Source organism: Miniopterus schreibersii, assembly GCF_964146895.1.
Source record: "Miniopterus schreibersii genome assembly, chromosome: 1".
NCBI lineage: Eukaryota > Metazoa > Chordata > Mammalia > Chiroptera > Miniopteridae > Miniopterus > Miniopterus schreibersii.
Genome location: NC_138101.1, coordinates 195,920,406 through 195,991,330, shown reverse-complemented (window position 1 = coordinate 195,991,330; position 70,925 = coordinate 195,920,406). Strand labels below are relative to the sequence as shown.

Here is a 70,925-nt window from a genome sequence, read left to right as displayed (position 1 = left end):
AGAACAATCGCAGGGGTCTCGCAGGCGGGGAGGGGCGGGAGTGGCCGCGTTGTCTGGAGGGGCAGAAAGAGCTGACTGGGCTGCAGGGGGAGCTCTGTGCTTCAGGAAGCTGACTCTGGGGTTCCACGGCCACAATGAGCTTTCAGAGGCGCGGGGTCTCCCAAGTTGAAATGCAAAGGGCTTCCGTGAAGCTTTATCTGGGAGTCCAAGTCCTCTCGGAAATGCTTTGTGTGAAGCCTAGGGGAGAAAAATGGAAAATGGAAACTCAAGACGCAAAGCGAGTCCTGATTTTTAAGCAGGAAACTAGAGCGCGTTCCCAGCCGAGCTTCCCAAACCCTTGCTGAGTCTCAGAAGGAGGCGATGTTCTTGGAGCTGCGGGGAAGGGGGCAGGTCCTGTGCATCTGTGAGCAGCGTGGACTGTGCCAGCTGGATTCTTCCCGAGACCCGCTGTGTGCCCAGCCCGGACACTCAGTAATGAGACCCAGGGGAGACTGACAGGGACCCTTGCAGGCAAAGAGCACATGGTACTCACAAGCGACCCACGTTGGCATCGTGGAAGGTCTGGGTTTCTTTGAGTGGTCCACCAGCAGGTTCTTGAAGCTGGAACTGGACGGCACTGAGACCAGAGATCCAGAGTCAGGACCCCGATGCGGGCGCAGAAGGGACAGAGAAGAGAGAGGTTGTTACTGCCCAGGTCTGTTCACCTGTGCCCGTCAAAGCCCAATCACAGGCGAACAGGAGTCTGCAGCAAGGAAAGTAGGGGTTTATTAGCTGAGGAAATGGTGCCAAACCCAGAGTCACAGGCGAGCCTGTGCTAAAAGACCTGGCTCCCCCGTGGCTTCCAGGGGAGGGGCTGTATAGGGGAGAGACCATTAATCACGGTGGCTAAAGGAGTTGGGGTCGTGGGCTCTACTGACTGGTCGGGACCAGGGTAGGGAGTAGTTGATCACTCTTATCAGGTCCTGATTGTCCCCACGGCACTGTTCTGTTTGGTCTCGTGAGCGTGTGGTCCATAAGGTCATCCAGCGTCCTGGACGTGGGGCTGAAACAGACCTGAGGTCATGATGTGATCTTCAGTTTGACCTAAACTCTGTGCCTGTGGTCAACAGTCCTGAGGCTTTGTTCTTAAGACGGTTTGACACTGACCAGAATCTGATGGCCTAGGGGTTTCATGATTAAGGAAGGGAGGGGACGGACGGACAGGAGAAAGGTTCACGTTACAGACATGGAGTTTCTGCGAGGTTACGAGGGGCTTTAGGCCTCTAGTGTCTGGAGTGGGGTGACCTGGCGGAGTTGCCCCACAGCAACGCGAGGACTCTTGTGTACATTAAGGAGCTGGAGTCAGGTGAGCTGAACAGGGTGAAAGACCTATTGCTGACCCCCGAGCTCCTGCTCCTGTGGATTTTGTGAGTTAGAAGATATGACTCAAAGCTAACGTGAAGCTCCGTCAGCCAGGCGATCTGCACTGCGCGTGTGCTGAGCCCGTCTGCACTGGGGTTCCACAATTCCCTTCACTTTCTCTGCTTTAAGGCAACCCCCTCAACCTACATTGGAAGGGAAGGGCCTTGCTCAAGGTCACCCAGGAAGTTAGCCACCCAAATCCAGCTCAGCCCCCATCTCCATAAATCCCCCTGCCGCCCAGCCTAGCATTTGAATTCCAAAGAGGGCTTGAAAATAGCCCCTTCCCCACAGTTCTCCGGGAAAACTGGTTGAGAATCAATATGCAGAAGGATCCCCTCTTTCGGAAACCGAACCAGGGTGTGACTCATTCCCACACATCCAGGCCTGCCGCCAGACGAAGCCGGGGACCAATGTCTGCGCCCCGTCGCAGGCCACAGGAAACCTGGAGAGCAGCCCCTGCCAACCTTTGAAGGGTCTGTTTCCTCCAAGCTCCATTCTCCGGGCCGCGGTTCCACCTCCCACCTCTGGGGAGCCGATGCCTTCGCAGTAGAATGTCTCCCTATATGGTGCTTGTTTTCCCCCCTCCAGGCTGGTTCCCAAAATAGGTGCTCGGGAAGCAGCTCTCTTTTACTCACCGAGGGAAGGGCGTTTTCTACAAAGGACAGAATATCCTGGGATGGAACTGGGAAAGGAGCGGGCAGAGTGACAATTAGACCTTTGGGGCTGGTCATTAAGGGAGAGACATTATGTCTGGCGTGGTGGCCTCCAAGCCCCTTAATCAGGTGTGAAGGAGGCAAGGGGCTGGGCCGTGACTGGTTCCTACGGAGAGGCTTGGGGTAGCTGCTGAGGTTTTGTTCTGTCATGAAGAGATCCTAGAATTGTTCCGTCTTTAAATGAAGGTGAAATCCACATTAACATTAAATTAACCATTTTAAAGGGTCCAATTCAGTGGCATGTAGCACATTCCCATTGCTGTAGAGCCACCATCTCTACCTAGTTCCAAACCCTAATCATCACCCCAAAAGGGCACCCTGCACCCATGAAGCAGTTATTCCCAATTCCTCTCCTCCCCCCGCCCAGCAACCACCAATACGCATTCCGTGTCTACGGATGTACCCATTCTGGACATTTTATATAAATGCACTCATACAACATGTGACCTTTTGTGTTTGACTTCTTTCACCTAACATAATGTTTTCAAGGTTCATGCAAGTTGTAGCGTGTGTCAGTACTTCACTTTTTTAAAAAATTGAGATATAATTGGCATATAACATTTTAATGATTTAACATAACTATAGAATGCGAAATGTTCAGTACAGTAAGTCCAGGTAACATCTATCACCACACGTAGTTACAATTTTTTTCTTATGATGAAAACTTTTAAGATCTACTCTCTTAGCAACTTTAAAATACACAACACAGTATTATTAACTACAGCCACTCTTCTGTGACTATAAATAAGTCCCCATAACTTATTTATCTTATAACTGGAGGTTTGTAGCTTTTGACCCCCTCCACGAATTTTCTACAACCCAGCTCCCTGCCTCTGGCAACTATCAATCTTTTCTCTGTTTGGATGAGCTTGGATTTGTTTTTGTTTTTAGGATTTGACATGTAAGTGAGATCGTATAATTGTCTTTCTCTGTCTGACTCATTTCCCTTAGCATAATGTCATTGAATTCCATTCTTTTTATGGCTGAATAATATCCCATTGTCTGATATACCACATTTTGCTAATCCATTAATCCATTGATGGATATTTGGGTTGTTCCCACCTCTTGGCTATTGTGAACAGTGCTGCTATGAATATTCGTTTACAAGAATTTATTTATATTCCTGTTTTCAATTCTTTTGGGTATATACTGTGGGGAGGAAGAAATTTTTCTCCACCCTTCTAGGTTCTTTTGGCTGATCTAAAAATCAAATCTACATGAGACAGATTAACAAGAGAAAATAACCAGATTTCATTACGTGTGTACGTACAGGAACCCCACATACATGAGAGAGTCAGAGTCCCCACATAAACGAGAGGTTCAGAGACAGAAATGTAGGACGGGGTCTATATAGCTTCGTGAGCTGCGGAATGAAGAAGTAGGGTGCCTGAGGCTTCAAAGGGGGGGATCATTCACAGATTGATAAGAAGAGCAAACATTCAATACTTTTCCCTGCCATAGAGGTAGAATAAAGGGGAAAAAAGGTTATCTTTGGTAATAACCCTTATTATGAGCAAGGCCCCTAATTTAAAATTTTCTAAGTAATTAAGTAGGGGGTGGGAAAAGTTTCTTTCTTGGGATGGCCTGTTCTGAAGCCCTTCAAGAGCTTGAAATGGAATCGCTGGCTCTTACAATGGTTTTATGTTTAACTTTTTGAGGAACCATCAAATTGTTTCCACAGCAGCTGTATCATGTTACATTCACATCAGCCATGCACGAGGCCCCAAATTTCTTCACATCTTCACCAACACTTGCTGTTTTCAGATTATTATCATAGCCATCCTAGTAGGTGTGAACATCTCTGGTTTGGATTTGCATTTCGATGACTAATGACATCAAGCCTCTTGTGCTTGTTGGCCATCTGTATATCTTCTTTGCAGAAATATCTACTTAAGTCCTTTGCCATTTTTTAATCGGATCAGAATAGTTTTTTACCTCAAAGCTGAAAAGGGCCTTGGGGATCATCTATTGCCTGTCCACACACTCCCTTCTTTTGTTAAGTATGTTTTTATAGATTTTAGAGAGAGAAAGGAAGCGAGAGGGAAAGAGAGAAACATTGATGAGAGAGAAACATCAATTGGCTGCCTCCTGCACGCCCCCTACTGGGGAATCAAGCCTGCAACGCGGGCATGTGCCTAACTGGGAATCGAGCCAGTGACCTCTTGGTTCATGGGTTGACGCTCAACCACTGAGCAACACCGGCCAGGGCATTTGTATCCTTTATAATAAACCTGTAAGTGAAGAGTGTTTTCTGGAGTTTTATGAACTGTTTTAGCAAACTACCAATCGTAAGAGGGAGGGGAGGTGGTGGAAACACCTCAACTTTGTAGCCAAGATGGACAGAAGTGTAGGTCATCTGGGGACCCAACACTTATGACGGGCATCCAAAGCGGGGACATTCTTATGGGAATGAGCCCTTAAAGCTGTGGGGTCTGAGGCTAATTCTGGTAGTTAGGGTCAGAATTGAATTGAATTATAGGACGCTCAGTTGATATCTGGAGAGTTGGAGAATTGGTTGGTTTTATTATTGGTGGGGCGACCTTCCTGTCCCCACCTGTCACAGTGGAAAGAAAACACTGTGCATCTACCATTGTCGACCTAAAAAAAACTAAACAGTTACTTTACTAGCAAAAAATGGGTTTATTTGGGAACAGCAAAGAATTGCAATTCGGGACATGCAACTTACAGCAAAAAACCATAGGCAAGTCTGGAGAACAAAGGAGAGAAATGTGCTTTTATAGAGGAAAGAATTGGGGGGGGGTGCGGTTTGGGAGGAGCTGTTTTAAACAGAGTCCACTGGAGGAAGCTGGAGGTCAGAATGAGTGGCTTTTCACTGGCACGCTAACACATCGCACACTTGCCTGAGCCAAACATCCACCTGGAGTTTCATTAAAAAACAGGCCCTTGGTGTCCACCCTGACCCACTGCAGAGTCAGCACCTCCGGGCAGGGGCCCTGGAAGGTGTACTGTGCACAGGTTCCGAGCGAGTCCCAGGACTGGGCAAGTCTGGGGAGCATAATGCCATTCCATTGATTTTGGTAAGACGGATGGGCTCATTCAGATTTGCGGGGGTGCAACAGTAAATAATTATTTCTCACCTGTAAGCCGCTTTGTAGACAAAGCTGGCTCCAACGATTTCCACTTCCTTCCTTTGTAGATACCTCTGTGTATCTGTCCAGGCTCCTGTTTCTCAGCCCTGCCCTCTTCCTGCACTGGCCCTGCAGCTCGATGCCCCCTGATGGCCACAGGGCCGGTCAGTGAGCACGGTCTCCCTCTGCCCCATCCCATTGCTGGGGTCTCAGAAACAGTGGGCTCCCCTGCTGGCATCCAACCCCAAATGTCCGTCTGTGAAGCTCAGTTCCAGGTTGGCTTGTTTTGGCAACGATCTGATGATGTTTCTAAACAGAGGGGACATTTCCATGTGTCGTCCTGCCTGCATCTTGGGATTGCTAGACCGGAACTGGTAGCATAGTTACCGAGAGGAGGCTCCCCGCCCCGTCCTGTCCCCCGTCACTGACAGTGCCCGCTCGCAAATATTGTAGCTGCCTCCATGGACACACTCTTGTATCCCAAACAGCTCTTGGTAAATAGACTGCTTGGCGTTTTATGTTTATCTTTTTCTGAAGGATGAGGAAATGTGGGGACGGGTGGAATATTTTGGGGGGAGGAAGTTCTTAGCCCCTGATACTGCCAAAAGGAAGTGAAATTTTTCTGTTTCGGTCTCAGGAAATAATCTGTCACATTTGAAATCATTTCAGAGGTATTTACGACTCGTAAACTTCCCGTTCCTTCCGCCTCCAATCAGTGGACCCCGTCAGAGAAGCGGAGTAAGTGCTTTCAGCAGCGCGAAACCCTGCAGGGCCCTTACGACGGGCTGCCTTCTGTTGTGGAGATGGCTCGGAACTGGAGCCTGGGAGCCCCGTCGTTCACTGGCCATAGAAAAGTTACTTAACTTCTCTGAACCTTAGCTTTGTGTTTTACACAGAGAGGAATAATAATTGCAGTAGGTTACAAACACGGCCATGGTCCTCCCCTCCGCAAGTCCTCACCTTCGCAATGTGCTTTGCGGGTTCTCCCACCAAGAAGCAGCGCCTAGCTCCCATCTCCCTGAATGTGGCGGGGCCTTTGCATTTGCTTCGGCCAAAAGGCACGATGGGGCCAGCTTCCAGTCTAGGCTCAAGGAGCCTTGCGCATTCCTGCTCTCTCTCGGAACCCTGCTCAGCTGCCATGTGAGGAAATGGGGTGGCCTGCTGCAGACAGAGAGATGTGCGGAGCAGAAATGAGCCAGGGGAGGCTGCCCTGGATCAGCCAGGGGAGGCCTCCTTGGATCATCCAGGGGAGGCCGCCTTGGATCAGCCAGGAGAGGGAGCCCTGGACCAGCCAGGGGAGGCCACCCTAGATCAGCCAGGGGAGGCCGCCCTAGATCAGTCAGGGGAGGCCGCCCTGGATCAGTCAGGAGAGGGAGCCCTGGACCACCCAGGGGAGGCCACCCTAGATCAGCCAGGGGAGGCCGCCCTAGATCAGCCAGGGGAGGCCGCCCTAGATCAGCCAGGGGAGGCCGCCCTGGATCAGCCAGGGGAGGCCGCCCTGGATCAGCCAGCCTCCAGCCTACCCAACCATTGAGTGCAGAGCCACTGGTGAAGCCAGCTCAGGCCAGAAGAAGCTCCCTGCTGAACCCAGCCCCCAGCTGTCTACCTGCAGAATGGTGAAATATGTAAGCGGTTATTTGTTTAAAATCCTCACCTGAGGATATATTTATTGGTTTTAGAGAGAGAGAAAGGTTGCAGGTTTGATTCCCCATCAGGGCACATACCTGGGTTGCAGATTTGATCCTCGGCAGGCCCCGTGGCCCATCAGACTAGAACCTTGACCTGTAATTGGGTTTGGGATCTCTTGTTTCTTGTCAGCACCAAGGACACCACAATCCAGCTGCAGAGACAGTGGGGTGGGTGGGCCTTGGGCCAGACACAGAGCCTTTATCATCCCGACCGCCCTGCCTCCTGACCCCAAAGGTTCAGGAAGAGCTATAGGGACCCTCCATGGGCCATTCCCCCCAGCTCCTCTTGTGAATGGAGACCTTCCCATCCAGCACCCTCACCTCCACCCCTGCCCTCGCTTAGAGTCCCATGACGAGGAGACTCTGAGTACCTTTCTTACATCGTAGTCCCCCCTTATCTGCAGTTTTAATGACTCATGGTCAACTATGGTCCCAAAATATTAAATGGAAAATTCCTGAAGTAAAAAAATTATAAGCTGTAAATTGTGTGCCGATCTGAGTAGCGCGATGAAATCTCACATTGTCCAGCTCTGTTCCACCCAGGACGTGAATCACGCCTTTGTCCAGGGTCTGCGGGCTGTATACACTCCCTTCCCTTAATCGCTGAGTGGCCGCCTGGGTTATCACACCCAAGTGCTTGTGTTCAGGTCACCCTCATTTTACTTAACAAAGCCACATTCACATACCTTTTGTTACTGCATATTGCTGTAATTGTTCTATTTTATTATTAGCTATTGTTGCCAATATCTTACTGTGCTTAATTGATAAACTTTATCATAGGTGTATATGTAGAGGAAAAACATAGCATAGACGGGGTTCAGTACTCTCCACAGTTTCAGGCATCCTCTGGGGGTCTTGGAACATTTCCCCTGAAGAAAAGGGGGGACTACTGCATGTTCTTCTCTCCTTGCTTCCCGCCCGGAGTGGTGATCAAGCACCAACTCCTCCATCGCCTCGGGCAGCCCTTTGCCGGGCCTGACAAAAGTAGAGCTCTCTTTGTCCCCAGGTGTGTTTGCCACATCCCTGCCCTGCCTTGCGCCCAGATCCAGGCCTTGCCCCCACTAAGGCAGTTGGCACACAAAATGGTGTGTGTTTGCACAACCTGGAAAAAAATGTTAATTCCCGGCTGTGCTGCCCTTTTTGTTCCAACGGGGGATGACTTGAGCCCATTGCGATAAACCAATGTTTATTGCGGTCTGCTATGTTTGGTTGGCGGGGCTGAAGATTAACATACAGCAAAACATTTTTAAAGCATGTTAACAGCTCCTAATAAGGAAAGGTAACAGTTACAGGAGTCATCTTCCCCAAATGGCATTTTGTCGGAAAATCTTTGGTGGCCTGCAGAACACTGACTGCTTCTCAGCTTTTCACGATCTCACTACCTGCCTGCCCAGCCTTCTTTCCCTGGACTGTGCTCTCCAGTCTAACCACACCTGTAGCCTCCCACCACAGCCAACTCCTGCCTCTGCACCTTTGCTCGCACCCGCGAGATTTTCCCTTTTAGCTGCAGGGCAGGCTGTTGGACATTTCCGTCTAGGGCTTAGGGCCACAGTGTGGGCTGGGATGTGAATTTGGGATCTAAAGCATAGAGATGTGCATTAGTTTGCTGGGGCCGCCGTAACAATATAGCACAGACTGGCTGGTTAAACAACAGAAAATTCATTGTCTCACAGCTCTGGAGGCTGGAGGTCCAGGATCAAGGTGCCGGCAGGGTTGGTTTCCTCTGAGGCCTCTCTCCTTGCCTTGTAGACGGCCACCCTCCTGTTGCTTCTTATGGCCATCTCTCTGTGCACACATGTCCCTGGTGTCTTTCTATGTGTCCTGATCTCTTCTTATAAGGACACTAGTCAGAATGATTTAGGACTCACTCTAATGACCCCACTTTTACTTAATCAATTCTTTAAAGTCCCTATCTCTAAACACAGCCATATTTTGAGGTACTGGGGGGTAGGGCTTCAACATGAATTCTGGAGGGACACAGTTCAGCCCATAACAAGGTGGTAGCTGAAATCATGGGAATGAACGATCTCACTGAGGGAGAGGGTCAACAGGGGCAGAAACTCAGCAGAGACTAATGACCCAAGTGGGCTGGTAGTAACCGTTAGCATCTTGAGTAATATTCTTTTAACATATATACTTTATTTGACTATTATTCTTATTTTTAAAACAAGTGATTTTCACAAAGAAAGGTTCTCTTTGCTAATTTTCTTAAAACCGGCTTGCTTTCAGCATATCTTTTGGTTTCCCACTTTTGATGGTGGCCTTTGCATGAGAACAATGTCTCTATTATAATAAAAACAATACAGCGGGCACCTGGGAGACAGGAATGAAGCTCAGTCTCAGCTTTGGGGCTACAGTGGGTGTGGCAGGAACATGGAGAACGGGGAGCACACCCTGTGCCTAGAGTGTCGGCCGCTAGTTGGATCCCGCCCGCTGCCACCCTGTGGCGGGGCCGACCCAGTGCCGCTGGAATCAGACTTTTTATTTTTTTTTAATTTTATTATTGTTTAAAATATTACAGATGTCCCTTTTTCTCCCCGATGACCCGTCCCACCCCGTCCCTTCCCCCTCCCCAGTCCCTCTCCCCACCATTGTCCATGTCCTTGGGTTGTGCCTATATGCATATAAATTCTTTGGTTACTCTCTCCCCCTCCACCCACCCACCTTCTTCCGTCCCTCTGACATTCGTCAGTCTCATCTATGCTTCCATGTCATTGAATCTGTTCTGTTCATCAGTTTATTAAGTTCTTTAGATTCCATGTATAAGCGAGATCATGTGATATTTGTCTTTCTCTGCCTGGCTTATTTCACTTAGCATAATATTCTCCAGGACCATCCATACTGCCCCAAGGGTACGAGATTCTTCTTCTTTACAGCTGCGTAGTATTCCATGGTGTGAATGTCCCACAGCTTTTTTATCCACTCATCCACTGATGGGCACTTGGGCTGTTTCCAGATCTTAGCTATTGTAAACTGTGCTGCTATGAACATCGGGGTGCATATATCAGACTTTTTAAAGGAAGCTGAAAGGGTGCATTTTGAAAGTGTACAAATATTCCTACTTTAAAATAAAGACTCCACTGATTAAAAAGCATGGCAAAGATGAAGAAAAACTACATCGTAGTCTGTGTTTGGCAGGTGAGCCACCCATTTCTAACCTCAGACACAAAGTGAGACAAGAGGAGGTGCCAGGACAGAGCTCAGAGGATTCCTGTATGAAGGTCAGCGGGAATTTGTAACCTCTCAGGACCTGGTTAAGAACCATCATTGGATGTTAAAATCACCAGAGGAGAGGTTGACGTGGGACTTCATAGGAAGGGGTTTGTGTCCCACTCACTGAGGGACAACAGACATTACGTGTCTCTGGCGTGTGACGCAGCAGGAAGCACCCAGTACCCCCATAAACCCTTTTTGTCAAACCCACTCAGCCTGAATCTAATCAAGCCTCTATTTAGATAGAAAATTACAGGAAATTCAAAGGTCAGAGGAACCCATTAAAAGGCATTACAAGGATGTAGGAAATTCTATTGGACAAATCACCTGATATTTTACGGGGAGGGGGTGGGGGGAGAAGGACTGTTTTTATAACTTTACCAATTTACTGCCCTTCCCACACAAAGCCCAAACCTTTGTCTTTTCAATTCTTCACAAATTTATTGGGGTTTTTTTTTTTTACTAGAAGGTGTAGAAGCCTCCTGCTTTGATCATTTCTTTTAGTCTCATATTTTTATGGGATGCCTTATATGCAAAATTAAATTTATTTTTCTATTAATCTGTTATATGTCAATTTGATTATAAGGCGAACTAAAGAACCTAAGGGAAGGGCACATTTCCTGCCCCTACGTTCGTTCCAGGCAGCAGAAACACCAGAGAAGATGTTGCTGGACAGCCCCCAAGTTGAAGGGAGAGGGCTGTCCCCTCCTTGGTTCTTGTCAGTCTCACAGGAAAGGTTTCAAATGAGTGACACCAGACAGCAGCATTGTAGTAAAGCAAAGTTATTAAAGAAATAAAGCAAGCAAATTTGTTAAAGAAGCGAGGCAAGCAGATCTATCAAAATTCGTCGGGCATAAAGTGCAGATGGGCTCTCAGCTAATCTGAGGAGCGAGGCTCGTGGTGTGAGAGGCAGTTAGACAGACAAGAGCAGAGCAAGGGCAATGGGCCAGGTACAGAAGGTCACCAGGATGGAAAGCCCTGGATGCCTAGCAAAGGACAATTGTAGGGTGGGGCCTCGACCCCAGGGTGGCCTTTCCCCCCCTAGCATATCACTGGTCCTGCGGTTTGGACCCCCTGACCTTTCCTCCCTAGAGGTGACACCTAGGCCTCAGCTGTATTTCAGCTCCAGGCCCAGAAAAGCAACCAAACAGCCACAGCTGCCCTCAGGACCAGCTGCCCTGGATAATGGATAATGACCCCCTGCCTGGTGTCAACCAATCCATCAGGGGAGACCACAACCCTGAAAGGACGCACCTGGAAAGCTGCTGAATATTCTAATGAGCTATTTCCCTGGGACCGCCCCTGAGATCTGCTCCCTTAAAGCCGTAAAGACAAGGACCCAGTGCGCCCTCCCTCCCCGGAGCCTGCCTGTGCCTTCCCCACCCCCACCCCACACGCGTTAGCATTAGCTCCTCAGTCCCAAGCCCCAAAGGCCCTTCCTTTGCCTTTATAACTTGTTTATGGGGCCATTTCTTCTAGGAATTGCTTCTTCTGCCTCTGTGATTTACCAAATAAATGTTCTCTTATAGTTCGGGTCCTGGCTCTGAATTCTTTCCCAGCCAGAACCCAAGTACCGAGGTTGCTGAACCCAGGTCCAGTGTGACCCCACCGGTCTAACGCCCAGTGCCATTCCCACCGCCTGCAACAGTGGGGTTCAAGGAATTTTATACTTTTCTGTCTACAGGTCTGAAGATTCTTCTGCTGGATATCTTGGTACAGACAAGCTTTCAAGGTCCCTCTTTTACTTTCTTGTGGCTTTTCTCAGGATGTTTGTACATACACCTGATTGTCTTGGCAAGTCCTAGGACAGCTGACTTTTTTGTTCGGTGGGTGAGATAAACTCCCTTTTTCCCCTTCCCCAAGACCGCTGACTTCGTTTAGCAGGTGAGATAAAGCTCTCCCTTCCTTCCCCTTCCGCCTCCCCCCTTCCCCCTCCTGCCTAGCAGTGCCAGGGTGATTTAAGCTATGTATTCTCTGGTCAGGGAGGAGAGATGTTAACCATTTATTCTCAAGTGGTCTTGGTTGGGGAAGATAAGATTTTGCTTCAAACGGGCTTCAAGCTGCCCAAACTGTTTGGCCTTGTTTAATTTTCTTGTCTCAGTTTCCCGACTCCTCCTGCCTAGGAATTTTCCCAGCTTCTTATTACCCTGTTACACACCGACGTTCCTGACGGGGAGTTATTCCTCTAAGATGTTCTTGAATTAATAATGGTGATGGCCCTACTGAGAGGAAAGTGGTGGTTTTCATAAACAGGCCTTCAGTGAGCTTCCTGGGCCCCCACAGGAGCCCGTCTCCGTGACGCTGAGATGTGTCTAGATTTCTGGCACTGTAGCCTCTGCTCCGTCTGAGATGAAAACAAAGCAAGAAGTAGACTTGAGCATTAGCTAAGCTCTTGACGCCTTGCCGAGCACATAGTAGGCACTCAGTAAATGTCTGTCAAAGGCATGAATGAATCAGGAGTTAGGTATTACCCATGAGGTCCAGTTCTCACAGATTTTTATGGGACGTCTATTTCCCCCTCCCAGATTTCCCATTACCCTCATGGGAAGCTTGGAATTGCTCCACGATCACTATAGCACAAAACATCGCTTCTTATGTTTCTTATGTTGTTGACACTCAGGGTGAAGGGAGGCTCTGGAGGGCAGGTGACAGTGAGACAGGCTAGAAAGCCGGGACAAGTGGAAAAGGGAAACTGAGACAGTTACACCGCCAAGCAGTGTACAGCCATCTCGTAAACTGCAAAATCCTATCCTTCCTAACCTAGGATGTTTAGGAGTAAATGGTTTGCACTTCTCCTCCCCACCCACAGGGTAAATGGCTTAAATCACCCCCCTCAGGCAGGTAGATAGCAAAATCCAATTAGTGCCCTTTGCCAGCCACACCCAAGGACACGGTGAAGTTAAGGGGGTAAATCTCTTTTTGGTGCATCAGCATAAAGCTGACGAATATTCTCTTGAGATCCTCCCCTAAGATCTCCCCTAAACTCCCAGCCTTTAAAACCCTCAAGAGGAAGGACCCAGTGCACCCTCTCCCCTCCGGAGCACGCCAGGGCCTTTCCCTTCCCCCCTTCCCCTACAGGCGTGCATCTCCTCAACTCTAAGGGGCCACATGAGACTTACAACCAGGGGAGCAACGGCAGTGGCAGCTCATCCCAGGCTGCCCTGAACCTGTCTTCAAGGCCCCCGGGTTTCTCTCTCTTCTCTGGATTTTCAGTGAACTAACAGCAGCCCTGCCTTGCCTCACTTTTGTCACTGTGACTTATATTTCTCAGTGAGTCCAAGCAGCCCTGCCTAGTCTCTCCCCTGTTGCTTCTTCTGTCCTAAGCCCTTACTTATTTCCAGCTTTAATGAATGTACTCTCAAAATCACCTGGACTTGTGTTGTGAAATCTTTCCTGCATGAAGCCAAGACCCACCCACTGCCCGGCTGGTGTGGCTCAGTGGTAGAGCACAGACCTATGACCCAGGTGGTTCGATTCCCGGTCAGGGCACAGGCCTGGGTTGTGAGCTCAATCCCCAGTAGGGGGCGTGCAGGAGGCAGCTGATCGATGATTCTCATCATTGATGTTTCTATCTCTCTCTACTTCTCCTTTCCTCTCTCTGAAATCAATAAAGATAAAAAAAAGAGAGAGACAACAGACCCAAAATGGAGTCATTTGTGCTAAGCCCCACATGACCAAATGGAGACTTGGTACCTAACTTACTTAGTTTCAACCTTCCCCAGACATGGAATCATAAACCAGTCAATCTGGAGTCACCTGATCAGCACTAGCAGGTCATCTGCCTGACAGACCCCTGCCGTCCCCTAAAGAAAGGTGACCTTGCCACGAGCAACCAGCTTTTTGCTTGTATAACTTCTGTCCTGCCCCCTTCTACCTATAAAAGTCTATCATTTTGTACAGCTTCTTGGAGCTCCTTTTTCTCTGCTAGATGGGATGCGTAAATTGCTAAATAAAGCCAATGAAATCTTTAAAATTCACTCGGTTGAATTGTTTTTTAACAGTGCCCTCTGCCACCTTAAAAGGTAGCAGAATATGTCACCTTAAAAGGTAGCAGAACATACCACCCCCAACGAGGCCTCTCGGCATAAGGATTATTTTGAGAAACGGCAGATACATTAGAAGTTCTGAAAACGGAGAAATCTCCCTCTGTAAGGGACATTTGTGTTTAGAAAGGAAATTTCCATGGGTAGACGTGTCTCCCCCTCCTCACCGGGAAGAAAAGGGGGGGTCTAATCATCAGGACTCTCATCAATGGGGGAGGGACGGACTTACAGCCGCAAAATGACCTTACCTTCTTGTTTTCCTGGTCACCTCCCATAATCGCCCCCTCCACCCTGTTTCTTTGACCTTGGCTGAAGGGAGCAGTATTTAAGCTGATGGTTTAGGCCACCTCAGGGCAGTCACTCACTTTCCCCTGGGTCTCTCCCATGCTTACACGAAGGATACATGTTAATAAACTGTTTATTTTTCTCTTGGTAATCTGTCTTTATTACAGGGGATCTCGGCCTAGAGCTCAGATGCGTAGAAGGAAGGTTACTTTTCCTCCCCTGTGTGCTCAGCACATAGTAGGCACGCAGGAAATGTCCTTTGCACAGGTGATGGAGAGAGGGAGTTCTTATCCCCTCAGCAGTTAGCGCAGGGCTTGGTGCACAGTAGGTCCTCAATAATGGCGTATTCTATGGAAGGCCCAGCAAATGAGTTGTCGGGAACACTGGAAAGTGAGTAGCATTTTGACCCGGGAAAGTCCAGAGTCAGCTGGATAAAGAGGCCAGACCCACCGCTGATGAACTTGCTTCCAAAATGCTGATTTCCTCTCCTTGGACTCAGTGCCTCTGCAGCACATTAGGAAGTTTACCAAGGCAGCCAAAGGTCACTAAGTAAAGATTAGGGATAATGCCATCGATTGATTGCAAAGGGCTGGGGAACTGAGAAAGGAGCATAAACAGATAGTCACCGCGGAGGCAGATTCGAAAGAGCTGTGAACCTTTTAAATGTGGGGACAGCCCTGTCACCCAGAAATGCCACCTCAGGGTGCCTGCTCTGAAGAAATCCCCACAGTTATGCTCAGAAACTGTGTACAAGGACTTCACTTAGTGCATTCTTTGAAATCGCAATAGCCTGGAAATGATGTCTGCCAATCCATGGACTATGAAACAGCAGTGTAAAAGGAGGCAGGAGATTCAGCTGCATGAAGCTTCTCCAAGGTGTGTTCCTTGGGTAACAGAGCAAGTTGTAGGAATCTAAGTGTGATACAGTTCCATTTAGAGGGTGGAAAACCCAGCTCCGTCACTCTCAGGGCCCATCGATACGAATGCAGATGAGGCAGGATGGTAACCGAGTTATGCATGGGTTATTACGCACGGGTTATCTGCATAATTTTTTGCCACCCAGGTGTTACAGCCCAGGTACCAGGTGATCCCCTCTGAGGGTTCCTGCAACATCCCCTGCACATGGCCCTAGCATCTCATGGGAGAATGGAAAGAGATGTTGAAGCCCATGGCCATGGCCATGGACACCGGGACCAATGTGCTTGCACAGATCGGGGAGCAGAAGGACAGCTTCGGAGCTGGGGAAGGTGGCGGGGTGGCAGGGAGCTCCTGTCCGGAGGAGCAACGCTCATGAGCTCTGGCCTTTGTGACTGAACTCCAGGGCCTTGTCCAGGTCTGACCTGGGGACTTCTCAGCTGCCCTGGTTCGTGCACTTGCAGAGACGGGGTCTGGCGTGAAGTCTCAGTGTAGACAGTTTTGAGGACAGGTTTGTGTCTGAGTGACCTGGAAAGGGGCAGCCTGTAGTCCAGAGGAGGGAGGGCTGTTGTTGGGCCCGGAAGCGGGCGTTGGGGCTGAATCAGCCGAGGGAGAGTGTGTGGGTGACTATCTCCTGCGTGATCTGTTTCTGTTGGGCAAGATCTGGCCTGCTGGCCACCAGTGACCACTCTGAAAGTGCTTTTCGGGGCTGCCTGCATCTGAAAGAGATTACGCAAGCTGCAGCGTGTGGGTGACATCACCAGCACCCCGGCCCGCCTCCCGCGGCCTGGCGGCTCTGGAAGGGGCAGGGCATGTGATGACTGTAATCTCCGCCATCTGGCTGCCTTTGGCCTCCTGCCCTTCCTCGCGGGGTCAGAGGTCACCACTTATGTTCCCAGGAGCTTCCTGGGATGGCAGCCCTCCGGGGGCCAGAAGGAGCCGAGCAGGGGAGGGTGGGGTGGCGGTGGCTCCAGGGACTGAGCGCCACGCGCTGCTCCCGAAGCCGGATGTTTAGAGGCGCCATCTGGGCTCCTCCTTGCAACCACCCTCCCAGATAAGCACTCACGTGAGTCTCCAGAGCTTTTTAAACAGATTACCACAGATTGAGCTGCTTAAAACAGCACATTTATTATCTCAGAGTTCTGGAACTAGATATCCAAAGTCGGTGTCACTGGGCTACAGTCAAGGTGCTGGCAGGGCCGGTTGCTTCTGGAAGCTCTAGGGCGCAACCCCTTTCCTGGCCTCTTCCAGCCTCTAGAGGGCGCCATCAATCCTGGCTCCTGGGCCCTCCTCACACCTTTCCCACCTCTTGCTCCCACCTTCCCGCCTTACTACTCACTCTGCCCCTCTGCCCTCCTTTGTAGGACCCCTGTGGTTATGTGAGCCCCACCCAGATGATCCAGGACCGTCTCCCCATCTCCTGATCTTAATCAGACGCACACCTGAAAAGTCTCTTTTGCCATATGAGGTCATCAGTCGGAGGCATGAGGCTTGCACGTTTTTGGAGGGCCTAGGTTCAGCCCGTCACAGCTACTCTTGTTGCCATTTTATAGGTGAAGAAACTGAGGCTTGGAGAAATTGTGTCTCCTCCCCAAGGTCAGGGCCAGGACTAGAATAAAAACTCAGGTTGTCACCAAGGCCACCACACTAGCTCACACAGGTCATAGGGAGCTTTTTGAGAATTAGGAGGCGCCCTTTTCTCTGGGCAGGTATAGCCCATGCCACGCACACAGCTCAGTCAGAGGCACGGACTGGATGTCAGCTTGTGGATGCCTCCTGGGTGGTGGCAACCTGTGCAGCCACATGTGGCCACCAAGCTGCCTCCATGAAAGTTTCTTCTTTACCCAAGGCTGGTGGGTAGGCTATTTGGGGTAAATATGGGGGTGATGGAGGCATGTGGATATGGGGCCGCCTTCCCCGGGCCAGTCATGCACGGAACTGCCTCCTCCTAGGCTCCCTGGGTGTTTCTGCTTCCGAAGGGGACAAAGAGGGGCCTCCTGTTTGGCTTGCCAGGTGGACCTCCCTCTCTTTTTAGGAAGGCTGACTCTCAGTCGTATTGCCTAGGGTGGGGGTAGCAAGCTTTTATTGTAAAGGGCCAGATAATAAACATTTTCAACTTTATTGGCCACATGGTATCTGTTGTAACCACTTAACTACTCTCATAGTGCTTCAGCAGCTGCAGACAAGACGTAAATGAACAGGCATGCTCTGTGTGTCCCAATAAAACTTTATAAAAAACAGGCAGTGGCCCCTATTGGCCCCTGTCCTAGGGCATTTTCCTTTCCCTTGCCTCCCTAATGAACTTTAAGGCAGAACAGGCCCCGAGTCAGCTCTTCCAACCAGGGGAGAATTTATTTATTTTTTAAAATTTTTATTATTTATTTATTTTTAAAGTATATCTTTATTGATTTCAGGGAGAGGAAGGGAGAGGGGGAGAGAGAGAGAGAAACACCAATGATGAGAGTCATTGATCGGCTGCCTCCTGCACACCCCCCACTGGGGATTGAGCCCGCAACCCAGGCATGTGCCCTGACCGGGAATCGAACCCTGATCGCCTGGATCCTAGGTCGACGCTCAACCACTGAGCCACGCCCGGCCGGGCCAACCAGAGGAGAATTTAAACAGGAGATTGGGCCGATCTGTTGAGCAATGAGCCCTCAAAATGGTAATACAGTAACTCCCCTTATCCGCAGTTTCGCTTTCCGCAGTTTTAGTTGCCCGCGATCAACTGTAGTCTGAAAATATTAAATGGAAATTTCCAGAAATAAACTAAGTTTTGGATTGCATGCCCTTCTGAGTAGTGGGATAAAATTTCTTGCCATCCCACCCCGTCTCACCAGAAACATGAACCATCCTTCTCAGAGTCTCTGCTCTGTACACACCGCTGGTCACTCAGAGTCCCTGTTGGTCACTCAGTCGCCCTCTCGGTTATTAGGCTGACTGCTGAGGTATTGCAGTGCCTGACTTCAAGTCACCCTTATTTTATTTAATAATGGCTCCAAAGTGCAAGAGTAGTTTAAACTTTATCATATGTATGCACATATAGGAAAAAACAGCACATACAAGGTTCGGTACTATCCGCGGTTTTAAGTACCCCTGGGGGTGTCGGAAGGTATCCCCCAGGGATAAGGGGGACTGCGGCACCTGCTGCAGTGCGTGTGCACTGAGTGCAAGCCAGCTGCTGACATCATCTCATTAAGCACATGGGACGCCCCCTATTTCACAAACAGCTGTCCTGGGCATCGCCCTGGGGCCTAAAGGTGCAGACACCTATGGCAGTCAGGTCTCAAAGTACAGACCACCCAGGACTAGGGGAGGGCACATAATTCTGGGGTCCTGAGCACTAAAGTATGGCCTAGAAGAGGAAATGAGGGATCCAGAGGGACACGTCCTCCTGGCCCCATGGGCTCCTAGTCCTACAGTAGGTGGCAGGTAGAGGAGAATAGGGAAGGACCCTTTAAAATGTGGGGGTCTGTCCTAACCAGTTTTGCTCAGTGGTTAGAGCGTCGGACTGCAGATTAAAGGGTCCTGGGTTCGATTCCGGCCAAGGGCACATACCTCTGTTGCAGGCTCGATCCCTGGCTCCGGTCAGGGTGAGTGCGGGAGGCAACCAATCGATGTGTCTCTCTCACATTGATGTTTCTCTCTCTCTCCCCTTCTCCACTCTCTGTGAAGAGCAATAAAAAAATATCCTCAGGTGAGGATTTAAATAAGTAAATAAATGAATAAATAAATAAATGAATAAATAAAATGTGGGGCTCAGGGGCGCCTCTTGCCTGGTCCTGACACGACCTCCTTTAAAGCCGGCGGGCACCTCTGCCCCCTCCACCCCTGGGCAGGCAGCCACATGTGATCTTTTCTGTTTGTTAAGAAATCCAGATTTTCCATTGCTGTTGCTGTTGGCAACTAATTACATTGAAACTTCCAGCACTGTGCAGGCTGAAGGGGCTTCTGGATGAACTGAGAATGTTTGCCTTGTTGACCCGAGCCCTTGGTTTATGAGTGTGATGACTTTGTGAAAATTTATTGGACTGTCCACAAAGGATACGTGCATTTTTCTGTCGGTACGTGGTACTTCAATAAAAAGCTTTCTCGAAACAAAACAGAGTCATGCCCAGGTCTGAGGGCTGGGTTCAGCTCAGGGCCCACCATTTATTTTGTGGGGCAAGGTCTGGATGCACACGAGGAAGTTTTGGTCAGTTTCCTCTGCAGATTAGGGCTCCTCCCTGTGTGGGAACGTGAGCTATGGAAAGATACCATTTCAGAGCTTCTGCTGGTGCTTCCTGTAGGAGGCATTGCTCCTACAGTAACTGGCAGAGATGGGCCTGGAACCCACCCAGCACCAGTTGGCTCCTTGGCCTGTTCACATTTCTAGCACCACAGCGCCCCCTGCTGGCCAGGGCCCACGGTGTTTTTCCAGGTCCCGCAAGTCATGGTCCCCTCTGGGGGCAATTTTTGGGACTGAATGAAATGCACCCAAGTTTTCTGGGCAAGGCAGAATTCTGAGTGGGTTTCTAGAGAGTAAGAGTCAGGTTGTTCTCTGAATCTATGGGTTGCTTTCTGTTTTGTTTACTCTTTTGTTGTAAGAACACTTAACATAAGATCTACTCTCTTAGCAAATTTTAAGTACATAATAGTGTTGTAATAGACGCTATTATATGTTTCTTATTGTGTCACAAACACAACATTATTTAACTATTTATTTGATTCCCGTCTATGTTTACCATCAGAAGGTGGTAGATATACTTTCTTTTGTTCACTTATACACGCCCAGTGTCTGGAACAGTGCCTGGCACACAGTAGGTGCTCAATCATTGAGTATTGAATAAATGAGTACATGAACTTCAGTTTTCTTTTCTAAAAACTGGAGACTTGGCCTCTGGCCTGGGCTGCCAGCCTGCTTGGGAGGCCCTCCTCTGATTGCCCTCACCCCTGGCCCCCAGGCTTCCCACTGTCCACACTTGCACCATATTGTCGTCAGCTGATCATTTGTACCCCCCCATCCCCACCTCCAAGACAAAGAATAGGGGCCCTGCCTCGTTTCCTAAGCATCTCAGCGCCGGGCCCAGACAGGTGGGGGACGGCAGATGTTGGTTGGGAGAGGCCAGCACAGGAGCCCCTGTCCAGGGGATCAAAGCTGGACTGGAACATGCTTCGCAAACCCTGAGTGCAGCACCCCCACAAGTGCTGGTCACTGGTTACTGTGGTAGTTAATGTTGTTTGTGTGGTTTGCGGAAGAGGCCCCAGAAGCTGGGCTTGTATAAATATTAATCACCAGGTCACCTCTGCTGCCCCGCTCAGGTCAATGCTCTGCGGGAGCCTGAATAATTGGGGCCCGATGAGGCCCAGTGGAAAGTTACCCACAGGCCAGGCTCCCAGAATCACCAAGGGGCTCACCGCTGTCCTGGGAACCTGTCCCTTTCCCTGCTCCCTCCACTGTGTGAAGGGGGAAACTGCGCCTTGCCTAGGCTGGGCATCCTGGGGACACAAGAGTGATCCTCAGGGGGCAGTGGGACAGGCAAGCTTGTCAAGGAGAGGGGAGCACACCCGCCCCACAAACTCAAGCAGCTCCTGGTCCACAGTGAAGACTGGTGATTTATTTTTATGGGCCCACACCAACAGTCTGCTCTGGGAAACCCACTTCAAACCATTAAAACACCAAGACTCAAGGCAGCACGCAAACAGAGTATGAATCTATGCATTTAAAACTGAATTTGTAAAACCAAAAATGTACTATAAATGCTAGCAGGGAGGTGGCAGTGGGGAGCAGGGGACATTTTTGGCACAGGCTGGTCTCCCTGTTGCCTCTTAAAACATAAACATAGCGGCATTGGACTGTGGCTGCTGCCTCCTTTTCCTGAAAAATCTTGCCGCTAGCTTTCTTCGTTATTTCAAAATGATGCCCGTCAGTCTTAAGAAGGTGGTCTGTGGGCTGTGTGAGGACCTCTGTATCTCCGCACGCCACGTGCTGGCAGGAGGACCCGAGGCTGTCCGCCCAAGCGGGGGGCAGGGGCAGGTGCCAGGGAAGACAGGGGGCAGGTTTGAGTCGCTTCTCAGCTTCCTGCTGCCTCCCTGTTCCAGACACGGGGCATGGGCACATCTGATGGAGGCCGACTGCCCGCCACGGCTCCCACACTGACATTCAGGACCACTTCAGGCTGGTTTTAATCACCGCCTTGGCCTCCAGGTTCGAGCCTGTCCCCCTTCCCGGCCAGTCCAAGGCTGCAGTGGGGGGGGGGCGGGGGCACCTCACAGCCGAAGGCTTCTTGGTCACAAAGCCCTTGCCCCTTGCCCATGAGTCTCTGGCCTGGCACACTTTCTCTTGTCCAGAGGTGGATGCCTCCTACCATTTAGGATGACCAGTCCTTAAGTTGGATCCCAGAGCTTTGGTCCAAGCTCCATTAACTGCCTGTTCCTGCATAAGTCACTGATCCCATCTGTCCTTTGCACCCATGGTCCTGCTTCAGTGGGTTCTGGCCCCCATGGCGGACCTCCTTTGGGGCCTGGTATGGATTCTTCAGAAGGGACCCTGGGTCCCTATCACTTCAGCATGAAACATCTGACAGTGACATCATGAAACACCTGACAGTGACATTATTTGTGCCCCTCTCTCCACAAAACTGTGTTCCAGGGTAGGGGCTGCTTGCTGGCCCAGTGACCCTGCTCCTGGCACTGGGCCCCCCACAGTCTGTGCCCAACAAACGGTGAGGGGGTATTTTACAGCCATCGGAATATGGACTCTGATCCGATCCTGGATTCCAGTCCTGGTCCTGCCACTCACCAGTTACATGGTTTTGGGCGAGAAACCTCTCCATGCCTCAGTTTCCTCACCTGTAAAAACAGGACAGCGGCAGTCCCCACGTTAACGGTGTTGTGATCAAGTCATTACGTGTGTGAAGAGCTCGGAACTGCACGGAACGCCCAGTGGGGGCCTTGTGCTTGCTGTTGCCAGTGAACAAGTGAGTGAAACTAGCTGCACCCTCACCGGCCCGGCTAGGGCTGAAATGTCCTGGGCGGGTCACTCGTTCCCTGAATGTCTGCTGGGCGTCTCCTGTGAGCCAGGCACTGTGCCGGGTGCAGGGGATGGCAAATGGAGTATGTTAAACGTGGCTCTCAGATGGCTCCGGGGGTGGGGAAAACAGGTGATGGGCAGGCGAGTAGGGCTTCTGGGATTTTCTACAGGCCTGATGATGGGGACAGGAGGGCACAGGGGGCTAGGGGATCATCCTGGCGGGGCGGGGGGGGGGCAGGAGCAGCAGCAGAGTGGAGGTGACACCGAGCCTCGCCTCGCTTCGCACAGATGTGCAGGCAGACAGTGTCCTGGAGAGAAAGCACAGGTCGGACTCAGACAGGTTCTTTCCTTTTAATTATCACAACAGAAAATGACCACAACGGTAACGGTGCCAACAGTCAGAGGGACACGGTTCCATGGCCACAGTTTCACATCCAGGAGAGTTAGATATTCTTAGTGAAAAGAGCACACGGAGGCCCTGCGTTAGAAACAGCCTTTTGCCGTAGTAAAAGTGAGTGACCTCCTCTGAGCCAGGGCGCGAGCAGCAAAGGACTATGAGAATAGTTAAAATACCTTTTTATTCAGTAAACGGCTTACGTGTACAAGCTGATTATGAAAACGTCAGTAAAACACACAAACATTTCCGACTCTCTGGGAGGATCTGGTATCTGGAGGGTGGCTACTTACAAGAATAGGTTTTCTGCAAAACTAGGCAGTAGAAAGACTAGTGAGCCTTCGGCGGGGGGAGCAGGGCAGGGCTGGGGGAGGGGCGGAAACAAGGCGCGGGATTCCCCGGAGGCTGTCAGGGGGCCCCCGCGCCCACCGGGCTAAACTTCGCCCGAGCCTCGCTTCTCGCTGCTCGGACGCGCTGGTGGGAGGCCAGTCCCCTCAAGGTCCCAGAGACGCAGTTGCCACACGGGGGCCCGGGGGGCGACTTCAGCCCCCCACTCACTTTGCAGAGGTTTCTCCATCCAGGCTGAGCTCCCCGTGAAAGTGGAGCGCAGTGGAAATGAAGAGTCACAGGGATTTCCAGGGACGACAATTTCCAGATCACTGTCCCCTGCTGGAATTGTTTGAGGGGGGCGGCGGCCATGAAGGCTGCTTTGCTCTGCAGAGCTCGGATTCATTCAGTGGCTCACAGAAGGGAGAGGACCTTTGGGAAACACCATAGCTTTGGAGTGAGGGACACCATGGCCCAGGGCAGGTATCGACTTCGGCACCGGGGCCCTCGGGGCCGGAGAATTCTGTGCTGTGGGGCCGTTCCGCTGTGTCGCTCGCTTCTGTCTGCTAGATGCCAGTAGGCCCACCCCTCCTCCCCTGCGAGCTGTGAAAACCAAAATTGCCTCCAGACATTTCCAAAGGTCCGCTGGGGGACAAAGCTGTCCCCAGTTGAGAAGCACTGGCCCAGCGGTTCGGAAACCCCGGGCTCAAGACCCCTCTCTCCTACTGACCGGCCTGGCCTGCAAACCCTCCCAAACCTCTCGGAGACTCAGTTTCCCTAAGTATAAGAGGTTGGAAGCCCCCGCCTGCCGGTTTACCGAGCCCTGATCAGACCATCTGGGTTGTTGGGACAATGCTCTGAACAGTGAATACGGTGACTCCCCGGTAACAGTGTTGAGGAGAGACGGCTAATGGGACAGACGCTGGGCCCCTGGCTGCTGCTCAGGCACAGAGAGGTGCGGACAGAGGGTCCGGGCTCCCCCGGGGAGATGGAGCAGTCTGGGCAGGCGCAAGTGGGCACCATGCACAGTACATCCCAGGAACCGCCCGCCTGTCCAGCCTGTCCCAGGGCTCTCTGCCTTTATTATGTACCTTGATAAAAACTTGTAACTTGTACAGTGACTCAGAACAAACAACACATTTGAAAATTTATGTATTTATGAATTTTATGTACTCTCTACCATTCCGTTACATCCTGATAGTGTCTTCTCTCTGGGAATCTGGCCTCTCTCCAGTCACTAGGGTTTGCGCTGTTTTCTCCCTTGCCACCCGCCCCATCTCCGACCCTCACCTCCCCAAGAGAAAGGAAATGCGCGAGGTCTCCTCTCAGAGGTGCCTGGCAGGGACCATCCGGCCTCCGTTTAGTTCTGGTTTCCTGGGTTTCTCTCTTTTCTGCGTGGAGATTACACTCTGTCCCCCTGCGCTCTCAGTGCTCAGTTCACCATCCTCTCCTCCATCCCTCTCACGGAATGACCCAGGTCAGGGCCCTCGGAGTGGGTGGGGCTGGCGCAGGGCGCTGGGCGAACACTGAGGGTCCAGCTCCTACGGCTCTGTTTGGCCCCCGGCACTGCTCCTTGGGTGTCCAGTCTCAGCAGCCCAGCCCACTTGCTCTGGGGAGAGTCAAAGGACCTGGCAAGGGGGCCAGGTGACAGCTGTCAGAGAACATGATGCCTGACCCAGGGCTGGGGCTGGTAACCGAGGGTCACACTGAGCTCCCCGTCAAATGCCCAGCACACTGGGAGGTGGTGCCTGGGCCGGGCGTCCGGAGCCTTGTCAGCTCTCCAGTCATTTACTGTGTGGTCCCCGCTGCCCTCCCCAAATTAAAGGTCCTGATTGGAAGCTCTCCAAGGCCTCTCAGCTATGGGACTGATGACCATGTGCGCACTGGTGGCGACCCTCTGCAGCACTTATGCTGGAGACCCCTCCTCCTGGATCGAAGGCCCAGCCTCAGGGCCCAGCCTGGGACAGACCCTTCCAGAAGGCTCAGCATGCAGGGTGTGGGTGCAGCGACGTCGGCACCCACCCGCCTGCACCGCCCACAGAGCTGGATCCCAATCACAGCTCCTTAGCTGCGGGTTTGTGGGCACAGACCCCGGCCTCAGGCTCTCAGCAGCAAGTGGGACAATACTAACTGCATCTCTCCGCAGGCTCGCTCCTGCCCTGGCGGTGATTTGAGGAGTGAGATGCAGACGGCACGCAGCACAGGGAAGATGCGGATAAACAACAGCAGGAAGAATAATTAATAATATCACCACGAACAGCGGGGCAAGGTCATGCTCCCGACCGGGAACCACTAGCCCGACAGGAATCAGGAGGCGGCGAGGACGGCGAGCCTCCGGTCTCCAGGGAGGGAGTCACCATATGCTGGCGGCCTGGGGGCACTCGAGCCTTCCATTCAGAACGGGCTGCGAGACGGCCCCTCGCTGCTCCGGCCAAGTGCCACCAGCCTGCCCTCCCCGGGACCCCGCCGATGCCTGAAAGGAGATATGATCGGCTCTCTTGCGGCAGGGGGGTGTTAGAGAGAATCAGGGGAGCCTCATTTGCCTCTTGACCTTGATCTCATGGAACAGGGGCAGGGCAGCAGTGACAGAGCAGGAGCCCGCAGGGTGGTCACCCTGCCTGACAGGAGGTGGCATCCCTTTAGGACACGCCAGGCCAAAGTGTCCTCCAGCCTCTCCACCAAAGCTCCAGGGACAGGACTCATGACCTCGTACAGCAGGTGTTGCTGTTTACATGAAATGTCCCTCGTGGGAACAGACACCGGTGTGGGTGTGGGACACCTACAGCTTGCAAAAGGGACATGAGTTAAAATGGGCACAGAGAACATTCCAGAAAATGCAGGATGCCTTCTCTGAGGAGCAGCCATTACAGAGACCAGACCCTCCTTCTCGGCACTGGGTCCTCAAGTCAAGGTGGGCTCTGGGGCCACCTCACCCAGGAGAAGCCAGAACCGGAGCCCCGGGCTGGGGTCCGAGGGAGGAGCACCTGTCCTCCCTGCTTGGGCGAGCAGTGGGCTTCACCAGGAGGCCTGAGCCCTGACTGGAGCCCAGCCTGCAACACGGACTGTCCCACAGCCCTTCCCAGCAAATCTGGCTGTAGGAGCCTTACTCCTTGGGGCCCCTCTGCAGGGCTCCCCTCGGCATGCGTCCTGAGAAAGCTGGTCTCTGGGCCTTCTCTGGCCTTGATCTCATGGAAAAGGGGAGGGACAGCAGTGACAGAGCACAGAGACCGTGCTCAGCTTTACAGAGGGGGCCAGGCTGCATTCACCACCACCCTGCAGCCTGGGCAGGGAGAGAGAGTCAGCAGGGGGGTGAGCGTGCCCCACTCCAAGGACAGTCTGAGACTTCTACCTTTGGAAGCCAGAGCCGGCTCAGGCCACACCACGACGTGGACCTTGGGAAATGACCTCTGTACACGCAGGGACTGGTTTCACTGTGCCCTGGATGTGCCACCCAGCCACCGGAGGCAGCAAGGTATTGCAGAAAGAGCCTGGCTTTAGAGTTAGAGGTTCAAATCCCGGCTCATCACTTTCATGCTGTGTAGCCTCAGGCAAGTTACTCCACTGCTCTGAGCTTCTGGTTCCTCATCTGCGTATCAGAGCAAGGCTGCCGCAAGGTAACTGTAAGCATGGACTGTGTGCGTGTGAGTCTAGCACGGAGCCTGAGCACGCGTCTCAAACAATGATGTCACATCTCTGCCCTTTACTGAGATTCAAGACAGAGCCCCGGCTCAGACGGGAGGGACAGCGTGTGATGCTCTGGTTAGAAACTGGCCGTCTATCCTCGCTGTTCTCTGAGTAACGGTGGGAAACAAGCAGACAATGAAACCGTAGGAGGCTGGGATGGAACGACCCCGAGCAAGTCTCTGTGGTCTGTGTAATGCAGTTTGGACAAGATGGTCCCTACAGCTCCTTGACATTGAAAAGAGATAAAGACATGGAAGTTAAATTTAACTGACATTTATGCCAGGGGGAAAAAAGGCCTTCATGGGGGAGACTGCTGGGCCTGGAAGTACCCGGTGAACACCGGCCCCGGGGCTGCCCAGGAGGTGGAGTCCTCCATCTTTCTCTCCTCCCCACACAACAGAAAACATAGGACCCCCTCTCCAGGCCCTGTGGGGACCCGGGAGCTGCCACCTGCCTCTTACGGAGCTGCAGGCATCAAAGAATCAGTGTTTGGGTGGAGTGACCTCCACACGAACCTCACGCATCGCCTTGTCTCCCGCGCCTGGCTCTCACCCCCTCCTTGGGCTCTCTAAGAAAGACCATGCTCATGGGCAGGCTCGGGGGCTCGACGGGGAGGGGTTTCCCGGGACGATGGGCCCGACGGCTAACCAGCCACCCAATCTCCAGGCTGGTCCTGCAGAGCGCAGGGCCCCGTGGGTGGTTCCAGAAGGCGTCCGGGCGGAAGGTCCCGCATCCCTCCTCTCCTCGGCAGCATCCCGCCAGCTCTCGGCACCCCCGACCTCCACTCCGGCAGAAGCATTGTGGGTGGCCACGCGGCTGCAGTGACAGATGGGACCAATAGGAGCTGGCGGCCATCTGCGGGCTCTGTCTGCAGGTCGGGCTGATAATCCTATTACCACGGCTGCTCAGTGCTGACCTCCCAGGGTCGAGTGGCTGCCTCTGGACAATGAAGATGTCCCTTCACCTGTCATCAAGAACACTCATTTCTCCTGAGACCCTGGTGACCAGTTCAGCATTTTTGCAATTGTGCCCAAACTTGCATAGGGCTTCCTAACTAGTCTTTCTAGTTTCTCAACCACAGAGGGGAGTGTGTGCCATTTCTTTTGTTTCGTACAGCGCAGGGACAAAGCAAGGAGGCAGCCACTCCAGCTGGTGGGGGAGTGAGCCCCCACCCCACTCCACCTCCGTCGCACAGGGTGGCTGCCTCCGAAGGGGGCCCTTCCCCTTACTACTCCCCCTGGCATGTCCCATCCCACTCTGGTCTTAGCTGGGGGCTCTCTGTGTGACAGGCCCCCAGCCGCTGACTTCTGAGGAGGATGTAGGAAACCGACTTGGGCGGAGGACCCCCATGCCCGCAACAGAGCACACGGAGCGTAAACCGAGTTTACAGAGTAGGTGTCTGAGCTCCCTGCCCACCTCGCACGCAGCTCAAGACCCTGTGGACACTGACCCCGAGGGCAGCTGAGAAGGCAGGAATCTGCTCAGGAGAGGCTTAGAGACAGCCCTGAGCCGCCAGGCGGCGTCCCTCCTGATCTGGCCCCTCCGTGAATGTGCCCGGTGACCAAAGGCAACCAGACCCTCTCCTGCCCGCCATCAAATGACTGGGTGGCCCGAGCCTCATGCACCTCTAAAATTCTGGGACTTCTCGGAGAACAAAGAACATCTTCACGTGGGGGGCCTGAGGCGTGAACTGACTGGCAGACCTCATTTTGAAACAGAAGGGAAAGCCCACCCAGCAGATGAAAACCACCCTCTCAGAAACTCCACCATGTCACCAGCAACCCCCCCATCCTTGGGTTTCCTGATGCGTTTGGGTCTCATAAGGGGCCAGGTGTCTGGGGACAAAGGTGCCATTTGCAAGTGAAATGAGGAATGTTCTATAAGCCTTCAAGTGACCACCACCAATATTCCCGGGGGCTGAGATTGGGGTGGGACTCTCCAGTTCTAAGGGGCTCTTGCCCCGGACCTGCACACCAGGCGGCACCCCACACACCAGGAGTGATGAGTCTGCATGAAGACAAGACACCTAAGTGAATATTTGCTGCGGGCAAGCGATCGCCCAGCTGCGCCTGCATCTGGAACCTAACCGGCTGTTCCCTCGGGGCTCTTGTCCTTGGAAAGCAGCTTTAAGGACGCCCCAAGCTGCTCCTCGAAGGCCCGGCCCCGTGACGCCTGAGGGGGCTGGGAGCTCATGCTTCGTGGTTTCTGGATCAACTTGATGGCAGCGTGGGATGTTTGAAATCAGGGCGCTGCCCGGGGACGTTCCAGACACGTGGTGGCCCCGGAGAGGCGAGGCCGCGCCCGTGGTCGGGGCTCCGGCTCGGGGCGCGGGCGCCCTCAGAAGGTGAAGGCGTACACCACTCCCACCACCACGATGTTGCCCAGCGTCGCTATGATCGCGATCCAGAGCAGGACGGCATCGTTGGAGGACCGCGCGGGCTCCTCCGCCTGGCCCTGGCCGTTGGAGGCCGCGTGGATGTTGGTGGAGGAGTTGAAGAGGGAGTACTCGGTGCCGAAGTCCTCGTTGGGTGAGTCCATGAAGGCTCCTCCCATCATGGGCAGCTGCAAGGTAGGAGAGTGAGAGTCAGCCGGGGCTCGGGGCTCGGGGCTCGGGGCTCACTGCCCTTCACAGGAGCACCGCCGGGCCGTGCCACCCCATGCAGAGAAACACCCAGCAGGGCCATGCCTTTGTCTTTATAGCGGACGGTGTGTGTTTTAATCTATAAGGATTAGCATGCACAGAGCCTTTGAGGCACGCACGTCCATTCCACAGACGGAAGCACTGAGGCCCAGAGCAGCTCAGCAGCTCCTCCCACAGCTGATGGCGGTGCCTCTGAATGCCAGGCCCCTCCACGACAGCGTGGGTTGTAAATGCCTTTAGCTCCCTTCCCATTTTAAGTACTATACGCTCAGCATAGAATGTTAAGAAAATTTAAGAGAGGGTGGGCCCTGGCGGGAGCTCAGGTGGTTAGAGCATCATCCGCATACACCAAGGTGGCAGGTTCAACCCCTGGTCAGGGCACGTACGAGAACCAACCACGGACTGCATAACCAAGTGGAACAACAAAAATCGACGTTTCTCTCTCTGTCCCTTCCTCTCTCTCTAAAATAAAAAAGAAATGAAAATATAAAAGACGATAAAGAAGTGAGAACCCTAAGCCCACCACTTTGGGATACTCACTGTTAACACTTTGATATTTTTCTCTCGAATCTTTTTTTCTGCGTGTGTGCGTGTGCACATGTGCACGTGTGCGAGGTGTGTGTGCGTATGTGAAAGAGAGAAAACACATTTAAAGATGTGGTTTTATATTCCTGCATAAAAAGTCCATCAAAATGCCATTCTCATAGCCGTATAATATTCTTTCATAAGTACAAGCCATAATTTGTCTGTTCCCCTGGAACTGGAGCCTTAGGAACTTGCATGTTTCCTCCTGTAAACAGTGCACCGATGAACACCCTGTGCCCGCACCTGCCTGCACACACATTTCCATTCATTGGGACAGACTCCCAGACATAGAGCTTCCGAGCCAATGCTACAGGGACAGGCTCCCCAGGAGAGATTCTGACTCCCGTGCCCCCCCCAATTGCCATATGGGGGGAGGAAACAAACAAACAGATCAGCCTCAGTGCCATCATTTGGTCGTTGGGAAGAGGCGACCAGGAACTGACTCATGGTCAGAATGAGGGAACGAAAGCTGAAGTCACCTCGGAAATAGGCTGAGGGAGAAGCATCCAAAGGTGCTGGGAAAGGCCCTTCACCAGCCCTGTCTACTTTTAAGCCACTTTTGGAGATGTCATCCAGGTGGCAACTGGGTGCATCACACCAGTGGGCAGGTGTCGTCACAGGCCCCTGTGGATGGAGCCGACTTGGGGGTGCAGCCCCTAACATCAAACACTGAACAGGCCCCCATGTCTCCTCTTGCTAAGTTAGACACCATCAGAATGACACAGGGTGGGGGCCGTGGGGGCTCGTTGCCCCATCACATCATGTCAAGATCAGAAAAACATAAGTTGGTTTGCTGAAGAGGGGACACCAGGCCATAGTGGACCAAGGCCAACGTTCAAGGTCAGTGTTACCTCCAAAGGCTGTGCTTCGTGACCACAGCTTTCAGGAAGGCAGGGACCTGCCCTCTCCCCACAGGATCCCCAGTGCCTAGCACAGCAGAGACACTAAAAAAATATATATTTGGTGAATGAATGAATTCTAGGACCATCAGCCAAGAACCTCAAGGCCATGATGCGATTTGGTCCTAGAGCCAACATGTCCTTGCTGTGTAATCTAGGGCCATTTCTTAACCTCTGTAATAGTTTATTATAAGATGAGAAAACATGATGACATGTTTTTGTTGTTTTTTTGTTAATCTTCACCCAAGAATATTTTTTTCCATTGATTTTGAGAGAGAGTGGAAGGGAGGGAGAGAAGGGAGAGAAAGAGAGAAAAAGAAACATCGATGTGAGAGAGACACATTGGTTGCCTCCCACATGTGCCCCGACCAGGGTGGGAGATAGAATCTGCAACCCAGGAATGTGCCCTTGACCAGGAATTGAACCCAAGACCCTCCACTGCTCGGGCTGATGCTCTAACCACCGAGTACCTCAGTCTCGGGCACATGGTGGCTGCATGCTGGGGGAGGGGTTCCAGGAGGGGATGGCTGCTGTAGACATTGGGGCACTGTCCCCAGGGGGCCATGCAGTCCACACGCTGCCCCCCACAGCAGAGCTGCTCAGAGGAAGGAGGCGGCCTCTGGGTCCCCTCCTGTTCCTGCCAAGGACACGACGGTTACATAAATCTCCCCTAAGCCAGGCATCTCCTGAGGAAGGGACAGAACCAGCTTTCAAAGGAAATCTTCAAAGCACGGCCACCAGACAAGGCTTAGGCTCTGTCCTGAACAATGACCAGCCTTCAGAGGCGGGGAGGCGAGAGAACGGGCTTTTATTGGCGCAGGCGCTGTGAGGTGGGCTTGCTGGCCAGGCGCCGGTGCCCACCTCCCCCCGAGAGGGCCGTCCATCCGCAGGGCCCTGGCATGGCCACATCCTGGCAGCAGCTAGAATCGGGTACTCCTGGGCTGTGGATTTTAAGTTAAATTTGTACGGGAGTAAACACATTTGTATTGTTTCCCATCTCCCCGGGGCCAGGAGACCAGGGTTCTGACCCCCTGGAGCCCTGCCTGCCTCTCAGCCTCGCTCACCGGGGAGTGATCGCCAAGGTCAAGCCCAGTGCTCAGAAGTCCGTGCCAGGTGAGAAGGCGGCAGCAGCCACCGGTCAGTCACAGACGGCCCTAAGGTGGGGCCGGGGCAGCCAGGATCATCAGATAAACCCTTAGACAAAAAAACCCTCAGAGAAAACAGCAGGACACCCAGTTAAATCTGAATTCCAGATAAACAGCAGCACTTATACTTTAGTATAAGTATATCCCAAACATTGGACGTAATTATAGTAAAAAATTTATACTTATCCTAGAAAAATGGTCTGACATTCAAGTTTGACTGGGTGTCCTGTAGTTTTATTTGCAACTAAATCTGGCAACTCTACGTGTGGCCGACCTGAGAACCAGCTGCAGTTTCAGAATTTGTTCAGGGGGCCACGCCCTCAGTTTTGTCTGCTCAGCCCACACCACCAGTGGCCCCGGGTCTCTGGGTGACCTGGTGCATCAGAAAACGCCACCGTTGCCCCTAGCCAGCCTACAGACGTTATAAAATAGTTCCTTTTATCACTAAATTCTCGCAGGGTCTCCATGATCCCAGTATGAAGGCCGGATAGCTTCCGCGTGCCGTGCATCCATTCATTAATCACTCAGCAAACACTGAAGGCCCAGCCCACTCTGCTCGGGAAGGTGTGGGACAGGCACCAGGGATGCCAAGGGTAACCGTGACCTCTGACCTTGAGGTCAACACTGGAAAGTGACAGACTCAAACACAGTCATGACACGGCATCCCCGCACTTTAACAGAGGCGAGGAGGAGTGGTGGGCGTCTCACGGTAAAGCAGGGTGGGTTGGGGTTAATTCCTTGGGCTGCAGAGTCAGGGGTGAGGCTGGGCTCCCATGCTGTGTGACGTGGGCAAGTGGCCGAACCTCTCTGGGCCTGGATTTCCCTGTCTGGGGAAAAAAGAGTCGTGGGGACCACCCTGTAGGGTGCTGTAGGCATGAGACGTGCCCCCCGAGTCTGCAATGCTGCTCCAGCCCTAATACTCAAGGCTCAGGGGCCACAACTGTTTAAGTACCATCCTCGCTGTCCTCACTGGGGGGCCCCAGGCACCCGGGGCAGGGAGCCTGGCCTGCTGCCCTCTTAGGCTCGGCCTTGTGGAGCTTTTTTTATTTTATTTTCCACTTTGGATCTCATTAATTTTAAGTGAATTCCATTGGGAACAGGAGAAAAGAAGTGGAAGTTCCAGAGAAGATAAAGGGAGATAAAAGGCGATGATCCCCTCATCACGTGTCCTGAGGGTGAGGGCCGGAGACCCTCAGGGCAGGAGCATCAGGGAGACAAAGGCCACCTGGAGCTTTCATTCCCGCCTCACTAATCAGCAAGGACTCCTCAGCGGAGGCCCAGTGGGGACCCTGCAGCACCCCAGCAAGGCCAGGGCTCCTGACCTGAGGAGGGAGGAGCCACAGGGCCGGGAACTGGCAGGAGATGCCCCCCCAGGAGGGTGCAGTCCAGGCTCAGGCCCCGCTGTGCCTGCTGGACGGGCCACTGCTGGGTCAGTTTCCTGTCTAAACAGTGAGGATTTCAGCCCCAGACCCAGGGGATGCTTATGAAAAAGTCAAAATACAATGAAAAGGCTTTCGGCGCCTGCCAGGACGGAGCAGGAGTGAGCCCATCAGAGCTGAGCTGGGAGCTCCGGGCAGCACATGACGAGGCCCTGAGACCCCACGCGGGGCCACAGGCGGCAGATGGGCCGGAGGGAGGAGAGCCCTGAAGAGCGATGGGCTGAGGGCAAACTGGGGTCTCCCTCAGCTCCCAGCTTCCACGGCGAAAGCCCGAGGAGAAAGCCCCTCTTTGTCAACAGAGGGCTGAGAAGAGGGGCTCCCGGGCTGGAGAGCTAGAGGGAAATCCCCAGTTTCTTTCCTTTTTCTCTTTTCTCTCTCCGGCCCCACCCCAAGGTGAACCTCAGTTGCTGGGCTGCGTGTCTATGTCAGTGATGGTGGCGGCAGGGACTCGGGAACCTAAAATACAAGAGAAAACCGGCTCTCTGGCCGGAGGAACCCAGAGAGGCCCTGTGGCTGGGAGAGTGTGGGGGAGTCCCCGGCCTTTTCTTTCTCTTTCCTCTCCTGCTTTGCCCGCGGGCATGTGACAGTGCAGAGCTGTGAGACAGACAGCACAGGACAATCAAGTTGACAGAAACACTGTTTCTAGCCAGAGGGCTGGGAGAGAAGGCCCCTGAGAGCCAAAGAGTGTCCTGGGGGAGGAAGCTGGCAGAGGGGATCCCTGCTCTGCGTATGAACCTGCACAGGTTCTGGGCTCCCTCCAGGCTGTGCACAGAAGTCACCCAAAGTCATGAGGTAAAGGCTCTGAGGATGGAACTAAGGCATAACCCTGTCCAGGCCCAGACGCACCCGAGAGGTGGGTGTGCAGCCCAGCCTGAACCATGGCCCAGGCTTCCAGTCGGAACTGACCCTGGGACCACTGTGTGCAGGACGGAGGCAAAAATATCCTGAAGGGAAAAAAAAGAAATCTCCAAATGGTTTCATTGGCAAATTCTACCAAATGCCGAAGTTAACAGCTGGAGTCCGAGCCGCTGGTCAGCAATGAGAGTCTGGCTCCAGGCTTTTGGGGTCATTCAAGTGAACATCACAGATCTGGGACGGGCCTCCAGGCTTCCGCACCCCAAACCTGCAGGCTTTCTCATTAAGTTGTCCAGCCCAGGATGCTTAGGGATGATGTCCTGCAGAGAACTGGCCTAAAAATGGGCTATTTTGTTGAAAGACCCAAGAAAAAAAGCAGTTTTGCAACACACAGACAGACACCCCCCTTCCTCTGTTTTCTCCATGTGGGCTGAGATAATGGCCATATTTGCCGCCTAAAATCAGCACTTGTCACTCCTGTTAGCTAATGTTTACATGTTGAAGAGTTTTCAATTAAGTAAGGTGCATGAAATAAAAATCAAAGCTAATATTTGAGAGCCTGCTCTCTGCCAGGAATGGGCTGGGCACTTTATGGGCAGGAGTGCATTTTATCGTGAACAACCCCATGAGGTGGGCACCGTCCTCATGCTTGTTTCAGAGGCGACAAACCCCACAGTCCCCTCTGTAACCACTGAGTGGACATCTCCATGTGCCGACACTGTGCTGGACAAAGAGGAGAGACACTTCATTCCCTCAAAGAGGGGAAGGCGGAGGTCGCGCCTGCAGCACCCCAATGTGACAAGTCACAATGACACAGTGGCTGGCTCTGGGTGCACACAGAGGATTCCTAGAGCAATATCTGTGTGTATTTTAGTGTCACCCTCAGGAACACTGAGCCACCGTGACATCAGTCCTGCTCAGCAGTGACTCCCCCGGGTTGCTGCCCAGGGATGGCGATGGGTCAGACCCGATTCCCTGCACCGGCCACACTGGCCTTCTTACCTCCCCTGAACCACGCCCAGGCACCTGCATGCAGTCACCTTGATGGCGATGGGTCAGACCCGATTCCCTGCACCGGCCACACTGGCCTTCTTACCTCCCCTGAACCACGCCCAGGCACCTGCCTGCAGTCACCTTGCTGCTCAGGCTGTTGGCTTTGCCGCCTGCCCTCCCGCCCCTCTGCTGCCCGGGGGCTCCGGCTACGTCCCGCCCTTTCCTGAGCGGGCTGAAGGGGGATGGGCATGACTCCCAATGAAGGGCTGCTCTGTACTGGGTGCTGGGACGTCGTGGTGTCACTCATGCTCACCCCAGCCCAGCATGAGGTGGGTGACTGGGGGCTCAGAGAGGCCAAGTCATTTCCCTGAACTTGCACAGCTCCTAAGTAACTGATCAGAAATAAAAATCCAAGTTTGCCAGCTCCTAGCCCTTACTGTCACTCTAGGTGAATTAATGGCTTTCTCCGCTGGGGCCCCACACGAATTTGTTCTTACAACTGACATGATTACTACACTATTACACTGCACTGTATTATTATATATATTCTAATATAGAATTATCATATATAATTATATGTATTATAAACTTTTATTTATAACATTATAATGTTATGTTGCATTACTTTATGTTATATTACATCATATAGTTAGCTATGTACTAACATTACATTACGCTATATGACATTATAGTTGTGTACTTATATTACATTGTGTGACCTTATGTTACATTGTATTATATTGTAGTTACACTACATCGTAGTTAGCTGTGTGCTTATATTGCCTTGTTATATTGGCTACATTATATTGCATTACTTTAGTGTTAGATGCCCACTAACATTACTCTATAGTACATTATGTTATGTTCCATGAGATCATAGTCAGCTGTGTACTGGTTTATGTTTCTTAGAGACCGAGAGCTCTTTAAGGACATGAGCTGAACCTAATTTTTCTTTGAATCGCCAGCGTCTAGTACAACTTACAGAAAGGATGGTAAGAACATTTTTATTAAAAATATTTGCTCAGTTACTTGCTGCGCATCGGATTTGATACAATATATACACACATGGTGGGTGAGGTGGTTCTGGGTCCTGTGGCGAATGTGTCTAGTCCCACAGGGGACCCAGGAAAATAAGAATATTTTTGGAAGGGCTGAGAGCGTCCGAGAATTAAGAGGAAAGAGCAAATTTGCCGCTTTTGAAACTGTTGCCATAGAAACTCAGCACAACACAGCAGGAAAAACACTCTCTCATCAGAGCACACAGTGCTGGGCCACCAGGCACCGAGGAGCACTTGCCTCGGGCGGCCAGCAGGGCCAAATGGGGGTGTCCAGGGCCCCGGGAACCTGTTGTCCCAGGGGTGCTGCTCCGGGAGCCGCACGTCCTGGGGGGAAGGCGGCGTGGGCAACGCACACCCGCGTCCTACCTCCCTGCCTGGATCCTTTTGGTCATTTTAAATCTCCCCTCCCCCATGAGACAAAATCATTTCAAGTCATAACTGTGACATAAAACAAACGGCAGTGGCATCGAGAGGACCCTGATCCTTACCAGCGGCTGCAGGGAGCTGGGGGCAGAGGTTTCCTCCAAGGAGAGGTTGGAAAGACCTCCTTTCCGATCGGAAAGGACAGTCCTGGTGTCTCAGACGATCACTGTAACAACGCACACGGGCGGCTGTGATCTCGATGCCAGCTTTTGCCACAGGCAGGGAAGAAAGAAGAGAAGACAGACGAAGGGTCGATGCAAAGGTCCCCGGGTCTTTTTGGCTCTTTTTCCTTCCTGACTAACTGGGAACAATCAGAGACTGTGATGCTTGTCACAGGGTGGAGGGGAAAGAGGAGGGCTGGGTTCAGGCCAGGCGCCAATTCAGGCTCTGTCCCCTCGGACGGTGCAGCCACAGACGTGCTCCCTGGCCCAGGCCCGGCTCCTCACCTCGCCTGGGGCCAGGCCCTCCCGCCAGGGGTGGGGGGGGCTCAGAGACGCTGTGCCCACATGGAGGTGCCCAGCGACTTGCTGGAGAGAAGGGGCGAGCGGGTGAAAGCTGCTTGGGAGGGCCTCGACTTCAAAACCCACTGAAGACCAGGCCGGCGGGGGAGAGGGTTTGCCTGCAGGGAGTTTGAGCGACTCCCCATTAAGGAGGGACGGGGTCACCGAGAGAGATGATGAAGTATTAGAATAACCGTCCCGTGGAGGGCTGGGGAGAAAGCTGTGGGATTATGTTGAGGCGTTCAGTTCTCCGCACCTTGCCCACCCATCGCCTGTCTGGTTATTGGTGTCTAACGAGTTCTACTTAAAAGAAAACAGTGTCTCTCACACACACACACACACACACACACACCTATTACTGAGCCCAGGCGTCCACATCACCCAGCCCCACCAATAGCACTGGGCTCTCCTGGGGGCCACCTTTGCTGTTTGTCAAACACTTGTAAATAAGAGCAAGCAGCTCCTTGAGTCAACTCACACATGGGCAACTGCACGCATGCCCAATGGCGACAAATGAAACCATCCCCCAACTACGCCAACAGAGAGAAAGTGCAGGACGAGTTGCTGGGCGGTCTGTATGCCATGTGTGATTTGGCTCGCAAGGAGCTGTGTGACCGTGGACCAACCCATCACCCTCTCTGAGCCTTACTTTTCTCATCTGTAAAATGGGGCTGAGACTGCATCGGGGCGCTGTGAGGACTTCAGGAGCCGACAGACGTAAAGACTTGGCACAGGGCCAGCACCAGGTGGATAATAACTGGGGGAGCGACCACAGCTCTCGGTGTCACTGTTATCAGAGGCAGCAGTCGCTTTATTTTCAGAGGGGGCAGTGTCTTTACTGTCATTGCTTCCGATGTGCATGCTCTGGAAGACACGTGCTCAAGCTGTGGCGTTACGAGCTCAATACTCTCCTTCCAACTCCAGCGTAGCAACGACGCGATGAGCTGGGGAGACGGGGAGACGGGCTGGGGGCCTGTGGGGGGGTCAGGTTACCCTCTGCCCAAGGTCCCGCAGCGAGTGCGGGGGCCAGTCAGACCCGGGTCTGCCACCCCAGGCCCGCCCACCTTCATCTCTGTGCAGAACCGGCTTCATGCCAGCCCTGCGTTCTGTGCTTGGACGGATGGCGGGGGCCGGGCCAGCCAGGGCTCCATCTGACGTCGGCACCGGTGACAGCCTGGTGGATGGACAGTGAGACGTGCCACACGAATGCTGCAGAAATGCTGCGCTGCCTTGCAGGGCACGGTCCAGGCACCTGGCTGCCACTCCCTGAGAGGACCCTGAGCCCTCTGGGGAGGAAAAGGGCCGGGGGCTGCTGTACCTCACCCCCAAAGCTGTCTGCTTGCGAGAACAGGCTCACGGAAGCACTTCCAACATCATACAAATCTCTGCGACACGCGTGTCCGGCTGCGTGGGAAGCCGCCGTGTCAGGCTCGATGAAGAACTGTCCTAATGAACCCGCTGTGCTCTCGGACGGTCTCGGGGCAGGCAGAGACGGCCACGCAGCCGGTGAGCCCCCCGGGAGCATTTTAATAAGGGGCATCGTCTTAAACTAGCCGGTATTCACAAGGCTTTTAAAAGTAAGAGGGGGAGTTAAGCGCTGGGGGTTGGGAAGGAGGAGAGACGGTGTCATTAAGCAGCGTCCTGCTGGCGGATGACACGTCACCGCGTCACGGGCGGCTCTTTCCAGGAGACAGATGTGTTTGTGAGCGAGCCGAGTGCAGAAAAACAAAGCAATTCCTCTGAGTGCAGACGCATGCAGAGGAGTGGTCCAGCGACAAGGACGCCCCAGAACGACTGGGAGGAATGGGGGACAGTGACAGCAACAGGGGACAAGGGTCAGGTTGTTGGGGAGCGCTGGCTGGGAGAGGGTGTCTTAAGGGCCCTGGAAATGTTCTATGTTTGGTCTGGGGGGCAGTTTGGGGGTGTCTACATGTGTGTGTCGGGGTCCCCAAGTCCACCCCAGGTTCGACGACCCTCTAGGACTCATGACGATCATTTATTACAGGACAGGACAAAAGCCCAAGGAAAAGGGGCCCGGATGGGCGAAGTCAGGAGACCCGGGCTGGGCAGGACAAACGAGACAGGAACCTCCGCCCTGGGGAGGCTGGGACAGGACGGTGCTGTGACGGACGGCTGGACGGAGCTGTGGGGGCCCGGGGAGGGGGACATCACGTCCAGAGCGAGCGCATGGCCCTCCTCCAGACCTCGCCTCTTCTCTTTCGGCCTCCTGGGGCCCCGCCGCCCCGGCGCCAGCCTGTCTGCACCTCGGGATAATTTGTCTCGGCCACAATCCACTCTGTCCACTCAGCCACCAGGGAGGGGGACACGAGCTGACAGCGGGCTGGGCCTCGAGGTTTGTGACACAGGACCACACGTGCGCGGGCTCAGGTCTCCCTCACTCCCGCTCCGACAAGACGTAATCCGTCAGCTGCTGTCCACCGCTAGCACCCGGGCCTGGGCTCGGACCCAGCCTGGTCTTACTGCTCCCACCTGGGCGACTTCGGGCCAGGCCTCGGTTTCCCCCTCTCTGAAATGGGTGGTCATGGCACAGAGCCTCGCCCTCACCTGCACCATCCGTCCCCTTCTTCTGCCACCCGAGGGCGGGCTCCTGCCTCACTTCTCTGGGTGCCTGAGAGCCATGTTCTGTGTGCAAGGTGAGGGCGACAAATATAGGCTGGCGACAGCTCCTTTTTGGCTCTTCGACGGCCCCCAGCACAGCACGGGGTGTCTCCGGGGCACGCCACCTGCATGCCCACCCTGCCTGATTGACTCGGTTACTGGACTCTCCACGGGGAGGGAAGGGCTGCCAGGATGTCAGAGAGGAGCCAGGCGACGTGGGCGACACTGTCGCTGCTCAGCAAAGGCAGGCGGGGGTACAGGGGCCTGGAGAGTGCATTCAGCAGCCCCCTCTGGTCTCCCTCAAAGCCAGGAAACCAAATTATAATGAACTTCTAATCAGCTCCCTGCGCTCCACGCCGAGGGATGGATGAGGGGCTGTCGTGAGGTCTGGAGACGGCAAGCAGGGTCCCAGCTGTTGGCTGCCACCCTGGTGGGGGTGAGGCTGGAGCAACCTGCTCCCCACCCTCCGGCTTTCATCCTTCTGTGGCATGAGGCTCGCCAGGGCCCACGGGCCTGGGGTGGAGGCCTACGGGACCCAGCCCCGGTCACTGAGCCGCCCAACTTCTGGCCACTGGCACAGACCTCACACCCAGATCACCCTCGGGTTCCATCAGGGTCTCTCGGGGTCTGTCATGGAACATCCGGTCACAGGACAACCTGAAGAAACTCCAGTGGCATGCGGGCACCGTGGGAAGGAATTTGGCCAGTCCACGCACAGCTTGACTCTCCCATTCTGGTATCAGAGGCTCACCTGGGAGGTAAGTACACACATTACCTGCATTTATGACACTGAGAAGAGACAGGGAAATGTGGAACCAGGTCCCCCAGCTGGGAGGGGGAGATTGGGCCAGATTCAGACTCAGAAGTTACATTCCTTTCCCACAGAGGGAGGGAAAGAAGAGGGTGGAAATCTGGCTGTTAAAACCGCAGGCTTAAGAAAACCCTGCTTTCAGCCAAGATGGAGAAACAGGGACCGGATTTACCCTCCCAACCACAAAAGGGACAGCAGGTGTGAAAACAGCTTTCAAGGTATATCCGACCGTGAGCCTTGAGAGAGGGAAACAAACAAGGCAAGCCCTACAACGGCCTCCGCTGACTGCCTGGGGAAAGCTTCTGGGCTGCAGAGCGGAAGGGGAACCTCGGGACTGTGAGTCTGGGGAGACTGAGGCAGCCAGAGACCACGGGGCGGAGCATGGAGGGGAGAGAGCTATACAGACAGAGCATCCTGAGGTCTGCAGAAGGACCACTCGCGTATTCAGCAGAGGGCTGATGAGTGCAGGAGACCACCAGAGACAGGAAAGAGTCCCCCAGGAGGATTCAGGGAACAGTGCCTGGGAACTGGGCCTGCTTCCACCAGCCTTTAGAAAATCTTGTAACACACGGAGCGCGGGCAGAACACGCAGAACAGCCTGGCCTCAGCGGTGAGAGACAGTTACTCAGACTAAAGGTGGCTCTGGTCCCACCTGACAACTCCTACAAGCAAGGATCAAACTCTTTCCCAGTCACAACACTGCCTCCTGCAACAAGGCTTGAGGATATTCGTAGGAATGCAAGACTCTCCAGCATCCAACAAGGGAAAGTTCACAACGCCTGGCATCCAACCAACATGTATCGGGCACGCGAAGCAGCAGGAAAGCGTAGCCCAAAATGAAGAGACAAGGCAATCGATCAGAACCAGCCCAGAAGGACCCAGATTTAGAATTAGGAGAAAGGACAAAAAGGTAGAGGAAATAGTGAATATGTTAAAAAGAGAATTGAAGCTAAAAAAAAGTCCTGTTAGATTTATAACATACGTAGAAGTGAAACCTGTAACAAAATGCCACAAAAACTGAGAGGGGAGAAATAGAAGCATATTATTGTAAGGTCGTTGGCACTGTATGTGAAGATAAACAATATCATTTGTAGACAGGCTGTGATAAATTAAAGATATAAACTAAAGCAACCACTAAAATAACAAAACAAAGTTATAGCTCATAAGTCAACAGAGGATATTACATGAAATAAAAATTTCTCAATCCGAAAGAAGGCAGAAAAAGAGGCGAAATTAAACAAAGAACAGATGGGGCCAATGAAACAAACAGTGAGAGAGTAGATTTAAACCCAACTATATTTAAAAAATCACATTAAATGTAAATGGTTTAAATATTCCAATCAGGAGGTAGAGGCTGTCAGATTAGCTTTTTAAAGTAAGCGAAAGTGGCACAGAGATCTGGGTTTGAATTTTAGCTGTGGGTCCTGGGCAAGTGACTTTGCCTCTCTAAGCCTCAGTTTCCTCATCTATAAAATGGATCTCAAAATTGTCTATTCCATGGAGCTCTTATAAGGATTTAGTGAGACTCTATATTATTCAACACAGGGCCTGCCTGGTACACGGTAAGTACTTGATACATGGCAACTATGACTGGAAGGTACAGGGACATCCTGAGGGGATAGAACGGGAGATGGGTTTCCATCATCTCAGAGTAGGAGGAGGTGGGGTTCAGACCCCCTGAAACAGGACTGAGCACACAGCAGGTGCTCTAAAAAACACTCAGGTTTTGTTTTTTTAAATTTTATTTTTGTTTAAAATATTACAGATGTCCCTTTTTCTCCCCAGTGACCCGCTCCACCACCCCAACACTCAGGTTTTTAATCGGAGACTTGCAATCCGCCTCCAGATGCCCCAGTTTTCTTAGCTCTGTGAGATACAACTATTGCAACTCAAACGGGAATGCCTTGGCTCTTAAAACACGATCTGAAAATTTGGTCTACAAAAAGCACTACAGATTTTTACTTTTTCTTTAACGGTTCATTACACCCCTGCAAACATGTAGCCCTGTATTCTCTCCCAAGGCAGGTCTAATCAGAATGATAAAATATTTAAATCTTTTCCATGGGAATTGGAAATATGAGATAGGCCCTTTGGTTAAAAACATTTGAGATAACAGACAATTTGGATTTTAATGATAATTCTTGCTTTAAGGAAAAAGAGTAGTCCCTGGCTGGGGAAAACACTCCCTAAGTAGCAGATGGCTGGACTCCCTAGAATTCGATTTTTCTGGGCAGTGCTGGGTTTCTCTGGGGAGGGAAATCTCCTGCTGGTTTCTTGCATATCTCTTGGAAGGATCCCACAGGCCTGAGTGTAGCCGAGGACCATTCCAAGAGATAACACAATCCCCTTTTCAACGCCGCCAGATGTTTTCTGTGTTTTCCTTCCCTCCATGAAAAATGATTAAAATGCAAATTAACTGTGAGCCTCCCAAGATCCAGAGGGGGGGAGAGATGGAGAAAGGGAGCTTGGTGGGAGAGGTATCAGCATCTCAGCTATGACTAGACCACACATATTGTCTTCCAGAAAGACCCACCCAGTGTCAACACTGTTCCAGGTGTGACCATGTCCCCCCACTAGCAGGGCCAAGCTTCTAAGAGCAGGGCCAAGGGCAGAAGTGGGGAGGGGTGGCCTGCTCCTCAAGACACAGGAAGCCTCCTCAGATGCCTCCAGCAGGTAGCGATCCCACCACTCCCCGCTGTGCCTCCTCACCCCACCCCACGTCCCACAGCTCTTTTTTCCTCCATAACTCAAGGAACTTACTGTCTTATCAGGCAGTGCACATTAGGCTAACTATATGAAATTGCCATTTTGGAGGTCAAAGTGGCCAAATATCAAGGTTCACACAGTCGGCCTAACATAGTCACGGCCTCCCTCCTTACGACGATTTTCTTCTCTCCAGGCTTGGCCGTTTACCACAAGGTTCTGTCGGGCTCTACCCACTGCAGTCTAGTCTCGAGACGTCACACTGGCAGCCCCAGGAAGAATCCAGCCCACACACCCGCTCTGCTTGGTCCATGGAGCAGCCCGTCTCCGTAGCTGACTGCCACCCACTCCTTTCCTCCCTCCTAGACGCCCAGGCTGCTCCCACATCAAGAGTGAAATCTCATCTCCCCCTTTAAATCTGGGCTGGTCTCAGGGCATCTTTGACCAAAAGAAAGCAGAGTTAGCGGCACTCTGGGACTTCCAAGGCTAGGTCACGAGAAGTTGGGCAGCTTCCACCTGAGAATGCTTTCTGGAGGGGAAACAGTGCCCCAGAAGAGTGCAAAGACCCTGAGGCCACTGTACTGGGAGGGAGTCCAGTTGCCTGCAGACACACCTGCGGGATGAAATGCCCAGTGGAGAGGATGGCCAGGTTGCTAGGAGGTGCCAGGCGTGTGTGTGAAGCCACACTGGAAGTCCAGATCCAGCTCCAGCTGCCCAGCTGATGCCACAGGGGCAGAAACACAATGCCCGAGTCCCTCCACAACTTGGGCCCCGCAAAATCATGAGCAAAACACAAATATTGCTGTAAGCTGTTAAGTAACTGAAATAATAAGCAATAAATAACTGAAACAGCTCACATCATGGTTGGTTGGTTCTTTAAAAGAAATTAATTAGTTGCCAAGATGTGAATCCAGACTGCACGTACAAATTAAATGTTCGGTTTTCTGGAAAACCTGGAAGAAGCCACAGCCTGGGGCCTGTGGGTCTGCAGGGCAGAGTGAGGAGCTGGAGCTCAGGGCTGCTGCACGGGTCCCCTCCAGGCCAGGCCCTGCTCTCCGAGTCACCACAGCCCCTCACCCCATTCTGTTCCAGCCGATGGAGTCACCTGCCTGGCCTCAGTCTGCCTGGTTTCATCTCTCACCCCCTCCCCACCCTTGGCCCAATCACATGGGTACACAACCCCCAGCCCCAGCAGGAGGCAGTTTCCAGCCCCATTCCATTTCAGGTGTTTGGGCTGCACTCCCTCCACCTGGAACATCCTCTCTCCTATCTGCTTAATGGAGGCCATGCATCCTGCAAACTCATCTCAGTTCAAACCTCCAGGAGCCTTCCTGACCTCTCGAGCTGGGTCAGGTGCCTCCTCCAGGCTCCCAGGGCACCTGTGTTTACCTCCACCCTGCCATGTCACACAGCAGGGCCTGTGAGGGCCTGGCACACAGGAAACATTTGCTGAATGACTAGATGAATGGTTGGGAGGGCAATTTTGTCCCCATTTCACAGGTGATGAAACTGAGGCTTAGACAAGTGATCTGTCTACTGCCTCTCTAAGATCAGTGGCCAGTAACACAGGAACCAGGATCCTTATTCTTTGTGGGTCTCCAGACCCTCTGATGGGTTGAATTGTGTCTCCCAAGAAGATATATGGAAGTTCTAACTCCTGGTACCATGAATGTGACCTTCTTTGAAATGAGATCTCTGCAGATATAATCAAGTTAAGATGAGGTTATTAGGGTGGGCCCTAGTCCAGTATGACTGGTGTCCTGATAAGAGGAAATGAGACACAGAGAGACTCACAGGAAGACAAGTGATGACGGAGGCAGAGATCTGAGGGCGGCATCGACAGGCCAGAAAGGCCAAGGACCGCCGGCAACACCATGGAGCTAGGGAGGGGCACGGAACAGATTCTTCCCTGCAGCCTGCAGAGAGGCACGGCCCTGCCCATCCTCAATTTTGGATTTCTAGCCGGCAGAACTGGGAGAGATTTACATTTCTGTTGTTTTAAGCCCCTCGGCTGTGGTCATTTGTTTTGGCAGCCCTAGCAGACGAATGCAGACCTCTAATGACTTGTTTCAAAACGGACACAAACCCTTTATGTACCTCGGAGGATCTATAAGTCCCTGAAGCTGATCTGTGGGGGGTCCCTGGTCACCCCCCCCAGACCCCCAGCACCCAGACTCCTCTTCGAAGTGGTAGATGACATGAAACGATGGCCCCGTGGTCAGCAGACAGGGCTCCCCGTTTGGTTCCCCTGCCTTGCGGCAGGGCCCCTGGGCCTCCATTTCCCCCGTCTGTGCCAGAGGAACAAAAAAGGTGCCCAGCCAGACTGCAGGTTCCCATCTGTGGCAGGTGTGGGCTGCAGGAAGGGGAACCTTAACTTTGGAGCAAGTTCCAGGCTGTACTACTCTGGACCTCACTATGTAAAGTTGCTGAATCAATACTGGGGTGACTTCCAGGGACTGTATGATTTTTATGACCTAAAAGGGACCAAAGGGCCAAGGATCTGCCCCATCCTGAGAAGGGGAGGGGGACAGGCCTACCGGGAGGGTTAAAGCTCTGGATCTCAGCCTTGACTGCACACTGGAATCAGCTGGGGAACGGTAAAGAAATACTAATGCCCGTCCCCAGGCCCCCACTCTGGTGGGAGCGTCTGGGTGGGGCTTGGGCAGCGGGACTCTTAAAAGCTCCCAGGCGTTTCTAATGGCCGCAACGGGTGGGAACTCCTGGGTCCCGATGAGTCACCTTAGGGACAGTGCAAGGAAAAAACAAGGCTGAGCTTCATGTCACAGCGTGCCTGTTCTGCAGGGGGTTACACCTCGGAAGACGTGAGCGGCACTCCTCGCCAGCCCAGCACACAGTAGGCTCCTTAAGTGCTCATTCCCTTCCTGCAGTGCAGGTCTCCGGGTCTCTGCACCCCTTGCATGATGGAGTCTTCCCTCAGAGCAGGTATTCCGAGTCCCAGGAGGAAGCTGCAGGCTTCCTACAAGCCAGTCTCAGAAGTCCCAGCATGTCACCCATCCTGCATTCTCTTGGTCAAGAAAGTCACTAAGGCCAGCCCAGATTTAAGAGGAGAAGATCAGATTTCCCCCCAATGGGGGGCCAGCATGCACGTCCAGGAGGGAGGGAAGGAATGAACGGGGCCGTCTGTGGAGATGGGCTACCCCACCAGTGACACAGGGATTTGGGGCTCAGTCCTCAAAGTCTGGGATTCTCCAGCCCCCCGAGGGCCTGGACAGCCTTGTCCTCCTGGCCATCTCCGGCCATGGAGAAACCATCCCGACAGCTGCAGTGCCCACGGCCTCTTTTAAGCCCTAACACAGCCCCGCGTCGCCACACCAGGGAGGGTACAACAGCCTCAGAGGATTTACCGGATGACTGATGTCCACCCCGTACATCCAAGAAGGGTGTTTTTGTAAAGCTTAGCTTTTGAGAGGGAAATCCTTGTGAAATAGCTCCTATCCCAAGGACCTTTTAAAGCCATGGGCAGGAACCACACTTCACAACACTCAGGGGGACAGGCTTGGGTTTGGGGCTCACGAGGACCTGGCTTCTTTCGCTCAATCCATCAGCCAAGCAGGTGTGAGCCCCTGACTCCACCGGGCCCTCCCGCTTCTGCCACTGCTGGGGTGGGGTTTTTCCCAAACCGCTGCTTCAGTTGTAAACCAGTCCCTGCTCAGTGACCCGCAGGGGCTCCCGCTGCCCACTGATTAAGTGGGCTTCTCAGCCCCACCCGTCAGCTCCTGTGGAACCTGGACCTACTATGTGCCAGCCACCTTGGTCACCCCTGCCGGGGATGGCCCGGCTCATTTCTCCAGTACCCTGAAAGAAAGTCTACATCCCACTCAGCTCTGCCCCCCAGCATCCCTGTCCCCGTGCCTGGCACGGCCTAGCACAAGGCAGGTACTCAGCATCCGCCGAACGAGCGGACGGAGGCACTGCCATTTCTCCGTCAAACTACCACTGCTGCTGTGTGGGGACAGCGACTCAGTCACACACACCCGGCGGTCACTGCACACTCACAGTGTGTGCTGAGCACTCGAGCTGGCCAAGTACTGTTAATGCCACAGGTAAAGGAATGAAAGTTCCTGCCCTGGGGGACAGGGTGGCACCAGAAAGCCACCCAGTAGAGTAAGAGGCACCGTGTTCAGACCACTTCAGCGGGGAGAAGAGATGAGTCACCTTTAAGTAGTCTGCCCTGTCCCTTATCTCGTGTCTTCAGGGCGCAGCAATAAGGTGGGAATCTGGGTCTAGGCATGGCTTAGCTACGCAGGCCCAGATTTGAAACCCAGTTCTTTCCCTTGCTAATGGCGCGTCCTGGGAACGTTACTGAATCCTGCTCAAGTCTGATCCCCTGATCTGTAAAATGAGGACAGCAGTGCCTGGGTCACAGACTGGCAAGGACCCACTGTGGGAAAGTCCGGCACGCAGCAGGTGCGCAATAAGCCTTAGTGTCTCTCCCCATTGATGGCACTTCTCCCTTCCGCTGGCTCAGGGCTGAGCATGGAATTAAAGCCCAAATATCTGTCGCCAGGAATAAACGGGCCACGTGAAACTTGAATCATAAACAAAGAAAGGGGAAAAAACCCAATCGCTGTGCAAGCTCAGCCTATAGGTGCTAAAAAGCCCTATGTTTATTTTGCCATGTTACCATAGCGACTCAGGATGCTCCCGCCAGCCCCGGGGTTTGCAGAGATCAATTTATTTTTTTAGCCACAGAAATGCCAGCTGTTCAGCGGGGTCCAGCGGGGTCCAGCGGGGAAGGCCGACAGATGTTGCATGAGCTCCTGTCCCCTGTATAAATAAATCCACTGGTGCCACCTCAGCTACCGTGTAGCTCAAGTCACCACTGTGTAAAATGTCCACACGACAACATTTTAAACATGGGTTTAGAAACAGGAGACAAAAATTAGGGGGGAAAGGCCGGCATTGCTCATGGGAGCCATTAGCATTATGGAAAACTTGTCAAGAGGCTGCCAAGAGCTGGCTTTGGGTTCCCTGGAGCCAATTTGGGGAGTCTGCACCACCTCACGCCTGCATCTGGGGACTCGCTGTCCCTTCAGCCTGGATTTAACTGTTACTTTAGAAACAGGCTTCCACCACAGTGAAGCCTGGGGGGAAACGAAAGTGTCCCCTCCAACTCCACTCCCTGGAAAATTAAACACCCAGGGGACAGACAGACCCTCCGATGGCCTTACCACCTCTAGGCTCCCAACATAACCAACCTCAGAGATGCTGCAAGGTCTGGATTTGGTACATCGGGACGCATTCTCCCAGGCAGAACGTGGCCCTTCCTGGCTCCAGACCGGCCTTGGGTGCTCGGAAAGGCCACCGGCAGCTAGAGAAAGCGGGGGCGCGCCTTTGTTCTGGGAGTCAAGGCCCAGAAACATGAGAATCACCCAGCCTCGGGACTCAAGGGGATTCTCCTGGAGCCAAGATCAAGCGATGAGAAGCCACCTGTTTTCCCGGCCGCTGGGAACCTGTTTCGCGTCAAGGGAAGGGTTACGGTGGCGCGGGCACTGGGGGCTGCAGGCGCGGCGCAAAGCGGAGCCCGGCGCCTGGCGGGCACAACGCGGCCGCCTGCTCCGCTGCGCTCCGGTCCCGGTCCCGGTCCCGGTCCCGGTCCCGGTCCCGGTCTCGGTCCCGGTCTCCGCTTAGGGAGGAAAGCGAAGCGGGAGGCAAGTGGCAGGTTGCCTGGCGCCTCGGGAAGGCAGAGAACGGGGGAGGGCGAGGCCGCCCGCGCACCCAGTGCACACACCCCGACTGCTCGGCCTGGAAGGGCTCCAGGGTGTCCGAGGGGGACAGCCGGTGGGAGGGTGCGCAGGAAGGGGGCGACTCGCGCCGCCCTGGCCCCTGGAGACCAGGGAACAGGTGAACCCAAGGAGCTCTGGGCACACGGCCCGCCCCGCCCCTGGAGAACGGAGCTCGCCATCCGGGACGCGCGCACCAGGTGGGGGTGCCGGGCGCCGGACAAAGGACCGGGGCGTGGATCCCCGGCTGGCGCCACCGCCCGGCCCGACCCCTCCCGCGCGCCCTGCACCAGTGGGGAGGGCGAGGCCCAAGCCCCGGACCGGCCCAAACTTGGCGGCCCGCGGCGCGCGGAGCAGGCGCCCCGTTACCTGCGCGGCCATAAAGGACAGATCCATGGTGTCGCTGCTGCCGCCGCCGCCGCTGGTGCTGCTGGAGCTGCTGCCGGTCAGGGCGCTGGCACAGCTGGCCCCGCGCGGGCCGAGCAGCGGGCGGGCGTCCCCGGGTCCCGCGGCCACAGCGCCGAGCTCAGCGGCGCGTCCCCAGCAGGATGGGCGCCGGAGGCCGGCTCGGCGCGCTGGGCTCCAGACGGCGGGCGGGCGGAGGGCGGGGGCGCGCGGGGCGGGGCGGGGCGGGGCGGGGGGCGGGGGACCCGGTGCCCTCCACGTGACCACGTCCAGCCCCACCCCCGAGGGCGGGGCGGCGGAACCTCCGTGCGCTCCCTGTCTTCTCTGCGCGTGGGCCCGAAGGAGAAACTGAGGCCCGAGGTCTCCCCACTGGTTGGCGCTGGAACCCGAGTCCACGGCTCTTGGTGTCCCCTCCCCTGCTGTCGAGCCCAGCCCTTCAGGGGCAGCTGTCCTGGGGCTGGCACGCCCGGTTCCCAGGCCTGAGAACAGGGTCCGGGTGACCCAGCCCCGCGCGCCCAGTCCGCGCGCACAGCCCGGCGTGTTTGGGGCTCTGGAACTGCGGGGGCTCTGCTCTTCTGTATGCCTCGGGCAGGGTAATATCTGAGCCTGGGCTTCCACGTCCGCAAAACCTGAGAATTAAATGAGAAAATGTATCTGACACGTCGTGTCTGCAAGAAATGGGAGCCCAGACATGGCTAACGGGGGACGGAGGCCAGGCTGCGAACGGTGCCTTCTGACGGCACAGTGGCGCTCTGTGCCTGTGACCTTCCCTTACCTCGGACAAGTACCAAAACATGCAGATGCCATAGCCAAGGTGAGGGCAAGAGCAGGGATGCCCAGAGGGGCCTGTTTCCGTGTGTGTGGTGTGTGTGGAACCCCAGACTTGGCTGCCAGTCCTCAGAAGAGCTGGTGGGCGCTTTGCCCTTCTTTAAGCTTTCAAGGGCAGGGAATGGGCTGTGATCTGACAGGTCCCAGGGAGTGTGACTTGGTCCCTCCTGGTAGTGTCCCTCCCAGGGCCTTTCACTCATCATGAGCCTCTGGGCTGCTTGTAAGGGAGGTGGCTCAGGGACTCTGAGGTTTTGTCAAGGCAGGTAAGCTGTGGCACAGAGAGATCGTGGGGCTTGTTCAAGGTCACCCAGCAGCTGGGAGCCCAGCAGGGGCAGTGGGAATGGGACCAGTGCCTTACTGACTACTAGACACTGCATGCTCGCCTTCCCCTCAAAATTTATAGGTTGAAACCCTAATCCCCAATATAATCGTATTTAGAGATGGGGCCTTTGAGAAGTAATTAGGTCATGAGGGTGGAGCTCTCATGATGGGATTAGTGCCCTTATAAGAAGAATCGCAGAGCGGAAGATCTTAATTTGAATTTTGTCTGTTATTAATCATTTTCTATACAATTAGCCCTTGTTTAAGAAATCCTTTCCCAGCTTGAGACCATAAGGATATTCTCCTGTAGTTTTTTTATTTAATTTTTCGTATTTCAGCTCTTTTGAAACTGATTAGTTTTTGGCATGGGTTAAGAAGCACTTTAATTTTTCTTGTATTAATAATCAGTTATCCCAGCCCCTTTATTGGCCATTCCAGCCCTTTCTGTTTGTCAGGTTTCCACGTAGGTGTGGGTCTGTTTCTCTCGTCTCTTCTGTCCGTTGTTGCTCACCTCTCCCTACATCAATTCTATCCTGATTTTGTTACCCTGATGGTCCATTTTATGTGTCAACTTGACTGGGCCGCCAGACTCCAGATAGCTGGGTAAACTTTATTTCTGGATTTGTCCATGAGGGTGTTTCTGGAAGAGATAAGCATTTGAATTGGTGGACTGAGCAAAACGGATGGCCCTCCCTGTTATGAGTGGACATCACCCAACCCTGTGAGGGCCTGAGCAGAACACAGAGGAAGGGGAGGGCTGACCTCCCTCTGCCTGACCTCTGGAGCTGTCTTCAATTTTGATGAAATCCAATCTGCTACTGTTTACTTTTATGGGTTCTACTTCCAGTGTTAACTCTAACTCTTTGCCTAGCCTTAGTTCCCAAAGGTCTCCTGTTGTCTTCTAAAATATTTATAGTTTTATATTTTACATTTAAGTCCACGATCCAGTTTGAGTTAACATTTATATCAGATATGAGACTTCTGCAGAAGTTCGTATTTTCTTCTGGACTGTTTGTCAGAAAGACTTTCTTTCCCCTACTGCATTACTCTTACACTCTCGTCAAAATCAGCCGGGCACATTTGGGTGGGTCCATTGCTGGGTTCTTAATTCTGTCTCACTGACCTATGTGTCCGCCCTTTGCCGACACTACGGTCTTGATTAGTCTGCTTAGATGATAAGTCTTGAAACGGGGTAGACCGATTCCTCTCATTTATTCTTCTTTTTCAAAAGTGTTTTAGCTTTTCCAGTTGTTTTCTTTCTCTACCTTATCTGTATCTACAGACGAATCCTGCTGGGGAAGACTGGTTAAATTTATGAATCAAATTGGGAAGACATTACATCTTTACTATGTGAGTCTTCCAACCCATGAAGATAGCATATCCGTATTTATTTAGGTCTTACTTGATTTTTTTCATCAGTGCTGTGTAGTTTGCAGCATACGAGTCCTAGATATATTTGTTAAATTCACACCTAAGTCTGTCTTTCTTTCTTTTTTTAGTGATTGTACTTGTAATTTTGGTGTCCATGTGTTTATTGCTAGTACAGTAATCCCCCCTTATCCATGGTTTTGCTTTCCTCAGTTTCAGTTACCTGTGGTCCACTGCTGCCCAAAAACATTAAATGGAAAATTCTAGAAATAAGCAATTCATAAGTTTTGAACTGCACACTGTTCTGAGTAGCGTGATGAAATCTTGGCACCATCCCACGTCATCTGCCCGGGACATAAGTCATCCCTGTGTCGGCTTCCCACCCATTCGTCACTTAGCAGCCATCTCCGATGTCAGATCAGCTGTCACAGTAACACAGGGCTTGTGTCCGTCACCCTGAGTTAGTAACGGCCCCAAAGCGCAAAGATAGTGATGCTGGCAATTCGAATATGCCAAAGAGAATTCGTAAAGTGCTTTCTTTTAGTGAAAGGTATATATGTATGGGAAAAACATAGTACATCTAGGGTGGTCCTGTCCGAGGTTTCAGGCAGCCACTTGGGGGTCTTGGAATGTATCCCATCTGGATAAGGGGTGCTACTGTATATAGAAATATTATTTATTTTGATTTATCCACCTTGCATCGTGTGACCAATAATGTCTTTCCTTGACTTGCTTATGTGCTGGCCAGAATTGCTAGCACTGGGTTCAAAGAGTGGTGAGAGCAGACATTCCTGTTTCCGTTGGCTCCTCACAAGGACTTGGGTGGCAGGCAAGACAACTGTGCCGGTGGAGAGACCTGCACAAGGTGGCTCAGCTGAAAAGCAGAGCACCGGCTCCTGCAGCCCCTCGCTGCCCACGCGACGAGGGAGTGACCCGCCGGGCAGGCTGGTCCTTGCTCTGGGGAACCAAGCACTCTCCCAGGACTCAGCCATGAAGAAAAAGAGAGAAGGGACAGGAGGAATGCTGAGGACATCTGTCTGTTTGCTTGTTTTGTTTTAATGTTTTAAACCCAAACCTCCCTGAGTGACACCTTGTAGTCAATGTCTAGGTCAAGCTGTGTGTCCTTGGACAAGGCTCTCTTCTCTGGGCCCCAGTTCCCTCATCTCCGAAAAAAGAAGACAAGGACCTGTCCGACTTGGGTCTGTTTTTAAATTCTACCATGTCCTAGCAGTGAGCAGAACTATTTTTAAAAAAAATCATCTTTATTGTTGAAAGTATTACAAATGTCCCCCTTTCCCTCCCCCATTGACCCCCTCCTTCCTGCACCCCTCCCCCAGCCTTCACCACACTATTGTCTGTATTCATGGGTTATGCATAAATGTATATAAGTTCTTAGGTTAATCTCTCGCCATCCACCCACCCACCACCCCCTCCCTTCCCCCTGAGATTCATCAGTCTGTTCCATGCTTCTGTGTTTTCTGGATCTATTTTGTTCATCAATTTATTTTGTTCATTAGATTCCACATATGAGTGTGATCATGTGACACTTGTCTTTCTCTGGCTGGCTTATTTCACTCAGCATAATACTCTCCAGGTCCCCCCATGCTGTCTCCAAGGGTAAGGGATCCTTCTTTTTTACAGCTGCATAGTATTCCATGGTGTAAATGTCCGAGAAGATGCTTGATATGATTTCATTCTTCTTGAACTTGTAGAGACTTGTTATGTGTCCTAACATGTGGTCTGTCTTTGAGAATGTCCCATGTGCACTTGAGGAGAATGCCTATTCTGCAGCTTTGGGGTGAAATGTTCTGTAAATGCCAATTACATCCATCTGACCTAGTGTGTCATTTCAAGCCATTGTTTCCTTGTTGATTTTTTGTCTGAAAGGTCCATCCAGTAAAGTCAGTGGGGTGTTAAAGTTCCCTTCTATGACTGTATTGCTGTCGAGCTCTCCCTTAAAGTCCTCCAGAAATTCTTTTTTTTCCAGGCTGTGTGTCTTTTGTTCCGAGGTGGGTCTCTGTAGACAGCATATATTTGGGTCTTGTTTTTTTATCCATTCAGCTGCCCTATGTCTTTTGATTGGAGCATTTACTCCATTTATATTTAAGGTTATTATTGATAGGTACTTATCTATTGCCACTTTATTTCTTTATGCCTGTGTTTCTTATTCTCTTTATTTCAACTTCTTATTACAGCAGACTCTTTAACATTTCCCACAATGCTGGCTTGGTGGTGATAAACTCCTTTTGCCTTTTTTTGGTCTGGGAAGCTCTTTATTTCACCATCTATCTTGAATGATAGCCTTGCTGGATAGTCTTGGTTTTAGATCCTTGTTTTGCATCACCTTGAATACTTCATGCCATTCCCTTCTGGCCTGTAGAGTTTCTTTCTTCTCTCTCTTTCTTTCTTTCCTTCTTTCCTTCTTTCCTTCTTTCCTTCTTTCCTTCCTTCCTTCCTTCCTTCCTTCCTTCCTTCCTTCCTTCCTTCCTTCCTTCCTTCCTTCCTTCCTTCCTTCCCTCCCTCCCTCCCTCCCTCCCTCCCTCCCTCCCTCCCTCCCTCCCTCCTTTCTTTCTTTCTTTCTTTCTTTCTTTCTTTCTTTCTTTCTTTCTTTCTTTCTTTCTTTCTTTCTTTCTTTCTTTCTTTCTTTCTTTCTTTCTTTCTTTCTCAAATATGTCTTTATTGATTTCAGAGAGAGGAAGAGAAACGGAGAGAGAGAAATATCAATGACGAGAGAGTCATTGATCGGCTGCCTCCTACACGCCCCCGACTGGAGATCGAGCCTGCAACCCGGGCATGTGCCCTGACTGAAATTGAACCCGGATCTCCTGGATCCTAGGCCAACGCTCAACCACTGAGCCACACCCGGCTGGGCTAGAGTTTCTGATGAGAAATCAGCTGATAGCCTTATGGGAATTCCTTTGTAGGTAACAGATTGCTTTTCTCTTGCTGCCTTTAGGATTCTCTCTGTTTTGAATTTTTGGCGTGTGAATTATGATGTGTCTGGGCATGGGCCTCTTTGAGTTCTTCTTGCTTGGGACTCTCTGTGCCTCCTGAACTAGTATGTCTTTTTCCTTGACCAGGTTAGGGAAGTTTTCTGCCATTATTTCCTCAAACAGGTTCTCTAAACCTTGCTTACTTTCTACCTCTTCTGGCACTCCTGTGATGTGAATATTTTTATGTTCGATGTTGTCCCACAGCTCCCTTAAACTGTCCTGTTTTTAATTGTTGTTTGTTTGTTTGTTTGTTCTGCTTCTTGTTTTTTGGGGGGTTTTTTTGGTGCTCTGATTGAGTGATTTTTTTCCCCCTACCTTGTCTCATCTGATCCTCAGCTTCCCCTAATCTGTTTATTCCTTCCAATGGTTGTTTTTTTAAAAATTTCTACTTTGTTGGTCTTAATTTCCTTCATACTTTCCATTTCTTTTCTCATGCTGTTGAGTATCCTTACGCTCAGTATTCTGAACTCCATATCTGATAGATTGCTTATCTTCATTTTGTTTAGCTCTTCTTCTGGAGAATTCTTTTGTTCTTTCATTTGGGGCTTGTTTTTTTGTCTCCCCATTTTGGCTGCCGGTTTGGATTTGTTTCTATGTATTAGGTAGGTCTGCTAGGACTCCCAGTCTTTTAGATGGTCTCTGGTGTAGGTCAATGTCAGATGCTGTTTGTGACTGGCCTTGAGAACCCTGTTTGAAGCTCTCTGCACTCCACGGTTTGTGGTTCCCTCTGCTGGGGCTGGGTGTGTTTGGACAGGACAAAGATATGTAACAAGGTCTGCTTTTCCAAGCCCTGGGACTAGAAGACAATCAGGCAAAGACTCAAAGCACCCAGAGGCTGACTGTTATTCAGTCTCTTAATGAACCTCAATCTGTGGAAACTCTACGGGGTGAAGCAGCTGATTGTTATTCAGTCTTTTAATGAGCCTCAGGCTGTAGAAACTCCACAGGGTGGGGAGAGGTTTCCCAACAGGATGGGGCAATTGCTTCCTCCCTCCCCCTCCCTAGGCAAAAGCTACTTGGATGGTGAATGTCTGCCTGAGAAAGAAGTCCTCTGCTGTATGGGGGAATGACTCAGCACAGGAATCCAGATGACTGCCCTCTGAGCTCTATACCCCCCAAACCAGCACCCCTGGATTCTCCTCACACAGCTCTAGTCCACTCTTCCCTCCTTCCACCGGAGCCCAAGGTGAGTGGCTGCACACAAAACTTTGTATGTTGGACCTTTAAGAGGGTGCCTGCATTTCCAGCTGTCTCTCCCTGGCTGACAGAAACCTCGCTGCTTTTCAGAGCCAGATGTTATGTGGGCAGCTTTCTCAGTTCTGGTGCTCTTGGCTGGGGAGCCCAGCCTGGGGTTTAGGCCCCAGAGTCCTCAGTGGGAACCCCACACAGCTGAGATAGCCCTCTGGACCTTCAGCTGCTGCCTGCAGGAGCCCAGCCAGCCCTCTCACCTCCACACTTCCTACCCGTCTCTATGTGGTCTCCACTTCTCCTCCTTGGTTATGAGGGTGCTCTCCAGCTTGTCTTCAGTTGCAGTTGACTATTCAGGGTGGTTTTTCTACATTTTAGTTGTCATTCCAGTTTGGTCCTGGGAGAGTGTCCCTGTAGCTTCCACTCAGTCCACTGCCATCTTGGGATCAGAAAACATCCCACATTGGTTACCGCATTCAGAGTGAGAAGGAAGACCAGAGGTTCTCCTTAAAAAGTTGCCAACAAAAGCTTGAAGTGTTTTTAAACCACTCTATTGATGTATAATTTTCATGCATGTGACCATTTTACATATGTGGGTTAAAGAGTCCTATACGCACCCATGTAACCAGAGCTATAATCAAGATAGAGGACATTCCCCTCACCCCTGCAAGTTCCCTCTTGTCCCTCTGCAGTCCACCACCACCCTACCTGCAGCCTCAGGTTTCTGTTCTCCAGGTGATCCAACCACTGACCAGGCAGGTGTCTCTCACTACAGGTTAGATGCATCTTTCTGAGATTTTTCTGTAGGCGAATTCATAGAGAATGTGCTCTTTTCTTTGCCTGGCTTCTTCTGTTCAGCGTGACGTTTCTGAGAATCACCCATATTCCCGCACATACTGGCAGCTCCGTTTTTATTGCTGAATAGCGCTCTGATGTATGGATGTTCCAGTTGGCTTGCCCATTCATTCTCCCGGCAATGGACATGTGGGTTGTTTCCAAGTTTTTTGGCTATTTTGAATAAAGCGCCTATGAGCATTTGTGTACACGTCTCTGCATAGACATTTTGTGTTCATTTTCTTGCATAGTAACGTCGGAGTGGAATTGCTGGTTTTTCCGTTGATAAGAAATTGCCCAACTGTTTACAAAGTGTTTGTCCATTTTCCATTCACACCAATGGTGTGTGAGAACTCCGGTTGCTTCATATTGTCACCAGCCCTGGGTGTTTTCATTGTTTATAATTCAGCTGTTCAGTGGGTGTAAGTGGTACTTACAGTTTAAATGAGCGTTTCTCGGCTGACCCATGGTGTTGAGCATATTTCCCACCTGCCCATTATCGACCATTCATATATTTTCTTCTGTGAAGTCCTATTGTCATCTTTTGTCCATTTTTAAAAAATGGATCACTCATTTTTTCATTATTGAGGTGTAAGAGTTCTTTATGTGTTTTGGATACAATGCAATGTCAGATATACACACTGCAGATGTTTTCTCTCAGTCCGTGGCTTTTTCCATTTTCTTAATGGTGGGTTTTTTTTTACAGAAAATTTTTTAGTTTTGATAAAATCCAACTGTTCTTTTTTTTTTTTTTTTTTAATGACTCATGATTTTTTGTGACCTATCTTTGCCTATCTCGAGGTCATTAAGATTGTCTCCCTTTTATTTTATTCCCAGAAGTTTTACAGTTACAGCTTTTATGTTTACGTCTATGCTCTATTTTTGGTTTTATATATGACGTGAAGTAAAGCTTGAGGTTCTTTCTTTTTTTGTCTTTCCCAAAAGGATGGCCACTTGTGCCAGCACCATTTACTGTAATGACTTCTCCCCTCTCCGTTGAATTCGCCAGGACTAAGACTAGGTTTAAGGAGACACGAACCTCAAGGCGGCGCTCATTCTCAGGTGCGGCCCTGAGGCGCGGGCTTCCTTAAATGTGGACGCCTGGGCACCTGGCTGGCCCCACCCACCGACTGGTAAGCGCACCACAGATCTGTGCATTAGAAATATCAGTCTCTTCTCTATAATTCTGCTTGGGTGACCTCATCCATGTGATCCAGTGAGGACAGGCACCTTATTTTATCGTTTCCATAGCATTTCTCCATTTTTGAATTTCTTTGCTTGTTGGGAGAGGCAACCTGCTGTGGGCCCCGTGGGTCCTGGGTTTTGGGTCATCTGCGTGCTCTCAGCCTGGCAGCTTGGTGCGGGGCCGGGGAAGGGGTACATCTTTGCACAGTACACTTAGAGGGTTTGGATTCCAGGGACAGTCTCCAGGCAGCTTCCATGCCAAGTACTGGATACATAATTCATGTTGGCAGAGAGCTTGGGATCCTTCAGGGAGGGACATTCCATGCCTTTAAAGGTTTTAGCCTGAAGGTCACAGCAGGGGGCCTGACCTTGTCCTTTGAGCCTCATCTGGGACACAGATGGAGAGGGCAGGGGGCCTTGGAGGCCCACGGGGTGGTGCTCTCCTTTCCTGGGAGGCCCTTATAAGGGTTTAAGAATTCATGAGGTCCTCACTGAGTGACTTGATAAATTATTCAGGGCACATCGCTGGGGCGAAGATGGCCCAGGATCCCTCTTCCTCTTATCAGGCAGACAAAATTGAGGGCGACAGCAGGGTCAGCAAAATGCACAGGAAATCCTGCTGTCCTTAAAGGCCTGGGCCCCACGCTCCCTTCTCTGTAAGTTCTCTCAGTGAGACACGTTTTTTTTCCTATCTGTTCACCACAGAGTCTCCCCCGGTGTTTTTCAAAAGGCGATCCCTTGATCAGAATCCAGATCACCAGGGACCTTGTTAAAGGCAGACAGATACCTCCTAAATCAGATTTTCTGGGAGGGGACTCTGCAAGCAGGATTGTACATGCTCCCCAGATAATTCTGATGTTGGCCTATCATCCTCCCAGCCAAAATTAACCTTCTCTCCTCCAGGCCTCCCCAGGCCTCTGTTAGGAAATTGCAGTCCAATTCCGTTCCCTTTTACTGAGCACCGAGGCCATGCCACACACAGGTGTAGCATCTCGCATGTGTTTCCTCCAGACCCCAGAAAACACAGGCTCAGAGAGGTTAAGAAACCCACTCAGGTCACTCAGCAAATAGGGACCAAGCCAGGATTTGAACCCCGGCCCAGATGACTGTAGAATCCATATGTCTTATACCCTATGGTCCCTGCCTATATTTTAGTCAGATCAATGCAAAAACAAATCATTATAAATTGAGGAAGAATTCATTCATTCATTCTTTAATTCAGCAAATATTCCATTCGTCCATTCAGAACATATTTCCAGAGCACCTACTGTGTTCCAGGTACTGTCTCTAGAAGGGGGGGTTGGATGAGATGATGAGAAGAGCGCCTGACACTGTGCCTGGCACACAGTAGGAATACAGCCGATGGAGGGAGAAGGAAGTGGACTTGCAGCCAGTGGGGGAAGGAAGTCGTGTGTTAGTTTTATATGGCCATCGCTCGTCCACTATGCTTATTCCAATTTATTCACGTTCTTCTAGAACAAGTGCCCCAGAGGACTGCAGAGCAGGAGGTAGGATGGTTTATTTATCTATAAAATGCACCAGCAACTAGCAAATGCCTGGCTTAAATGAAGTGCTCCGAGGATGTCTCCTAAATGAGCAAACTAAGGAGCTAATAAGCATTTATGGTTGAATAAATGTCTGGGTGAAACTAAGGAATAGGATGTGGGGAGTGAAATGCCTCCCCCTGCCCCCTTGATGGCCTGACCTGCTGTCCTTTCCTGGGCACACACATCAGGGCTGATATTTCAAATGAGTGAATGCCAGGGGCTAGAGCCCACCTCAGGTCCCACCGGTTCCTCCTTCCTGCGGGCTCCTGCGGTGGGGGAAGGAAAAGGAAACTTGGAGCAGAATTGCTGGGCCTCTGCCCCACCCAGGGAGTTAGAGACCCTCGCCTCCTAGCCCCATTTCTTCATAGGAGGGTGAGGGACCCTCAGAAATCATTCATTCACTGCACAACAATCACTAAGCTCCTCCCAAGAGCCAGGCACTGTGCCAGGCTTCCTGGAGGGGGGAGGACACCCTCACTGGGCCACCGTTCCGCAGGAAGGAAATGTGCCCAGGTGATAAATGGAGACAAGGCCATCACCCAGTGTTAACACAGAATAGACCTGCGTTGTCCAGTGTGGCAGCCACTGGCCACACGTGGCTACTGAGCGCTCGAAATGTGGCCAGTCTGAATTATGTGTAAAATATACGCCGGATTTGGGAGACTTCATATAAAAAAGTAATACTTTTTATTATTGATGACATGGTGAAATGACAATATTTTGGATATTTTGGACTAAATAGAATTATTAACGTCGATGTCACCTGTTTCTTTTTGCTTTTGTAAATGTGGTGACTAGAAACCTTTACTTTGGGAATGTAGCCTGCGTCCTATTTTTATTGGGAGCACTGGCAGAGACAGTTCAGGGCCAAAGCTCCCCTGTGGCGCTGGGTGGGTCCCAGGAGGGCTCTCCCGCTTCGTGGCCTTGAAGGATGCACTGGTTTGGAGCAAGTGAGCAGAGAGGGCGACACACAACTTGCCTCCAGTCAGGGAGCAATTTTAACCAAAACAAGCCTCCCGTTTCCCACGTCGACAAAACCGAGAGACATTTCCCATCTATAGGGGCACTCCTTTCACCATGTGGGGTAGATAAGAGCTCACTCAACTCCGACACCCTGGGCCCGGACCAGGGACCTTGACAGGGAGCTGGAACACTTAGCCTCAGAAATCCCACGACCCCCTCAAAAACCCAGGCACAGAGAGGAAGGTGTCCCCCCACCCCAACCCCCGGCGGAATCCTTCTGCGCCACCCACACTGGCTTCTCTTCCTAGGAAACTTCCAAAGCTCCAGGCACGGTCCCCAGAAAGTAATTGCTGTCCTTGCTTCCTTTGTTCCCTGCGCCTCCAGACGCTGATGAACTCATTCTAATTAAAGCGATGATTACACGGGGCGGCCGTGGGGGGGGTGCGGGCCTCGGGCTGCGGGAGGCGGCGAGGCCGTGACTCAGGAAGATGCCTCTGCTCCAGCCCCGCTCCCAGTAACCACAGCAACAGCAGTGCCGACGGCCATGCTCAGTCGCGGGGCCACCAGGCTGCTCCTGTTTCCCACATGTCCATGTCCAGGCCCGTGGTGCCCACCACTTGGTGGTCACCCCTAATAGCCCCGCAGGGTGAGGTATCTGTGCCTTAGAGTCGCCGTTCAGAGAAGAGAAACAAGCCCCCTGACGTCCAGTGAGTAAAAGACCACCTGGCGGGGGGTCTGCCCACTGCCGCGTACCCCACCTCCGGGGAGTAACGCGTCTCGAGGGGCCTCCCAGAGTCAGGGCCCGGCCACATTCTGCCTCTACCGGCTGCCATGATCTCTGGGCGCCTCGATTTCTCTGTGTGCCAAATGGGGCCGATGTCACTGCCCTCACAGATGGGACCTGATTGACATCAGCACTTCCCTGGAGCCCCCCAGTGTCTCCCAGACTGTGAGCCCCGGGCATGGCCCCCACCCCCCAGGATGCCCTGCAGCCCTTCAGCCCCTCTTTCCTCTCCCGGCCCCTCTTTGAGTTCTCTGCCCTGGCCATGCTCACCTGTTTCCAGGCATCTAAGCAAGCTGTGCCCCCTCTCAGGCTTCGGCCACCGGCCCCCCGTTTGCCTTCCACCAGGCACACTCCCCCTCCGGCCTGTAGCCTGCTCACCTCTCGGGGCTCCGTGCAGACACCCCCTCCTGGAACCCGCCTGGGGCTGGGCAGTGCCGAGTGTTCGTGCCCACAGTCATCGGAGCGCTTACTGCTTCCCACACTGAGTGTGTCTCCCTGACTGTCAGAGCCGCCACAGTGTCACCCCCGCCTTCCTCACCAACGTCACCCCGTGGCTGCCTCCTAGACCTGAGGCTACAGGCGAGCAGGGGCTTTGGAGCCAGGCCTGGCTTGGATGCTGTTATGGGCTGACCCAGCAGTGAAGGTCAGCAGACGAGGGGATCGCTCAGGGACGAAGCAGGGACAGCCCCAAGTGGCCGGCCCGGAACCCATCCATGGCCAGGAGGGAGTCCTAGCTCTTTTCATAAGCTGAACAATATGGGTGGGGCCACCTTAATAGGCTCTCCTTATGGTCTCTTCCCAAAGGGGTTTTTGTTGCAGTTTTTTTCTTTCTCCACTGTTGCATAAGACATATGTTAAGAGAGGGGGTTAATTTACCATTCAGCCTATGCTGCTGGACCTCTGGAAACCACACTCAGACCCCCCCGAGGTTAATGGAATTCACCCAGGGATCGTGGACTCAGCTCTGTCTATGGACATACCTTTAGGTTGTCTCTGTTTGGGGTGCAGGAGAGGGCAGTGCTTGGACATAGTTTGGGTGCAATGGGTTGCGTGGAGGCATTTTTAAAAATATATGTATTTTTATTGATTTCAGAGAGAGGAAGGGGGAGGGAGAGAGATAGAAACATCAATGATGAGAGTCATTGATCGGCTGCCTCCTGTATGCCCCACACTGGGGATCGAGCCCACAACCCGGGCCTGTGCCCTGACCGGGAATGGAATCGAGATCTCCTGGATCACAGGTCGATGCTCAACCGCTGAACCTTGCTGTCCGGGCTGGAGGCATTTTTTTAAAAGATTTTATTTTAACTAATTTTTTTTAGAGAGAGGGGAAGGGAGAGGGAGAGAGAAACATCACTGTGAAAGGGAGTACTGATCAGCTGCCCCCTGCATGCTCCCTACAGGGGACTCAGCCTGCAACCCAGGCACGTGCCCTGATGGGGAATCAAACTGGCAACCTTGGTGCATGGGGCGATGCTCAACCAACTGAGCCACACTGGCCAGGGCAGGGGAGGCCTTTTGGGAGGCATGGGGAGACTGGTCTGTGCTGCTGGTAGCCCAAGTGCAGGATGTAGTTGACATCTGGTGTTGTCACCTGCCGGACATCCATCCTCGCCTGGTCTGCCCTCAGCACCCTGTCTTTTCCTTGGGGAGCAGACCTTGTTACACAGACAGTGGTTAGACCAGGGGGACGACGCCTCCACCTCCCACCTTCTCAGCCTGGGGGCTGCTCCATGACCCAAACCCGGACAGTCAGTGATTACATCCCACAATCTATCAGGGATAGACATTATTCCAGCGAGAGTCAAGCAAATACTTTCTCTGAAACTGCTCGGAAAAACAAGGTCCCTGTCCCTTGAGGCCGTGACGCTGGGAGCTGCTGCGAGCATCTTGCTCCTGTGAAGCGAGAGCTTGCCTGAAAGCCACGGGAGGTAATCAGAAGGGAAAGACGGAGTGAGAGTGACGTACGCCAACCCCTCCGAGCCCTGGAACTCTGGAGCCCTGGGGCTGGCAGCTAAGCGAGCCAATAAATCTCTCTTGCGAAGCCAGCTTGAGTGGAGTGTCTGCCTTTGCAGTTGAGAGAATCTCGCCTTATAAGAAGTCACGCTGGTCCTTGGGATAGAGACGGCCGGAGTACAAGAACACCGGGAATTCCGTGGGGCTTGGCTTCCCCGACTGCGTGGGAGGGACTCGGGGAACTCCCCGGGCCAACTGCTGTTTCCACAGCCGTGCAAACCCCCGGGAAATGTGGGCCTAGTTAGCCACTGAGGTGTGGAAATCTCCAGCACTTGACTGAATTTAGCCTTTCCCCTCTCGCATGGGGGGGGGGGTGCGGGTGGATGGAACTATCTTTGGACTTTATCAGGTAGTTCTTTATTTTGACATAATTTCAAACACCAAAAAGTTGCAAGAAGGGTACAAAGAGCTCCAGGCTGCAGCTCTCTTTCCTCAAGGACGATTTAATAGCTTTTGAGCTTCCTGATTAAGCTGGTTCTAGAGGGAGGGGTGGTTTATTTCTGATCTTTGAGGGTGGACATCAGTAGCTCTGAGCTTGGAAGAGGGCAGGTTTCCCGTGTTCCTGGGGTGGCGGTGCCTGGGCCCTGTCGCCACAGATGACCACCGTGGACTGTGATGGCGAACACAGGGCCCACGAAGGAGGGTGCCAGGTTTCTCCCAATTTTATGGTCTGAATAAACCTTGGGGTTTGGGGTATAACTGGAAGGAGTAGAGGGGAGTCCTCTGGTGTTAGATATTGGGCTTTTGGGAAGCTTTTGTGAGAACTCAGAAATGGATCTGATTTGATTTTTTTTTTTATTTGACTTTTCCATGTGGCATTTTGTCTTTATATGTATCGGTCGGGGGCGCTAATTATACTCGGCAGTGGACAAAAGCAGGCTTTTCTTGTGGAAGAGGGGTATCCGAAGACGTGTGGGATTTTCCATGTTCCGTAAGCACTCTGCTGAGATTTGACCTGTGGTCACCGTGCCCAGCCCCGCGTGCTGCCGTGGAGACATCCCGGGCCCCGCAGTCCAGAGCTCCTTCACTGGGAAAGCGGGAGCAGTGACACTATGTCACAGGGTTGTCCCAAAAGTTGAACGGCATGACCCATGAACAGTACTTGCTTGTAGGCCACGCTCAGTAGAACAGACCGTCGCTCCTCGTTTACCAGCGAATCGGCTTCCTTTCTGCGTCACCCAGAGTCTTCCAGGTCCTCGTCGCTCTCGGTGTGTCCTTAAAGCACGGCCCGCTTCACCGACATCTGGTCTTTGACTCAGGGTCATTCTAGGGACAGTGGTCCCAGCCCAGCCCAGGCCACCATGAGCTGTGACCACCTTCCGCTGGTCCACAGGGAGCCCTTACCTTGCCCTCTGCACCCGCCAGCCCGCGTGGGCGCCACGCGCTGAGAAGGGCGAGGGGGGCGGGGGAGGGGGGAGAAGCGGGAAAGGGCGCAGCGAACCCGCACGAGCATCTGCGCTGCGGGGGGCCTGAGGCTGCGGGTCTAGGGCGCCGGTGCTTTATCCTGAATTTCTTTGCTCTCAGTGGCAACGCGTTCTTGCATTATTTGTGTCATCTAAAAAAGCGTAAGAAGGAAACAGGAAATGAAAAGAGTGAGAGCAGACTTTGGAGTCCCACGTGGGTTTGAATCCCAGCTTCCCCGCTGACCACGTGTGTGACATTGGACACGTCACGTCACCTCTGGGGCTGAGGGGTGGGTAGGGATGGGGAAGATGGGGAGTTGTGGGGGGCAGAATCCCTTGCAGTATTAATTGCCCTGGAGGATTAATCAACTCACCCGGCATGTAGTAGGCACTTAATAAACGCTAGAGACCGAATTTCCTCCCATTCTCCACCCGGCGTGGAGTTAGGAACAGCCACAGGGTCCTTGGGGACTATTAAATCCAAGTTAGAACGAGCTGCTCCTGCCCCTGCGTGGCAGGTTTGAGGTATTGCTGGGATTTTTCTAGATCACAGGAAAACCGAGCGAGTATGACCTATTCCCCGAGCAGGAGCTCACCGGGCTCACCCCCTGGCCCCGGCTGACCCGCAGGGTCTCGCTCAGCCTCTGCTACTGCCCGGGGCTGGTGGCGTCCCTGTTTCTCCCACCAGCTCCTAAAGCCCCGAGGACGGAACGTGTTTAACTCTCCCCCTCTCCTTCTTTATCCCCAACAACAACAAAAAAATGGGATGAAACAGGATCAGGTCTGCAGACTGCTGTGACGATTAAGTCCCCTCCCGTCTGCGACAGCATTTTGCAAAGTGCTAACTGCTTTCCCGATCCGTCCATCTGCTCTCACAAACCCGACGGCCACGTCCGCCGGCCGCACATGGTCCCGTCCCGAGGACACAGCGGATCCCCGTAAAGAATTTGTGGCCTCGTGTGCGGTGGGAAAGAATGACTGTCAAAGCTCCAGAAAGAACGTGGCTGGTGTTACACGGGGCGCTGTGGGGGCCGAGGGAAGGAAGGGGGGCTTGGGGGGGACAGCGCACGTCAACGGTTTACCCGGAGAGAGGACCTGAGGTCTCAGCAGCAGAGCTCCCTGTAGAGAAACATGACAGGAGAGGGAATGTCAGCAGCACAAACGGGGGTGGGAGACGGAGGCAGGTTCTGGGACCATCCTAGGGGCCCAGGTGGCTGCACTTCCAGGGGGTGGAGGGTGTGGCTGGAGAGAAGCCTGGAGAGGTGGGCTGAGCAAGTGCATGAGGGACCTTGAATGCTGTGCTGAAGAACATGGACGTAAAGCGCCCGAGTTTAGGAGGGTGCCTTAGAGGGGGGGGCCACACAGCAGTCACGTGCGAGCTTGAGTTAAGCGGAGGTGAGTGATGGGGAGAGTCATTGTCTCTGTCTTGAACCGTCTACCATCTTTTACTTAGAGGGAGGTGGTTTTCAACATCCCAGGCTCACTTAACAACAGCATTTCTCTGAACATTCTCACTATCCCAACATGTGAAATTTATATTCGTTATATAAAAAGCCTCATGTTTTGACAGTGTGATGATTTTTTTTCTCTCTCAAAGGTGATCCTTGAAAAAAATACGACTTCTTTTAGAGGTTAGCACACATGTACACTTTTTGGGATACAAAAGGCTCAGTAATCGAATGTGGATTACGAACACCTGAAAGTGGAGCTAAGTGTCTTTTTGCTAGAAGATCAATTTCTCTTGAAAGAACTTGCCGATCATTTAGCAGTTGACAGCCAGCATCCATCAAAGCTGTTGCCTTTGGGCTTCAAGGTAAAAGGAAGAGACTGGAATCTGCATGAAATACAGCTGGTTGGAATGGGGGCTACGTGTAAATTAGGATGTGAAGTTTTTAAGTTCCTAAGAATACATTTAAATCTTCATAATTATGATTATGGAGGAAGACAAACCTTCAGCTCATGATTTACTCTCCAGTTACCTTTGTAGATTGGTTGTTATCCGAACTCCTACTTTATAGAGAAGCCAAGTTTAGTCGGTAGGAAAAACAGCAAGGAATTTGATAGGCCCATCACAAAATGTGGGAACATCGGTGGACAAAAGATGCCTTAAATTAAAACCGTGTTCAGTGATTTACCCATGAAACTGACCCACACTTGGAAGAATCAGTCGTTGATGTGGTCAGGGTGGGATGAAATGGACACAGCCAGATTTTGGTAGAGAGATGGGGTGGAGCACCCCTCAGGCTCCCACTTAGGACAGAGGCACCGTCTCCCCAGCTGCCAGGCAGCTGCTGGTGGACGGCTCACAGCTGAGCTCCTCCCGTCCAGTGACGGCTCGTATGGAGACACCAAAGCCGGAGCCCTTTGCCTTGGCTCAGGACAGCTGGAGGGCACTGTCCCAGTCCCAGGGTTCCCTGTGTGGCCAGCTCTGTGGCAGTTTAACATTCACCCCGCTCCTCTGACCCCTTCCTGGCAGGTGTCGTTGTGAGAGCCCTTCCCCATCAACCTGCGCACAGATCTGTCCCATGTCCTCCTCAACCCTAGACGATGGCCCTAAGGAAATCTATTATTCTCGGTTATGAAATCTTGTGTTGGTTCTACATTCATAATGTATTTGCCACCATGAATCAAAATAAGGTGCACCCCTATTTCTCCTGGTTCCCTTCCTCGCCCATATTTCCGTGTGTGACTCTCTAGTTCATCCGGAGCTCGTCAGGGGACTGTGGGAAGTGGAGCGTCGCTGAAGCTCCCCTGTACAGCTGGCCCCCAGCGCTCATGGCTACAAGCCTTTCTCCATGGACTTTGAAGAGTGTGTGACTTGATTTCACAAGTAAAAAGGTCTGGGCGTCTTGAGATTATCGTGCTAAGGGAAATAAGCCAGGTAGAGAAAGACAAATATCATACGATCTCACGTATAGGTGGAATCTAATGAACAAAATAAACCAAAGAGTGCAAAAAGGTCCAGAGATGTGGACACGTGGAACAGACTGACAGAGCTCAGAGGAAGGGTGTGTGCGGAGGGGATGGGGAGAGATTAACCAAAGAACATATGTGCATATATGCATAGCCCATGGACACGGACAGTGTGGGGAAGGCCTGGGGAGGGCGCGGGGCTGCGTGGAGAGGGGCAAAGAGGGGGAGTGGGAGACATCTGTCATACTTTCCACAGTAAGTCAATAGATAAAAGTCTGAACATCTTAACTTGGGAGCTGTTCAATTTAGAGGGTCCAATTTAGGCAGAACCACCACGATTTGCATGTAGCCAGCAGGGGGCTCTGGTGCATAAGAAATGGGCACCTGCTAAGGGGCTAAGTTCCTAATACAGGGTTTCCTTCTCTGAACACAGTGAACTCTGACATCGGCAGAGCTGGGCTTCCCCAGCTGCGGGCTGGGCCCACGGGGCGAGGCCTCTCTCTGCTGTGTCGGTGCAGAGACCTGGGCCCCAGGAGCCTGGTGAGGACACGGCTGTCCACTCCGAGCATCCCCACACACCACAGCCTGTCTATTAAGCAGTGAGTTTCCTGTTGCTGAAGGGCTTAGGCAGAGGTTCCAGAAGCGTTTCCCACTAGCCTCCTGGGGACACAAAGTCCAATTGTCAATGCCTCTCCAGGGCGTCTGCAAGCTAATGTACTGGATTTATAGAATGCAAGTGCTTAATGACACCCCTTGATGAAATTTCTCAGCAGTAACCCAGTAACTCTTTTGTGCTGTGATTCGAAGCTTGGGAAAAAGACCTCACCAGCCCCCAATTCTCGTCACAATACCTGTGTTGACATCACTATAGATTCAATCCACGGGCTCCCAAGAGCCCTTGATTTATTTATAGTGCCCCGTCGGAGAAACAGCAAGGGCTCCGTCAGCAGACCAGTTCTGGGCCCTGACGGTCAGCTGAGAGCCGACTGGACTTTTATGCAATCACAGTTCTGTGGAGCTGTGGCTATGGCCGTGGCAGTGTGGGCAAGGCCCCCGTGGATGGGGCTGCCATCACGGGCAAGGTCTTTCTCTCCGAGCCTTGTTTGTGAGTGAGGCCATAGCAGGAGCTGAACCCTTATTTTCTTGAAGGCCCTGAATCTTGATTTTAGGAGATGAGGGTGAGAATGTCACCAGGAACATGATGCTGTGCAGTGCTGTTGGCTTGTGTCTTTGTTGGCCAAGGTGAGGTTGGGTCAAGGAGATTCCCCTCTCCTGTAGCAGGCAGGGCTCCTGAGACCATGTGCATGGGGATCACCTGGCTGCTTGTCAGCATGAAGACCCTGTCCCCCTGTCCAGCCCGACTGAGCCAGAGTTGCTGGTATGGGCCCAGTGACCTGCACGGAATTAACCCCTAGGGGATTCTGATGCACAGTGAAGTGTGGGACAACTGCCCACAGGACAAAGTCCAGCCCCTCTCTACCATCGTTTAAAAGCCCTGCAGAACCTGGCCCCTGCCTGTGGCACCTCCCTGTGTACCTTCCACCACCACCTCCACCACACACACACACACACACACACACACAGAGTGCATTATGACCCAGGCACCTTCCACCACCACACACACACACACACACACACACACACACACACACACACACGGTGCACTATGACCCAGGCTTCCCGACGCCTGGAGTTTGGAGAATGCCCCTGGATGCTTCATCCTATGACCATTCTGCTCACACTGGTTCCCTCTCCTGAATGTTTCCCACACCAACCCCCTCCACTCCTGGGAACCCAACCAGCTGCACAAGCCTCATGTTTCATTTGAGCTGCTGTCTCTTCCCTGAATCCTCTCTGGAGTCATTCGTCCTTGGATGACATCAGCTCCGCCTTCCCTTATGCCCACTGGACCACTCCAGACGCCTGTCGCCTCACCTGTCATACTTGGGGTTCTGTGTGTCCGCGCCTTCCTGCCCAGCCTGCATTCCACAAGGACAGCACCGCCGTCTCATTTTCATGATAACCCTGGGGTCTGCCCAAGGACGCCCCGCGCCAGAGGGGACTTCTTAAAGGTTTGCCGGATGAACAAGTTGTTGTCTTCAGAGCTCCTGAGAAGAAAGAACACAGGGTGTGCTCAGCTGAGATCTGGAAGACTAGGCCGCGGATCGGTGAGGATTTGTGAGGGTGAGGAAGACACTTACTAGAAGATAGTGGAGAGTCCCGCGGGCACCTTGAAGATGCTTGTATCAGAGAACAAGCTGGGGAAGGTTGCACAGTAAAGAAAGTGGGAAACTGAAGTGGGAAGGGGACTCGGCCATCTGGACCTTCATCTCACATTTGACAGAGACCAGCGTTGGCAAGTTGGATGGTGTAAATGTCAGGAAGCTGGTCTTGTTCTTTGCACAGGTTTAGTGACTGGCTCAAGGTGTGCAGCAAATGGCAGAGCTGGGATTTGGACATAGGTTTGTTGGATTTCAAAGCTTATGGCATTTCTACCTCTAGTTAGGCTTTATACCTGCTACTTTGTCTCTTTCCTGTTAAAGTCAACTCTGCCTCATTCCAGTTTCCCTACTCACCCAGCCAAGATTGACCACCATGAACCAGGCACTGTGCTAGCCATCGAGTCTGGGATAGGAACCTCAATAATCCGAGGGAAGCTACTGGGAATGGAGCAATGGCGGGCAGGCTAGGCTCTGCGGCAGAGACAAATAAACCGAAGATTCTCTATGACTTAATGCAACAAGGGTGTATTTCTTTGTTTTGTATAGTTTAGCGTGCTCCTCTGCCTTGTAGCCATGTGGTGCATTCTGCCTCTGCAGGACAGAAAGACACATGTCAGTTCATTCACAGGCCGTCGGCCTCAACCTAGCTGCAAGGGAGGCGGGAAGTGTAGGGAAGCACACCGAATACTTGTGAGCACTGTCTCTACCGAGAATGCCTTCTGGGCTCCAATCATCTCTTTGATTCAGCTCACTAAACCTTCTTCCAAAAATCTCTT

At 52.4% G+C, this 70,925-nt stretch overlaps 1 protein-coding gene across 1 annotated transcript; it reads right to left on the bottom strand.

The window, feature by feature from the left end:
* Positions 1-24,222: 24,222 nt before the first annotated feature.
* Positions 24,223-49,779, bottom strand: LOC308558523 (uncharacterized protein C14orf132). The gene is made up of 2 exons (XM_081140302.1): positions 49,549-49,779; positions 24,223-29,326 (listed from the first exon to the last, which is right to left on the bottom strand). Exons 1-2 carry the CDS (start codon positions 49,573-49,575, stop codon positions 29,102-29,104), a joined length of 252 nt encoding a protein of 83 aa, XP_080996428.1. The 5' UTR covers positions 49,576-49,779; the 3' UTR covers positions 24,223-29,101.
* Positions 49,780-70,925: the final 21,146 nt, after the last annotated feature.

Bases quoted from the DNA above. Each gene is read 5' to 3' on its own strand.
- LOC308558523 (XM_081140302.1), bottom strand. From the start codon at position 49,575: ATGGATCTGTCCTTTATGGCCGCGCAG. The intron at 29,327-49,548 runs GTAACGGGGCGC...CCTACCTTGCAG, and splicing joins TGTCCTTTATGGCCGCGCAG to CTGCCCATGATGGGAGGAGC.